At 41.3% G+C, this 53,243-nt stretch overlaps 1 protein-coding gene across 1 annotated transcript; it reads right to left on the reverse strand.

Annotated features, from left to right (window-relative positions):
• Window positions 1-14,859: 14,859 nt before the first annotated feature.
• ATP6V1H (ATPase H+ transporting V1 subunit H) lies at window positions 14,860-45,701 on the reverse strand. Its single transcript, XM_033155203.1, has 14 exons — window positions 45,568-45,701; window positions 41,995-42,118; window positions 39,081-39,183; window positions 36,718-36,807; window positions 33,718-33,831; window positions 32,225-32,329; window positions 31,298-31,339; window positions 26,087-26,184; window positions 24,282-24,474; window positions 23,486-23,664; window positions 22,362-22,487; window positions 20,646-20,747; window positions 19,302-19,415; window positions 14,860-15,078 (listed from the first exon to the last, which is right to left on the reverse strand). Exons 2-14 carry the CDS (start codon window positions 42,096-42,098, stop codon window positions 15,018-15,020), a joined length of 1,431 nt encoding a protein of 476 aa, XP_033011094.1. The 5' UTR covers window positions 42,099-42,118; window positions 45,568-45,701; the 3' UTR covers window positions 14,860-15,017.
• Window positions 45,702-53,243: the final 7,542 nt, after the last annotated feature.

Below are 53,243 nucleotides of genomic sequence, written 5' to 3' on the forward strand. Positions count from 1 at the left end.
TCATAAGGTCACAGGCAGGGGTGGCATGTCCTGTTTTGCCACTTGAGGTGTAACAGGAAGTGCTGGCCTATACTGCTGCTGCTGCTGCCACCAACCTGCACCTGCTGTGTCCTCCTGAGAGAGCTATTCAGTTGCAAATTGCCATCTTGAGGAGCTGGTCTTTTCTCTACCCTGGAGAGAAAAGGAGCTCTGGGGCCAGGGGTCAGCAACCTTTTTCAGCCGTGGGCCGGTCCACCGTGCCTCAGACCATGTGGTGGGCTGCACTATATTGGGGGGGGGGGTGAATGAATTCCTATGCCCCACAAATAACCCAGAGATGCATTTTAAATAAAAGCACACATTCTACTCAAGTAAAAACACGCTGATTCCCGGACCGTCCGCAGGCTGGATAGAGAAGGTGATTGGGCCGCATCCGGCCCACGGGCCATAGGTTGCCTACCCCTGCTCCAGGCTAAAGGAGTCTGTGTGGAGAGAGACAGACTTCTGATTTTAGGTCTGTTTGGAGTAATTTCCTTTTTATAAGAAGTTGAATCTTTGCTGGACATGCACATGATATTATACAACCATTTGGTTGTATCATTATTTGTTTTTTTGTAACTGTTTTTGGAACAAGTTTTGTTAGGAAAGCTTTGAAACCATATTTTGGGTCTGGACAATTTTTATTCCAAGAGGAGTCAGTTTTTATTCATCCTATTACTTCAAGCTGTGCAATATTAATATCTGCAATAAAGGTCTCATGAACCATGAAATCTTAGTACCATCCCCAAAGCAGGAAAACAGAAATACAGTTTGAGGACAGTAAACACAAATCCACAAATTTCACTCATTTGCATTAACTAAAGCATGAAAGCTTCCCTTTCTCCTCAGCTGACATGTTACTGGATCATCAGAATGACTTATTGACTATAGATATATTGCTTTTACATATTACCTTAGCTAAATATACTACACTATTTTTATTCTCTGAAAGTCTAATGATATCGGAATAAAGGACTTATTCACCTATTTATCTGATCTCCCAATGCTTTAAATGGTGGAAATGCTTCTACAGCCAGAGCACATTGTTCTTGCTGCCCTGATAACAAGAGAAATGCAACTTAATTTTATTGTTGGAATCTGCCAGAGCTCAACAGTTCTTCTGCATTGCATTTTGGTTTCAATATAAAGGCTGCAACACACACATATTTTTAAATGTCACATATGCATTTCATTATCTAACCTAATAAAGCCAGTTTTAGAAGAATATCATTTTAGGATTTGGCAACTGCTTTCAACAAATGAACGGATCTTCTTAAACAAAGCAAAAGTGGTGATAAATGAGCCACTTCATCATTATTGAAAGAAGTAAGAAGTGCCCTGTTATTATTAGTTATTTGAATGATTGAGTCATTCTGCATGCACAGATGAAGGTAATGTTATTTTCACAGAATGAATGCATCACAGAAATTTTAATTAGACTGTTAGACACATCCTAGGTGATAGCAATTTGCCACACTAATGATGTTTAACACAATTATTCCTGGAGCCACAATGGCCCATTTGATCTCTGTATTTTTATTATTTTTAAAGGGGATAATCAAGTTTGCATTTTATAATATTTGGATTAATCGTTTCTTTTCTGAAACAACTAAAAGTAATGTTACTCTTCAAATCAGTTTTGTAATGATAGAAACTAAGGGGAGGAATGAATGTGGCACATGAGTAGTTGTAGGTAGGGGAAACAGCTCCGCAGAATGAATAAGGATAACAGCCATGCAGAGCAGCAGACATCTTCATAGCCATTTTAAGAACAGACTGCACAATTCTAGCCAAGTTCCTTTGATGCCCACTCCAATCTCTTGTTGGTATTGTTTCTTAAGTTTGCAGCAATGAACACTGCAGTTTCAATTGAATACATGCTTAAGATTAACCCTGCACAAATGACTTATCTGTGGATAACGCAATGCATGAAGGAAGTAACAAGATTGCACTTCCTGGTCCCACCTCCCCTCCAAAAATAATGTGAATTTATGCACAAAGACTATGCATGTTAAAGGCTCCTTCCACATAAGGTTCCTTCCACATGAAAAATGCAAAAATGTTTTTCACCAAGTTTGTGAGTTCAGGGTGCTGGTCTCGTATGCAAAGAGCATCCTAGAGAGACAGCACTGCTCACATGGGCATAGCCATGATTTATGTTGGGGGGCATGCTTTATGTTGGGGGGGGGGCATAACTGAGTTAACTAATTGACCAATCACATTGCAGTTAAGTATTTGTATTTATTTATTTGCTTGATTTAGGGGGGGAGCTGCATCCCCCTGGCTACACTCATGACTACCCAACTGCCGTATGTGTGCACTGAAAATGTCATTAGACTGTTTGAAAGCACATATGAGGTAAGCAAAATCTACTAAGTACCTTTGAATTCCACTGTAAGTCAAGCCTCTGTATGGAACCACATGAGAAACAATTTTATTTAAGCTGTACCTCTGCTTCACCTCTATGTGCTTTATACAGTCTGTCTCTGTATTATAATTGTTTTAAGGTGTTTTTATTGTTTATCATTTCTTGTTTGCCACCCTAGGCCCTAGAAAGATAATAAATAAGTAAATAAATAAATATATTGGCTAATGTCGCCATAAGGAGACAGAGTGGGGGAAAGGCAGGAGAAAATCAAAGTCATATAATGGTGCACAGGATAGATGATGCTGGTCTTATAATTAATGAGACAAAAAGCAATCAGTAACTGTTAGAACAAATGAATGTTTCCTTGTGTGGCAATGAATTAGAGGTTTAAGGATAATTGAAATCATTGTTACTACATTATGGCAGATTCCCAGAGTCTGTTCTAAATAAATAATCTTTGTTCCTGGTTACAAGACATCTCCTTGTCGTGCATGCAAAAGGTGGCTTCAAAACTCTCTAACTGCCCTTTTGGTTTCTTTGTTTTGGCATCTAGTACAGCACAGCAGTGATTTCAGGATTACATTCACATGACATTTCCTTTTGGAGGCCTGGTATATATGCTGTGTGGGATAAGGGTAAAATCTTACCCTGTTTAACTGGTTTAATCACAGCCCATCATGTTGACATGCCTTTACTGTGTATATTTGCCCTTCTGTGTGTTGCAATAACATGTCAGCGACCAGCAGACAGGGAGATGTCAAGTTAGCAGGCAAGCAGTGGTCATGTTTCTACTACATTTCTCATGGACTGGCTGGATGCAGAGACAGGCGGCTCAGAGCCAGGGAATTGGTGGTGGGACAACGATAAGTGGTCAGAGTTAGAAGAGGGAGCAGACTGGGAAGAGGAGGGGTCAGAAACTGAAGACTGAGCAGGAAGAGACTGTAGCAGAGAGCAGTCTAGAATCAGAGGCAGAAGTGGTGGTCTTCCTCTCCTGCTGCGAGCAGCTCCCCTCTCCCTGGGTGTCCCAGAATATGAAGAGGAATGCTTCAAAGAGCTAGCATGTTACCTGTGATCGCATCATATATAAATTGGGCCTGAACTCTGCTCTAAAACATGCCTTGCAAGCAAAAGATGCCAAGCTCAGTCTCCAGCATCTCCAGATAGTGAAAGCCCCAAATGAAACCAGCAAGCTATAACCAGTGTAAGGCACCACAGAGTTTAAAGGGGTGGGTTGTTGTTGTTGGTTTCGGTTTGTTTCCTAAATCCCCAAATGACTGGCATTTCTGGTTCTGTGTTTTCCACGCTGACTGGCAGCAGCAGTAGTCTAGTCTTTCAGAAAGGCGTCCTGATGTCAGAGAGTGAACCCTGAACCCAGAACCTTTGGTGGGGTGGTTGCTCTACTGCTGGGTTACAGGAGCCCTTGCCTAATTTCCAGAAACAGGCTGCTCCTTTCCAGTATGGCATAGTACCCAGCATCCTGCCAATCAAAATCTACACTGTGTTTTATTCCAGGGCTATGACCTTTCGAAAGCTTTAGGCCAGTTTCCAGTTTAATAACACAGTAACAGCAAACAGATATTTAATACCCACAGGACCACTCTCAAAGTTCACACTGGCATGTGATTGTACAGGGGAAAGGGCAGGGTAACTTTACATACCTAATTTCAAAAGCTGCCTTCATCCATATTACATTTGAAATGTTGGCTCAGTCTCTCCTCAGAGCTCATTTCCCCTAGCTGGCATCTTTAGTTCCAACTGGTGCAACATTTCTAGCTTTTTCTCCTTGAAAGATGGTAGCCTGAGTTTTGTTGGCATTCATCTGTCTTGAGAGACAATGGAGTGCACCAATGGGGATGAAGTCAAACCAGTGGAGAATCACAGTGCCTGCTGCTGCTGCAGAGACTGGTAACTCGTAACTGCTGTCTCCCATGTTGCTTTTTCTGTGTTAACACCACCCAAGAGACCTCTCTGGGGTGCATGCCTGCCCAGTGTGTATGGGGGTCCTGGGCTGCCCAGACAAGACTGCCCCCCTTCTTCATGTGGTCCAAAGGAAAGCAGAGCAATACATTTGGCACCAGCTTGGCTTCAGGAGTTGCCACAAGGAAAGGTACCACCCAATTGTCTTATGGACTCTACTCTGGGTTAAAGGCAAATCTTGGGTCTGAAATACTACTGTCATGGTCTGGTTGGACACAGAGGAATGGTGGGAGGAATCAGCTGGGAAACCACTAAAGTAAGAAGGTTCAGAGCCCAGGGATTGGTGATGGGACAATGATGAGTGGTCAGAGGGAAAAGAGGGAGAAGCTGGGGAGGAGGAAGTGTCAGAAGCTGAAGACAGTTTAGTGGGCAGGGAGAGTCTGTGACGGAGAAAAGTCTAGAATCAGAAGCTGAAGCTGGCAAGTGGGAGGAGGGAGATCAAGAAGCAGAGATGAGTTAGGCTGGTGAAAAAGCCCAAGTGTCACCCCCTCTTGCTGTGGCAAGCTGCCCTCTCCTCTGGTCTCCCAGGACCAGGAGAGGCATGAAAAGGGCAGAGGAGAGATTAGCTGCATCCAAATGCAGCCTCCAATTGCTTGGGGGAAAGCCCTGGAGAGAAGGAGACCTAGACAGCTGTGGAGAGGTGAGGACCTTCAGCCTCAGCAACTGATTTCTTGGAGGAAGATTCACCAGGAAGGAGATGTTGTGCTCATTAGGCCTGATACTCAGACAAGTCTGTGGAGATCATGCATTTGCTAATAAAGAGTTAACTCCAACTTTGGACTGACCGGCACATTCTGTGACAACTACTGACTTAGCTCATAAGCTAGAAAAATGTTAGTGATAGGGAAATAATTGAGACCCGAGCCCTTACGTTTTCTGAATGCAGAAAACCTGGCTTCCTTCTCACAGTCCTGGATGAATTTGCATTAAAAACAACAACTAAAAATGCTCTGTTGATGCCAGCACTGACTTAATAGCTTTCCTAGGGGTCTCTTCTATTGCTTTTCCCCACCAAAACACAGCAGTCCTCTTTTATCAGCCGTACAGCTGTGATTTCCCTTCTAGTACCCTGAAATCAAATTAAGCTGGTTTGCCTTTGGAAACCTTGGCTCATAGAACCCAAACAAGGTTAATGCAGGGGTCTGGGACAAGCTGTTAAAACAAGAGTAAGTGTGTTTTAGGTCTGGAGGCTAACCTGTCACTTGCAATAGAATTCAGAGCTATAATCCTTGAATCAACTCTTCTGTCTGTGAGCAAAGTAAAACCAGATTGACTTAACAGACTGTATAATTAATGACAAGAGAGAGAGATCACATGGCACAGCGGTAACATCTGTCAGCATCTTTTGACAAAACCATGGGAACAATCAGGCTTTGATTTCTGCATTGATTTTCCAAAAAAAACAACCACCCTTCAGCTCTGATTTCTAACAAAGGAAAATAGATTACAACAAAAGAGGGTGGGTAGCTGTAACTCTGAAAACTACTCAGTTTTATGCAGCTGCAAACCACAACTATTATATGGATATTAAGGAAATGGGAAAGCATGCAGAGGACTAAACCTTGTTTCTAATAATAATAATAATAATAATAATAATAATAATAATAATAATAATAATAAATAATTAATAATAATAATCTTACATTTACAACCTAGAACTTTTTAAGATCAAGGAAAGCACAAGGAACTGATTTGCTTTAATTGTTGATTTCAGTGGAGTTTCAGCAGCCTACAATTAGTGTGCCACTGTGGTGCCTTAACACACCATGCCAGCTGAAGGGCAAATATTGGACACAAGCTAGTAAACAAACCATGAAATGGTTCTCATTGCGTATCTGTCCCCTTTTCTCCATGTGGGACTGAGAGGCTAGTGGAATGACAAGTAGTCTCTAAGAGTTAACGCAAGCTGTCAGAGATAGCTCTTTTTTCCATGAAAAAGCATAGCATCATAGCAAGTCACCCTGATCATTCTGGAATGCTACCAGTTTCTGTTGTCTTGCCAACTTTTTTGCTGGGCTTTGCTGCAGGTTAAAGAGAACTCCACAAAAAGCAAGCATCATGCATTAATACATGGCAGAATATGCTGTTTGCACACTTTATATTAAACATTAGCTGCAACGGACATTTAATGGTGAATGAAACACAGTGAAGCTGTTACCAAGCTGTTAAAAACAACATATTCATATTTCCACAAGGTTTTAATATTAATACAGTGGTGCCCCGCTAGACGAATGCCTCGCTAGACGAAAAACTCGCTAGACGAAAGGCATTCGCTAGCGGAAGGCTGCCCCACAAGACGAAAAAGTCAATGGGGTTGCCTCGCAAGATGAGGGGGAAAAAAATTTCCGCGAAAACCGCTATTTTACATTGGTGCTTCGCAAGACGAAAAAATCACTATACGAAGACACTCGCAGAACGAATTATTTTCGTCTTGCAAGGCACCACTGTAATTTCCTCACTTCCTTCATATTCGGCATTATCTTCTGGCATTTAACGCTAAACCATAGAAATACACTAACTGCTAGTTCAGAAGGTTTGTCAGGTTTTCTGGGCATCTTAGAGTTAATGATGCAAGAGGCGTTCTGATCCTGGGAGCCTTGCCCACAGTAATATGGGCACTTTTCCTTTGTCTAGAAAAGGGGAGGTTTGGTTTCACTTTCTCCTTACTGTTCTGCTTACTGTTACTGTTGTACTTTCTGATGTCCGAGTGAGAACGCTGCATACATGCAGCTTGAGTCTGTAGGACATTTGTGTGTGTGCTACTAAATAAAGCTACGTTACTTTAGTAGCACTGGTGTCCGTTGAGTTATTTCAAGACACCACGAAGAAGCAGACCTCAACAAGCTATCCTACCCTGCGTTTAACTCTGCTACTGAAGAAGGCTAAGAGCACAGCGAGAAGTGTGACTGGGCGGCCATTTGATTTCGGAGAAGATCGTAAAGGTGACTGATTACAGTGCCGGGCAGCAGCACTACTTGGGTCAAAGGTTTTATGACCCAATACCACAATAAGGTTCATTAACTGTTAAAGACAACAGTGCATGAGTTCAGCCATGCTTTTCTTTTGAGAACAATTGCCTTGTGCATACTATGGTTGTGCCATGTTGCAATTCTAGCTTCATGTTGATCCCAGCTGCATCAATGCTGAAAATAACTACATTTACAGAGGAATTATACCAGAAAGATATGGAGGTCTCATACACCCCAGGAAATGTGGTTGCTGACCTTGAGCCAGACATCCTGGAGAGTGAAGTCAAATGGGCCTTAGAAAGCCTTGCTAACAACAAGGCCAGTGGAAGTGATGATATTCCAGCTGAACTATTTAAAATTTTAAAAGAGGATGCTGTTAAGGTGCTGCACTCAATATGCCAGCAAGTTTGGAAAACTCAGCAGTGGCCAGAGGATTGGAGAAGATCAGTCTACATCCCAATCCCAAAGAAGGGCAGTGCCAAAGAATGCTCCAACTACCGCACAATTGCACTCATTTCACACGCTAGCAAGGTTATGCTTAAAATTCTACAAGGCAGGCTTAAGCAGTATGTGGACCGAGAACTCCCAGAAGTGCAAGCTGGATTTCGAAGGGGCAGAGGAACCAGAGACCAAATTGCAAACATGCGCTGGATTATGGAGAAAGCCAGAGAGTTCCAGAAAAACATCTACTTCTGCTTCATTGATTATGCAAAAGCATTTGACTGTGTCGACCACAGCAAACTATGGCAAGCTCTTAAAGAAATGGGAGTGCCGGATCACCTCATTTGCCTCCTGAGAAATCTCTATGTGGGACAAGAAGCTACAGTTAGAACTGGATATGGAACAACTGATTGGTTCAAAATTGGGAAAGGAGTACGACAAGGCTGTATATTGTCTCCCTGCTTATTTAACTTATATGCAGAATACATCATGCGAAAGGCTGGACTGGATGAATCCCCAACCGGAATTAAGATTGCCGGAAAAAATATCAACAACCTCAGATATGCTGATGATACTACCTTGATGGCAGAAAGTGAGGAAGAATTGAAGAACCTTTTAATGAGGGTGAAAGAAGAGAGCGCAAAATATGGTCTGAAGCTCAACATCAAAAAAACTAAGATCATGGCCACTGGTCCCATCACCTCCTGGCAAATAGAAGGGGAAGAAATGGAGGCAGTGAGAGATTTCACTTTCTTGGGTTCCATGATCACTGCAGATTGTGACAGCAGTCACGAAATCAGAAGACGCCTGCTTCTTGGAAGAAAAGCAATGACAAACCTAGACAGCATCTTAAAAAGCAAAGACATCACCTTGCCGACAAAGGTCCGTATAGTTAAAGCTATGGTTTTCCCAGTAGTAATGTACGGAAGTGAGAGCTGGACCATAAAGAAGGCTGATCGCCGTAGAATTGATGCTTTTGAATTATGGTGCTGGAGGAGACTCTTGAGAGTCCCGTGGACTGCAAGAAGATCAAACCTATCCATTCTCAAAGAAATCAGCCCTGAGTACTCACTAGAAGGACAGATCCTGAAGTTGAGGCTCCAGTACTTTGGCCACCTCATGAGAAGAGAAGAATCCCTAGAAAAGACCCTGATGTTGGGAAAGATGGAGGGCACAAGGAGAAGGGGACGACAGAGGATGAGATGGTTGGACAGTGTTCTTGAAGCTACTAACATGAGTTTGGCCAAACTGCGAGAGGCAGTGAAGGATAGGCGTGCCTGGCGTGCTCTGGTCCATGGGGTCACGAAGAGTCGGACACGACTGAACGACTGAACAACAACAACAACAAATAGGGTAGCTTATAAGAGTTCTGTAGCATAAGTGGACCATCAATATAGAACAGATGAGAATCTAAAGTTATTTGCATTTTAGTTTTTTTTAGCCAATATATTCCCCGTAAATTTGAATAAACCAGATTATTAATTCATATTGAAAAGAATCATTACTCTTCCCCCTGCCCCAGATCTCTAGGTGTCTCTTCTGTTTTTGTTTTTTTGTTTTTTTCTAGGTTCAAAGCAGCTGATGGGAAAAAACTGGATAAGGTAAGTGATGCTGGAGATTTCCAAACAATCACCCACACCACCTTTGACTTCTACGTTCCTTCCCCTTCCCAAAGCGACAATGTGCATTACAGGGAAATATGTGGCTACCTGTATGATGTCTATATGGTTTTCTGCCATGTGTTAAATAGCTTCAGGGGAGACATTTAGACCAGGAAAACATCACTGAAGGGGAGGTTAAACACCCTTCAGCGCCATTCCATTGATTTAATTGAAGAGGCCCACTTTAACATACAAAAACACAAACTCAATCAGAAATTTCCCAATGTATGATCTAGCTTTTCCTATACACTTTAAACAGATGCCATGTTGATTTCAGGGTGATGTTAAGTACCTCCTATGGGAACAGAGCTTTACAGGGTCCTGCGAAAGGAATGAGAGAACTAAAATGTGGTTCAAATCCTGGAGGGAAGTAACTGAAGCATCTGTTCATAGTATTTCAATTGCCGCATTTACTGTATCAAGTAGACATATTGATTTCAGATACAGTGGAACCCCGGGTTACGCACGCAATCCATTCTGGGTCGCCGTGCATAATGCGGGCATGCATATCCCAAATGCATGGGGGGGAACCCCGAAAAACCAGAAGTAGCGCGATTTGAGTGCTTCTGCACATGCGCGAAGTGCGCAAAAGCGTTCTGCGCATCCAGGGGTCGTGCGCGCTCCGGAAACGTTTCCAGGTTGCGGCCGTTCTTAACTCAAACGTGCGTAACCCGGGGTTCCACTGTAATGCAATATGGAACTGGAGGATGGCACCAAAACACAGCATTACCATACCAAATACCAGGCATCTGTTCTTAGCAGGAGTCAATTTATAAATATAAGCACCCAGTGGAGAATGTTTAAGGTTAGCTCTTTCTGACATCTGTTTCACCAATATTGTTCAAAATCATCATTCCCATCTATGGAGGATGGAACACAGCAGTAGATGAGATTTCATTGTTCTTCTTCATCATGTCTTGGTTTCAAACTATGAGCAGATGGAAAAAAGTTATTACCAGGGCTCCGTGGACTTTTGTGCAAGTGTTACCAGAAGAATTCTCACAGTGAAGTGCCACAATATAATCTGGGGTTGCGCTATATCACAGCATGAGAAACACACTGGATAAGGAAGATCTAGGATATAGCACAGAAGTTGCAGTAGGTAATAAAATGGTTTCGAGAGAGATTGAAAAAAATATTTCAGAAGAGCTTGCAGAAACAGAAGAACTCTGGATTTGGGGTCACTTTTCACCAGAGCACTGTTCCACTAAGCTCAGAAACTGCCTTTCCGTGAGAGGAAGAGGGACACTTTGGGATACAACCCAATGCATTCCCATCAAGGCCTATTCCAGTCTTGAAATGGAAATTGTTAATAAATTTACCAAACCTACATGCAAAAACAATACATAAATAAATGTACTGATATATAAGCTCAGCTCATGGATATTGTGTCTGCTTTAACAATAGAAAGGCGTCGTTTGCTTGCAACTAACTAATCTTTGCCAAAAGGAAACCACGTAGATCCTTTAATACATATTTCTTTGGCCTGGTTCACAAGCAATGGCTGGTTACTCTGATAGAGAAATGGACTAGTTTTCCACACAGGCAGGGAGGTCATGTCACGGGAGAGCATTTACCAGGAAAAACACACAAAAGGAATATGAACTTAATACAAATCGGTGTAATCTCAACATCCTCAGAGTTAAAGCAATGCAGTAGAGTGAACTACAAAGTATTTAATTGCTTCAGTAATATGTCCGTAACTATGACTATAGCACCATACAAACTCAGTTGTCCCAAACAAATATTTTGAGCTACATGCAAGCATTTAATATATGACCTCATAGCTGCATTCAGAAGAGGTATAATATGAGAGTTGTGCCACATGTATACCACTAGGCAAAGTACAATACATAGTAGACCTTCAGTGATTTTCAAACCAACTTCTAGGATGGATTACAAAGAATTATAGAAGTATTTTAAGTACCCCAAGGCTATTGGGAAATGAAAAGGCAAAGGGCCTGTTTGAAAAGGGGGTTGAAATTCATTTTAAATAGTGAATGTTCTGCCACCCTTGTGGCTACTCTGGTCTCTTATTTATAACTGCCAAGGTGGACAAGTGCAATACATCTGCTTGACATGGGCTCTGGCAACCCCAGAAGCTCTTTACAGCAGCATAAAATTCCGAGATTGTACACCAGCCACTGCAATAGCTATCCAAAAGTAAAGTCTCAAAGTTCTAGGTCGTTTTTCATTTCTTCTGCTGCATAACCTGTTTTTCAAGATCTATTTAGTAGTAGTATTTATCTCGTTTATGAATCATTCGCCATGAGGCAACCCAAAGTGATTTACAATATAATAGAAAAGATATAAAATACATAAAAAGTTGACACAATTGCACATGGAAGCAATTTAAAAACAATAACAGCACATGCATAAAATCAATTCAAATACGCTACTGATGTCAACTGGAATAAAGGTATACCGCTTCAAACTTCTCATGGACACTAACTTAGGTATATTTAAATCTTAATACGTGTACTTAATCTTGTTGTTGTTGTTTAGCCGTTTAGTCGTGTCCGACTCTTTGTGACCCCATGGACCAGAGCACGCCAGGCACTCCTGTCTTCCACTGCCTCCCGCAGTTTGGTCACTCATGTTGGTAGCTTCGAGAACACTGTCCAACCATCTCGTCCTCTGTTGTCCCCTTCTCCTTGTATCTTCGAGTTTGGTCAAACTCATGTTGGTACTTAATCTTAACAAATCTTAAATGTACTTAATACAAAGCACAATGATTAACATCCCCTAACACCAGCCAGCTACAAACGCCAAAATAAATTATAAAGGTCTGTATCAATTCATTAATTCACTAAGCAACCAACAAGCTATACAATTAGATAGCAATTTATTGATTGTTCACTTTTGCTCCTGAAAATTTTGTCAGTTTGACTTCAGCTATGCCTATGCAGTGGTGCTCTCTTGAACAATGGGTAGCTCAGATCTGGGGTGTGTGTGTGTGTGTGTGTGTGTGGTGCATGTCCACTTTGCTTTCCTGATCCCAAAACAATGTCTTCTGCCTACACCAGTGTTCCTTTATTCCAAAGCAGGTGGTCCTTGATAGGATGGTATCTGCATGGTGTGTGCATGTTCTCTCCCCTCTGTTATTACATATTCACCCTCCGTTACTGGTTTTTTTCTTCAAACTGGACATGCACACCGATATTTGTTTACCAATGTGCACACTTTTCATATATCCATATATCCCCAGGAAGTATACAAGAGCAACCGTTATGAACATAATGCAAAATGAGAAGAAGTAGAAGAAGAAGAAGAGGAGGAGTTTGGATTTGATATCCCACTTTTCACTACCCGAAGGAGTCTCAAAGCGGCTAACATTCTTCTTTCCCTTCCTCTCCCACAACAAACACTCTGTGAGGTGAGTGGGGCTGAGAGACTTCAAAGAAGTGTGACTAGCTCAAGGTCACCGAGCAGCTGCATGTGGAGGAGCAGGGACGCGAACCCAGTTCCCCAGATTACCAGTATACCACTCTTAACCACTACACTACACTGGCTACACCACACATTAATTTGGGAGGGGTGAGAGATACACGATAAATAAATTTATAGTACGTCTCTTTTTGTGAAGATGACAATTCTTGGATCTAATAATAATATTATTTCACAATTCTAAATATATTCTACCACCCGGTGTTACCAGTTCAGCTAGTCACATGCACCCGTACACTCATTCAGATGAGCTCTTAATACTTGCATTCACTAAAATGCTGATTTTGGGAAATAAGCAATACTACTCTTGGGATCTTTACTAAAGACAGTTGAACTCACACATATGGCATTGCTCTTGCTTTGATTATCTTGTTTATTTGGGTAAAATTAGCACTGGTCTATATTAACGAGCTTGATCCAGAGAGCCAGCAATGACCACACCATTGTTGCAATTATAGCAATTTATTTATAACTCAGTAAGGTACTATGTCAATATACAATGATGCAGAGGCAACAACAATGGCTTTGTGACTTGGAATGCCACTATAGAAACACAGAAGAGAAAATTCATTACACAGGCTAATTCAGCCATGCATTGCCTAGAGACCATACACTTAGTTACCATTACAGTGATAGAGGGAGGAGACTAGAGGTGGAAAGTCACCTAATGCAGAACTATGAGGCAACGTCTTAAACACCCAGTTTTGCTATGGGGGAAATGAAATAATCCATCAAGTGGGAAATGTTAACATGAAAAATAGAGGCTTTCCCATCCCACTGGAGTAAGAGAAAACATAGAAGTTGCAGAAAAGTAAGGAAAGTGTGATGCAATAGCTGCATGTCCTCGTGAGGAAGGTGAGTGGCATTGCCAAGACCCAAAGCTCTGAATTTCTGACAAGCACAGATACATGATCATAGCTGTGATTACATGCTTTGGCAAAGGAGAAGTAATTCATTAAAACAATCCTTATGCCTATCAGAAAGGTGGTATTAAGTAGGGTGGGCTGATAGTTTAACCTCATTGTAAATCCCTTTCCACAACCATCTATCTCCAGGTTCCTGGTGAGCTCACCCAAATTTGGTTGAAAAATAGAAAAGTTCTCCTCTCACAGAAGACTCTACTGGGTGTCTTTCCAGTTCTGAAACAAATAACAAGCAGAGGCAATAAAGAAGTAATATCCCATGGTCTATCACAGGAGTACAGCATCTGAAAAGAAGTGGTGTGGAAGCATTCCAAAAAGGAGAATGAATGGAAGATAGGCAAAACTTAAAAGGCCTCCCCCTGAATTCGAACCCCCCGCCCCCCAAGGCTTGGACCTGAGCGTCCAAGGTACAAAAGAGATTCCAGGGACATCCTAGATCAAGTTAATGAGAAAGTCCTCAGTTTATTGTTATCTTTAGCATGGTGCTCTTTGCCGTCATTGAAACGGGGTAAGTTTGGGAGTTCTCTGAAAATGCAATAGGATAATGCAGGATATGCTTATCAGGTGGAAGCTATTTACTCACAAAAGGAGACTAATGACCAAATTAAGGGTGTTTGTTGCACCTGAATTCTGGAGTTAATTGGGTGACTGGCAAGTGCCTACAGCTCACATGTGTGCTGGTTCACATTGGTGGCCACGACAATGTTTTCATTGCTCAGAATATGTACGTACAGAGTTCCAGATGAACTGAGCTTCTTGGTAACACCAGTGGTGATGAAGAATTGGTCTTTTACTGTTTTCATATGTAGCTTAACAATCATTCTGTCAACTGAATTAAATGAAATGTTGCTTTCCGAACAATACTATTCATAGCCAAGTGAAGAACAGGCAACACAGAGACAATTAATGATATGGAATGATTATTCTTTAATGTTTTGTGTTCTTTTTTTCTTATTTGGAGACAATAAATACATAAAATAAAGGCAACATATATATATTTCTTGTATATTTTTGCAATATTGAAGGGCTTCAGCTAGCAAACTGCCAGAAACTAGATTAGTTTTTACCCCTGGCAACAATACTGGAAGAATAACAGGGAAGAAATCTACACAATAGCAGGGTAGGCAGTGAAGAAACTGCAATCACATCATTTTCTTACTTGCACTTCAAGATAGCAATTGTTACTCCAGTTATTTCCCGCCAAAGGACAGACTCAGCTTCGTGCTGTGGCAGTTTGAGGCTGCTCTGACTGTAGCTGCTTTCCAAGATACTCCCTGAAAGAAAACAAGGGGTGGGTGAGACATTTTTAAAGGACCAATGATGAATACTTAATGAGAGTCTTCTGAAGGAAATAAGTAGCGGTTACTCTTTTCAAAAGGCAATGCCCAAGAAGTAGGCAATTTCTTGCCTCAACTAGCCCACAGCAGTTCCACTGAGATGCAAACTTTGCTAAATGCCTCAGGTCTGAAGTGTACATTAAAAAACAACAACAAATATATACTCAAATTTCTGAACATTAGCCACGCTAGTTTATACCAGCAAAGTGTTTCACTGTGATAGTTTCAGATTTTACTGCTTATGTTAAATCTCAGAACATGCGCAACCATTTCCCTGAATTAGAAAAACCAATCAGCTTAGGCTGGAGAATTCAGGCATACTGTACAATTTCTTCTAGCAAAATGGCAACAATACAGCCTGCCTCAAACTGACGAGATAGTACTGTTCTGCTTGTGGTGCTCATGTAATTTGCCTACTCAGAGCTAGCTTTTTATTTGAGCTTTTTATTCCAGCTGCTACCTTTCAAAAGATGTTGAAACACACCGTTCTGCTGCTCATCACTTAGTAGCTTTCCTTCCATCCAGTTTATGTAAAAGCATGGGGAAATCAGAAGATTCCTTCTACAGAGTTTAAAACCTTCACATACGATCCTGAGATAGATGGACTGGGAACATCTCTCCAGATTATCAAAAATATGTCTTTCCCAGTCCTTCCTGGATATGCCAGTGATTGAACCTAGGACCTTCTGCATGCTAAGCAGATGCTGTACTACTGGGATGCAGCCCAGTGACCTTGGGAGAATTAAATATGCACACTGAAATTTCAGTTGCTCACATCTCTCTGTACCAAGATTCTTCTACAACTAATTTGATACTCAAGTTTTCGGTTTTTGAAAGCATATCGGTACACATTTGCCCAGTCCAATAAAGAGAAGGGCAATACTTTCAAAGGTATAAATGGGGGAGAAAGTTAGGAATGTCCCATTGATTTAAAGTGTAAAAACACATTCCTAACACTCTCCTCCATTTATATCAACATACAGGGTACAACAAAGTTTGGCTGGTGTTGGACTTTGGCTCAATCATGTCTAGGTTTTTATTTGTAAAGTGCTGTTAAGGTCTTCACTTATATTGCAATGCTAGATTAAAGATGTCTTCTAAATTAAACCTATCTCCTCACTAATTTAAATTTGACTTGATGCATTATTTGCTTCAGTAATCCAATATGAATCTACATGAATCAAGAAACATTTACCAAGCTGAACAGAAAAAAATTGTGCATTTTTATACATAGCAACATAATTTTAAGAACCTGAAATAAATTGTGACTGACTGAACCTTAATTAAACTTTGCTTGAGACACAGTCTAAAGAACCATTTCCTTCAATATAGAAATCAGAAAATAAATTACTGTCATTGGCAAACAAATGCCGTTTCGGTTCCCCTGTTTGAAATTCTGGGATACTGAGATTGAAAAACGAACATTAATTAAACAAGAGGTGTAGAGCAGTATCCCAAAATGAAACCCCAGAAACAGTGAAGTACAAGATGTATTTTTCAGCAGGGGAAATACAGGGATGTATTGAGAAACTCACAGGGGAAGATATAGAATATTAATTTCAAACATAAAAATATTTTATGTGGCTTCACATGGCTGCAGAGCTAATTATGAGCCGCATAGCAGACATTCACATGCTTGTTAATTTAGAAACAGCTTCATCATCAATGTCATATTGCTTCAGAATCCTATTTAAAAGCAATAGTACCTAAATTACTTGACTTTTCAAAACCAGTTAAATATATAGTCAATTGTGCATTTTATCGGTTCAGTTATTAAGAGCTTCACAGATAAATTACATAACTGTGCCAGGTTCGGATGTATTTGCTGTACTTTCCTCACTCTGAGGGTTGTGTTTCTCATAGAATCATCAATTGCTACAAAAATAAATTATTAACAGTGCAGACCTATACATGTCTACTCAGATGTAAATCCTGTTGAACCTCATAGGGCCTTAAAAGGTAAGTAGAGTGTAGAATTCAAACCTAAGTGAAACACAGCTTGATGATCCAGCTGACCACAACCAAACAGATGCAACTCTTGGTGGGACATATATTGGCAAAGAGCTAATCACAACGTTCACCTCATTTTATGTTCCAATTTTCCATGATAGAATGGATTGAATTACGTAGCCATCCCCCATGTGGATGAGAGATTCGAGACAAAAAATGTGACACAGTAATAGGCCTTCTTAGTAACAGCCCACAAAGTTATATTTCCAAACAGTAGGTATTTTCATTTTAAAAACTGGAGTGGATGGAAAGGAATAGGGGGCCACAAGAGAAACAACTAATATGGGAGAAATGCTGGGTACTGAAGTTGGGGGGGGGGGGACTATTACCTGGAAGGGAAATATCCGAGGCCACAGACAGTGATTTTTTTTTCTATATTTAGCATTGTTCTTTGCCTGTGGTCTAAAAAGTCCATCCTCAAAATGGGACTGGGCCATAAATTTTATCATAGTACGAATGTGGGGTGCTGATCAATGAATTTTCTGTTTTTACGTGATGCTAAGGATAAAAACCAGTCTTCACCCAAATCATCTCAATCGACTCATTGTAATGGTTAAGAGAATGTGGGCTCTGCTCTTTGTCATAACAGTGGCACCTCCTGTTGCGGATGGGATCTGTTCCGGAGGTTTGGTCGGATCCCAGGGTTTCCGCAACCTGAGGACTGCTTCTACGTATGCGCACAGGGCAAAACCCGGTAAAATACTTCCTGGTTTGCCGCACGTGCATCCTGAAGTTTACGTAACCAAAGGGTCACGTAAACGGAGGTACGACTGTATTCCTTGCCCTTTCAACTGCACAGAAAGAGTACAGAGGTAAAAGCCTTGCAGGCCTTCTGAAAGGCCCTGGCAGGTAATGGAAACTAAGGAAAAGGAGGGATGCAACACTGCAAAGTTACATTTACCATGCTAAGCTTCTCTTCTGTATAAGTTTCTAGAGCATACACAGGCCAGAAGTAGTTGATTATAGCGGTTAGGTAACAGGAGTAGTGGATTACACATCTTGAAGAATGACATTAGGAAATTTCCTTATTCCATTCCCAAGGAATAGGATGATGGTAATAGCCTGTAATGATCTGATACATACTATGCAGGCAGGCTGTATGCCTTTTCTCTAGTATATAAATAATTTTACAAAGTATAATGGGGTAGTTCATGGAGGGGGTGTGCTACTGATGTGTCTGTATTACTTACAAAAAGTTTCAACTAAGTTGCTACAGCTGAAAAAGTCCCCCCCCCCCCAGCCATTAAGAAACAAGGCTAAAGAATCTGTTTCCTAATACCCTGCATCTGTGCACAAAAGTTTATAAAACTATCCTAAGAAATAAATTGTTTCATTTAACAGCACCTAGAACTCTTTGCCTTTTGATGTCAGGCAGACTATACTCTCTTTGGGACATGCTTAAAACATTTTTGCTCAGGTAACCCTATCCAGACATTTAGAAGGTACATGTAGTTTATCTCTTTTTAGCTACTGTTCATTTCAATAACCTTCAAATGCTTACCAATACCTGTATCTAACCATTTTTATCAATATATTTCATGTTTTATAAACCATTTAAAAAGTTTTGTATTTTTAACAAGCAAGTTATACTTACATTTTGTTAAACAAAACAAATCAGTTCAGAAACTTTTTAACAACTTTTAAACAAGAATCTATTTCTTTCAGTTCAGCTATTTAAAAAATACAAATGCATCTTGCATTTCTGTTTACCAAAGATCTGCTGTACATATAAATGGATCCTGCTGCAATAAATTCTAATGGAAACAAAATTGAAGGCTGAAAAAAATCAGGTATTCTAAATGTCAGGAAACAAAAAGGAATCATAATATATTCTGTTTTACACTGTCTGCTTCAATTTTCATTATATAACAAAATGGGGGGGCTAATAGTGAAAAAATTCAGCAGAAGAGCCGCTAAATTTAACTTAACAATGACACTACTGTCAGTTGCTGAGTTAATTCTGAAGTTATCATTTCAGTGGTAGAGGGTACCAAAGTTTTATTGTAACCCCCAAGAGGCATGCCATAATTTAGGTTTCACACATTCCCAAAAAGAACTCCTGCCCTGAGATCTTATGATGAAGGGTGATATATAAATCTAATAAATAAAATAAAATAAAAACCCCAAAGTGAAAGGGAGTTGTCACATACCAGTTGTGGACCATCAACTTCTGCACAGCAAGCAAGGCATTATAGCGAACCTGTTGATCTTCGTGGTGCATGTGGTTCATGACAAGCTGTTTTCCACCAAGTTGCTCAATCACACTAAAAGAAGAGAAAAGAACATGGGTAAAAGAGACGTAGTGGTCAGGTGTGTGGGTGGGTGTTGAGTGTTTCCAGGTTTCCTTCCGCTTCTGATTACTAGCAGCCGCCAACTTCACACCATTTTAAGTTACTTTACAGTACCAACACCACAAATTTCCAGCGGACCCATGTGAGAGGTGGAGGAGGTTAGGGTCCTGCCAGTCTGTCAGTAAAGATTCCCCACCGCTGTCTACTACTTCAACTGGATTCCCCTCAACTAGCTTCAATATGCTGTCTTAAAACTTCCTATTCGAAAGCTTAATAAGGCACATGGATTAGTTTGGAAAAACAAAACATCAAGTCAGCTGTAAATAAAATTCGCTCCCCCAAGTTCTACATGGCTTAAATACAACAGGTAACAGGGTCACTTATATCTCAAAATAAATAATTCCAGCCCAACGCAGGGCCTTTATTGAATGCTTTTCCCTCAGCTTTTGTCAAGGGCAGATATTTAAACATCCCCAAAAATGATAGACATTGCAGATGTTATTTGAATGTGCCGGACACTGTAGAACATATCCTTTTCTACTGTCCATTGCACAACCAGCAAAGCAAACGCTTTTTATTCCCATTTTGGGGCAATCTAACACAATGAAAATATCAGATTCTATCTGTCTGATATTAACCTGGAAGTAACTGCAAAGGTGGCTGAGTTTTTAGCAATAGTTTCTCTTCGAGTGGTGAATGGCACTATATAGTGGGAAGAAATCCCAATGAAAATCCTTGTCATTATATATTGTACATGGCTGTTTATTTGTATATTTTTTAAAAAAATTATCTAGATGTTTTATGATGGCCTATACTTGTAATGCCTAATAAAGGTTTGGTGCAGCAAGATTAGTTTGGAAAGCAAATGTGGGTGCTTCTTCAGCACAAACATCTCAGTCCATTTTAGCTCAACTGATTCGCAAGCCACTTTTCCATTGTGAACTATGATCAAAGCAGCTCATATCAAAAAGTTTACATGAGATCATTCACTAAAAATTACAATACTTAATAAAATTCAAATAGTCATATAAAAATGTTACTGAAAGCATCTCACATGCATAAATATAAAATCAAATTAAACCACCCACTGATACTTTATAGTAAGGTCTAACAAAAGGTTACACTAACTGTTCCTTGTGTCATAAGCAACGGCCCTTGTATTAACTCAGGTGCTAAGCAAAGGTAAGAAAAAGCCTTCCACACCGTTTTCCTCGAGGATAGTGCCGGACATATTCTCCCACATCATGAGCAGCTACAGCCAAGACCTGAGGATCATCTGATACCTCCAGAAGCTTTGTCAAAATTCTACAATAGGATTGCAAATATACAAGATCCTTATTCACTAAGGAGGGTACAAAATATAGCATACAAAAATTTGTAAAAACTCAATAAACCCCTGCCATGTTAGCTCAGTACTGCACAGCTTTTCTAGATTCACACAGTATCACACAAATATTTTGAGAGATATTTCAAATTCACACTCGGGGTAGACCTAGGACTCGGCAAATAAAATGTTTTGAATGTGTTGTAAAGTGCAATATACAATTGTGACACTAGATGGTGACTGTTACAGGTAGGTAGCCGTGTTGGTTTGCCATGCACACGAAAGCTCATACCAAGAACAAACTTAGTTGGTCTCTAAGGTGCTACTGGAAGGAATTTTATTTATTTTTTATTTTGTTTTAGATGGTGACTGTAAGCTATAGCAAATTATTGCATTTTTCAAAAAGATTTTTTAAAAAGCATTTTCACAACGTTTTTAACATGTGTGTAGATTCCACTCCAGTGAAATCAATGGACTTGGTCACGACTAACTTAACATCACTGATTTCATTCAGTCGGTTCCAAGTATGCCTTAGTTAAATGCTATCCCAAATCATCTAGGTAATGTGCAACACATATTTAGCAAATGTGTTCAGCTGTAAATTCTTAATACATTCTCTGGTAAATTCTAATCTTATTAATCTGCCATGCAAAAATTCAAATAAACCTTTGTGGGGAGAGGGAACTGTACTCATTTCACAGATATCTCTTCAGGATTTGTACACTGAACGATTAACTAAAGAACCAATAATATACTTAATTAACTTTCAATGAAGACAAAACCACTTTGCTTCATGCTCAGCGAAACCCTTTGATCTGCAAGGCATATCTATGGACAGCTGAAGCATCCAAGCCAAGACATCACAGCACAGACACTTGACTGATGATCTCATTTGGGATGAATAATGCATATTGCTGAATAGGCAAGTATGACACTACAATGAACGGATATTTATGCTACATCTGGATGTTACAGCAGTGATAAGGTTACCAATGGGGCGGGGGGAAACTTTGGGGGGGAGGGGTATCATATCACAGCCATAAGTCACAAACCCAATCTTTTAATAGTTTCCAGCAATCTCAAGGAAGTGTCTAAATATATCTAAACCAGACATTTGCTGTTCTAGAATCAAGCCAAATTTCATTTAAGCAGCAAACCAATGCTTTTACAAATTCACCTGTGCTCCAAAAACAGTAGATTGTATCCTAAGAAATTGTGTCATTGGCACAAGGACTTCCACCTGTGCAACAGGATTTCCTTTACTTCTCTCCACAAAAGAAATCTGCTCCAGAGGGCTGACAGAACACCCAGAACAGATGGGGGGGGGGCCTGCAGGAAGAAGCAGTGGAAGTCCTGTTGTGCAGGCGTAAGTCCTTGCATTAATGGGACCTGGATACAGCCCTCTGAGTTAAGGCTTAGTTTCCATACCATACAAAGCAACAAAGTTTTTCTCTCACACACTGTGCTCACTTGGGACATTTATTGAAAATGGTATTATAGTCCCTCTACCGTATGCAGATACCCTAAATGAAACTTTGGTTACTCTGAGCAACACAACAATTCAATTGAAGCAGGAATATATCGGAAGAACTTACTTCAACAGTTCATAATTCTTTTCATTTAATCTTACAGCATTCTCTCGCCAAAATTTCTCAGATTTGTGAACAGGGCTCCACTCTAGTCTCCCTGACTTAAGCTCAGAACTATATTCATCAAACGAACTGCAAAATAAACCAAACATAAGAAAAAGAGAAATAAATCTGATGCCCAAGGACATGAAAGCAAACAGCACACCCAAACCTCCCACTGTACTTAGGATTCTTTGTAAAGCATTTTACAAAAATTGTAAGTGGCACTTACAATCTTAAGTATGAACACTTATAAATATAGAAGTGCAATTTACAAATAGCAGCATATCTTCATTGGGATGAACGTGGTCTATTTACCATGAATTCTAATTTGGCCAGATTGAAGCTAAAGGAGTCAGTTTTTCCAGATTTTTCTCTGTTGCTGACAGTTTTGCATTACAAGGATAGGATTGTAGCCTAACACATTCAGATCCAATTTGGAGTTTGCTTCCAGGAAGTTGCCATAATGGGGAAAAAAATCCTTACTCTGATTAACATGTGCTCCTCTTCCAGGCCACACAGCCAGCTTTGGAAAATGAGAATCTAGCCGTTAGAATTTTTTAACTATGTATGTGCATGCTCATTTTCTAATAACCTAGGACAACAACAGTTTGGTGCTTAGCTAAATTTAAAACCACAAAGACACATTCTTTTATTTTTGAAGGCATAGCAATTCTGATTTCCATTAATTATTATTAATTACATGCAGTGTCTGTTGATTTTTTTAAAAACACAACTCCTTCAGCACTTAAAGCACTCTGTTTTGGTACTTTATTTTGATATTATATAAGATGATGATGCACTCCCAAATGAAGTGTAAAATAAAGCCTACTTATGGTAATGACAAATGATAACTACTATTTTGTAGTTTTATGGTTACTTGAATCTGATACCATCCCAAGGTACAAATCATGTGAAGTTGGTGTTTGTTTTTTTGTTTTTTTAAAAAAGCCTGCTTAGTTTTACAATTATTTCTTTCATACGGTCTTTAGAATCTACAGCATTGCGGAAAACAATCACTAGACAAGCTATCATTCCAATAACTAGGCCTCTATTTGATCTTGACAGGTGCTTTGGTGGAAAGCCTATACCTGAGGTCCTGCACACTCTCCCCAAGTTTGTCCAACAGAAACTTTATATCCTCACTTATGTCTTCATCGTCATATTTCTGTTGTTCCAAGTTCTCCAGCTGCTTCAGAACTTTGCACTGGATCATGGCAAGAGCATACTCTTGGCGAGTTTCTCTTTCAGTAGACTTTTCTAGAAGATTCTGGAAAGAAAAACCAAGCAAAATGGTGTCAGACTCTGATAGCCATGAATTAAAAACAAAATCGAAAATTCTTTCTAGTAGCACCTTAGAGACCAACTGAGTTTGTTCCTGGTATGAGCTTTCGTGTGCATGCACACTTCTTCAGATACCTGAAGAAGTGCATGCACACTTCTTCAGATATCTGAAGAAGTGTGCATGCACACGAAAGCTCATACCAGGAACAAACTCAGTTGGTCTCTAAGGTGCTACTAGAAAGAATTTTCGATTTTGTTTTGACTATGGCAGACCAACACGGCTACCCACCTGTAACATGAATTAAAAAGGTACTGATGGGATTCTCTGTGTATTGGCACTCCCTCTATATTTTAACTCAACCTACTGTCATTTCCTGCCACATCCTGCTAGCATTCTTTACAGTTCTGTATCAAGAAGATGACATAGCATACTGAGGAGTGTTCAGACATCATCCTAGTTTCATGTAGGTGGACCACTGGAGTGTACATTTTTATCTTTGCACAATAGCTAGTTTCTGTATACACACCTCTTATATCTAGGAAACCAGAGGGCTGTATTTGGCCGCCAGACCTAAAGCCCCCCAGTCTATATACTTCACTCACCCGAAATGCTGCAAGAATGATCCGTGTGACTTTCTCTTTCACAGATTCCTGAAGGATGTCAGACAGGACTGGGACAATATTGTAACGCCGCAAATATTCACACATTTGAGGACTGAATGCCAGCAGCCAGATAGAGAAAATCATCTGATACTGAAGCTGGAAACCGCATTTGTTACTCAATACTCCCATGATACTAGAGAGTGGGGAAAAGCATAAAAAGCATACCATGAGGCAGCTGCTCACTATCCTAGAATTCAGAATGTAAAATCTTCACTTCCAGACACATTGAATTTGTAAAAGAAAAGCCTTTCACAAATATACTTCCATACAAATTAGAGAGACACTAAACAAATTAGCAAACACTAAACAGCCAAACAATAGAATGCAATTTAGTCTGCCAGGGGTAGGGTAGAGTAGAGGAGGGAGCAAGGGAGCAAAGCTCAGTGACTTTATTCCCAGCAGAGGTGAAATCATCTGCTGGAACAAAAGGGTATCTGATGGACCCTCCTTGCTCCAGCAAATGAATAAGACTGAGACTGCAGGGTTTCACTGTTGTTGTTTTTTTGTGACAAATCAGAATACAGAGGAAGTCTTGAAATGAGAGAAATAATCAAGCAGAGGCTGGTATTGTCTTCCTTTTCTTTGATGAGGTTCCTATTTCACAGTAGCAGTTCAAATGGTAACACTTCTTTGCAAGATGGTTTGCATTTCTAAGTGAAAGCTAAATGTTACATTTTAACTGGCTTAAGATCTTTTGTTAAAGCTGAATGTGTTTGAAATCTGAACCTTTATACACTGATGTATATAATGGTGCGAAACATTGAAATTATAGTCATGCTAGTCCTAATAAAACTACAAATTATGCTCCCAGCATTTTTGAACTTTCCTTTGGGCCTGTATATGGGCTGCCATAATAAAATTTCAAAATTTACCACTGCATCACTGAGCATAGTTAAGAGAACTTTTGGAACAGAGTTTGCTAACATTTGCCCTCCATATGGCAATCATCCCAAACCATTAGCCATGCTAGCTGAGGAACTGGAATTCAACAACATCCCAAGAGCCACAGGTTTTCCATGTCTCTCAGAATAGAATCAGTCTTTCTATTGCATGACTGCTAAGTTTACTCAGTAGCTATGGTTACGGACTGTGTCAAAGGCTTTTCAGAAGCCCAGCTATATTATCCACCACTCCTAAACATCTGTGTGTTCACCTACATGCATTCTTGAGCAAAGTTACAGAAGTCCATACTACATGCATGATTGCGGCAACTGAAGTTATATGTACTGTGCAAACAAACTGTTCTTTTAAAATATCATGGACTCTCATTAAGGGACTTATTTGGGAAGTAAACAGAATTTTCTTAAAGAATCCAGTCTGCTCACAGAACAATACCCAGAATTATCTAGGAGATAGGACTACAGTCATACCTTGGAAGCTGAACGGAATCTGTTCCGGAAGTCCATTCGACTTCCAAAACGTTCAGAAACCAGAACATGGCTTCCAATTGGCTGCAGGAGCGTCCTGCAGCCAATCATAAGCTGCGGAAGCCACACCAGATGTTCAGCTTCCAAAAATCATTCAAAAACTGGAACACTCACTTCTGGGTTTCGATAGTTTGGGAGCCGATTTGTTTGGGAGCCAAGGCATTCAGGATCCAAGGTACGACTGTACAACACTTTTAGATTTGCAAACTTATCCGAAGGATTCTTTTAACAGTGCAACAGAATACATAAGTCAGTAGGACAACACTTTCATCATGGATATACTAGAAGCTCATCTTTTTCTGTACAACAAATACTCACCAGCTAACTCCATCTGATTCGACCCATGCAAAACGGTATTCATTGACCCTGAGCATCAACTGCAAGCACCCAGCAACACACTGGACATATTGCGAACTCTACATGAAAGAAGAATACATCATTACAAAAAATACATATATCCTGTTGTTGCACTGAAAATAGGTAAGTGTGAGAACAACTGGGAAGTCTCTAATTATCACTGTCTCTTTTACTGCAACAAAAGCCAGCCCATTGCCATCAGTGCTTGATGTTATTCCAACACTGTGTTTGGTCACTAAGGCTAACAACATTCATGCCACAGTGCTAGTTAAGTGTCCTTAGACAGAATCAAATTCAAATTATCCAAGTTTTTGGTTGTGTGGCATTTCCGCACTCAGCTGTTTGAGAACAATTTGGTAGGTTTCTGTTGTGTTTGTGCATGCGTGTACTGTAGTACCTTGGTTCTCAAATGCCTTGGTACTCAAACAACTTGGAACTCAAACACTGCAACCCCGGAAGTAAGTGTCTGGTTTGCAAACTTATTCTTTAGAAGCCGAACGTGCTCCATTTTGAGTGCCACACTTCCGATTTGAGTGTTACACTGAGGGCTGTCTGTTTTTCCTATTTATTTTGCTTTTGTGGCTCTTTTGTTTTTGTTTTGGTGACTGTGTGGAACGCACTTCAGCTACTGATTGATTGATTGTGTGACTGCAGTACATTGATTATTACTTTCATTTTATGGATCAATGGTCTCATTAGATAGTAAAAATCATGTTAAACTGCTGTTTTAGGGGTTGTTTTTAAAAGTCTGGAATGGATTAATCCACTTTGCATTACTTTCTATGGAAAAGCGTGCCTTGGTTTTGGAACGTTTTGGTTTTGAAACCGACTTCCGGAATGGATTAAGTTTGAGAATCAAGGCACCACTGTATATAGCACTCACAACCTGGTGTCCTACAAATGTTGGTGGACTACAACTCCTATCACCCCTGACCATTGGCCACAGTGGCTGTGGCTGATGGGTGTTGTAGTCCAGCAGCATCTAGGGAGCACCACAGTGGCTACCCCTTCCCCTGAGTCCAAAAGAAAGTACCTTCACTTGCTTTCTAGAAACATAGCTCTATTGGTCTGTTATGCTAACGAAATCCCTTCTATATACTTAACTGAGAATAACTGCACCAACCCCAGTGGAGCTTACTTCTGAGTTTGCCTTCTTAGGATTGAGGATTCTAATCAGAGGCACCCACAGGGGAAACTGAAGCAGGGCAGCCTTCATTCCAGGTGAGTTAAATCCATCGCTTCACCCAACATCAGCTTTGGCCAACTGGCCTGGTATCCCTGACAGATTATCCACAGGGCAATGCAGCCCATCTCTGACACAGAGCAAAGTCAGGCTTTTCAGAACAATTACCGAGTAACAACATTTCAAAGCATATAAATGAAATGGAACAAAAACAAGCTACCACTGAATCCAGATCACTGTCAGGTTACTCCAACGACATTATATAAAACAACAACAACAACAGGAATCCAAGGACCTGTAATTCAATAGGTTATGTGTTCATTTGAAAGCATAGTCTATTCCAAAGTTGTATCCAACCAACTATGGAACCGAGGGCATATTTGTAAGGCTTCAACTGCATTTAAGGCTTCAACTGCATTGTCAAACTGCATGCCTCAAAGCAGTTCTCACAAACTCCTACTCTCTTTTCAAAGTCGTCCCTGAACTTGCAACGAGCAGCCATGACATTTTCAGAGAAAAAGGATACACACAATATACAGTAATTCATGCTTATTTTGCTATGAATACAGTAGCTGGGAAGCTGAAGAGCTGCTTCCTAACCTATGTACACATGACAGAAGATATGTTATCACTAATAATCTTATTACATTGTGAAAAACTTTAATAAAAAAATTAAAAAGAAGAAAATACATTATCTCAATGTAAAGGATACGTGCTTTTCTCTACACTTAGATTCAAAGTTTGAAAATGCACGTGAATAAGACCAACAGGGTTCAATTTTCTTTACACCTCAAAAAAATGCTCCTATTTAAAGCAAGGTCATAAAGGTAAAGGTAAAGGGCCCCTGACCATTAGGTCCAGTCACAGACGACTCTGGGGTTGCGGCGCTCATCTTGCTTTATTGGCCGAGGGAGCCGGCGTACAGCTTCCAGGTCATGTGGCCAGCATGACAAAGCCGCTTCTGGCAAACCAGAGCAGTGCACAGAAACGCCCTTTACCTTCCCACCGGAGGGGTACCTATTTATCTACTTGCACTTTGTGCTTTCTAACTGCTACGTTGGCAGGAGCAGGAACCGAGCAACGGGAGCTCACCCCATTGCGTGGATTCAAACCACCATCCTTCTGATAGGCAAGCCCTAGGCTCTGTGGTTTAGACCACAGTGAACCCCAAATCACTGAAACCACCATCCTTCCTGTATTGCATCAGCAAATAGCAGAAAACCAAAATCACTGGTAGTATTCTCACCATTCTTTAATATCCATACAAAACACATGTGAAAATAGGATCAAAAGCTCCAAGCAGATATAACCGCCTTACTTTTCCTCATAACTAGTAGACTGTCAACATTAAAAACTTCCCGATACAGGGCTGCCTTCAGGTAACACTTAAAACTCTTTGGTGGCACATCAGACTAGCATGAGGAGTCCAGCCTTCCATGCTTTTCCATTCATGATTCCCAAGCACACAAATCCTAAGAGACCTGGACCACTATAGAAGTAGTGGGAACTTCAAAGCATTCCCTTGGTCTTGGTCTTGCTCAACTGTTCTGGATAGAACTGTCTCAGGAAAATGCCTTGGCTTGGCAGCAAGCCTTGTGAACAGGATTTTTTAAAAAAACAAAAACAAAAAGCTGGAGCATCTAAGAAAGGTGTCATCAATAAAAAAAGAAAAAAGAAAAAAAGAAAAAAGTGAGTAACCTTTTCTGATTTTTTTGTCCTCCTTGCATTTGTTTTTATTTGTTTTCCTATAAACCAGCCCCTTGGGATCCTTACGGAAGGCAGAAAATAAATTTCAAACCTATAAATCAAGGATTTTCAAGCTAATCCATAACTGAGAGTTCACCAATCTTTTTTCCAAGCCAAGTATAGTATTTCCAAGTATAGTATTGCAGGAGCCACATTTACGAAAAAAAATAAATTATGTTTAATTACATCCAACCATATGCAAATTAAGTGCAGCCGAAATTGTTTTTAATACATCCCCAGAGCTTCCCATTTATCTCAGGTTAGTCTCCATAAACTGCTTCTATGAAATAAAACCTCAAGCTAAATTGAAGGATAGCAATGAGTTGCCTATTTATTGCATTTATATCCCAGCTTTTTCTCCAAGAAGCTCAAGGTGGCATACATGGTTCTCCCTCTCCTCATTTAATCACCACAACCTTATGAAGTAGACGAGGCTGAGAGGCAGTGACTAGCCCAAGGTCACCCAGTAAGTTTCGTAGAGTTGCCTGGTCATTTGATGTGCACATCAACTCCAAAGCCCCTCAGATTGTCAACTGTCAAAGAAAGACTTAAGTTGGCTCAGTATTCATTTAAATAAGCTGAACAGGAAATTGAGTTTAAAAAATCAGCTTCCTTTTACCCATTTTGGAAGCTGGGTACTGTTGTTTTAAACATTCAGTTATTCACTCCCATCAACCCTGTACCCCAGGATAACTGCACAGCTATTACATGAGTCCCTAATGATAATAAATATTACACCTGATTACATTTCTGATTCCAAGAACATTTGGTATAGCCTGAATTGTTGGGAATGTTTTTATTTCTTAGAGACATCAAGTGGCAATACTGAGCAGTACAGCTTTTGAGATAAATGACATTTTACAATTGCTTTCTGAAGCATCTGCAGCTTAATTGACTGCTAATCCATGAGCATTATAATACTAACGTACCTAACAAGTATTCACAGAAGAAAATGGAGAGAGTAATTTTTAGCACAACAATGTTCTTTGCAGAGCTCTATTTCCCCTCCAAATTTACTGTGCCAATGAATAAGAAACACTTGTTTCATTTTTATTTGTTAACTACAGAACTGTCTTCTCCAGATCAAATCTCACAAAAACTTCCTGCAATATCATCAACAACAGAATAGTAACCTGCGAAGGCTAAACAGGTTGGGCAGGGCTGGGGATCACAGGTTGTTTTACAGTACAGATACCCAGAGAGTGAGCCAAACCTATGCCTGGTTTCTTTACTTCAAAAACAACCACCCCACAACTGTGGGACTGCTCTCTTATCAAAATATAAGCTAAACAAATAAGATCTTCATAAAGGATAAAATATTATTGCATGCATAGTTTCACCCATTTCAATCCCATCATATCGTAGTGATTGTCCGAAGTGCAAAGATGGATCATATTCCTGTGGGATCTGACAGTGCCACATGCTTAGGATCACCCTGAAAACAATTGTGCCATAAATCCAAGACGGAGAACTGGTGGCCCTCCAGATGTTGCTGGATTATAAATCACATCTGACTGGAGCTGATGAAGTTGGAATCCAGCAACATCTCGGAGTACCACAAGCTCCTCATCCCAGCCGTAAATGATTGAAGAGCTAGCTGCAGAGATTTACAAGACAGAGATCTCCTGGGAAGAAACCTTAAACTCAGAAACTAGTTAGATTTGATCTATTATTCAAAGTCTCTATTGCTTTATTGGCCAGAAAGTCAAAGGACCTTGGGAAGCTGAACCCCATTGCCCAGCCTCCCAGGAAGAACATCATGGCATGGGGAAGACTAATCTATTGGTCAGAGATGGAACAGCTGCATGGATCTTTCCCTCCCAGAAAATATATTCTGCTCCAAGTGCAGGTTTCCTTGGACTGTAGAACCAAAGAGATGCATGCTCTGGCCCCATCCATCAGCCAAAAAACTAAGGGCTGTTGAATTGTGGGTCGATGTGCACGTCCCAGTGAACTCTGAGTTTATGGGTATCACCCATTGTTTGTAAACTGCCTTGAGAGTGTCCCACAAGAAACAATACTCTGGGCTGGATCCAGACAAACAGTGCAATCCTAACTATGTCTATGCAGAAGTAAGTCCTATGAAGACATATGGAGTTAAGACTGTAGTTTAAGTTAGTCATGCTTTAGTTCCTTGGAAATCAACAGAACACGGTAGTCGGGGCCAACATCTCCCACTGATTTGAGTGTAACTAGCCCATTTTATCAAGAGAAAGATTAACAAATTATGCAGAGATACTTACATCTGTTCCAGGATCATTAGCACTACCACTGCTGCGTAGTTTCTAGCATGGAAAGGAGAAAGTTACATTTTAAAGATTCGCAACAAGACAGACCTTACGTACAAATTTACACATATAGCCTAATGAGACAGATGTATACATATATTTTCCTACGCCTGACTGAATGGGAAAGAGATTTCCGACCATCCCCTAAATATTGCTCACAAGTGGGGCAGTTAGTCACACATCTGCTTCCAAATGGTTGGCCATGGCACATTTGCTCCCACTCTCCAAAAGGGGAAATACTTTATTCTCTTTCAGCACTTTCCACATTTGACTCAGAGCATAGCCACAAAGTACCAACATTTCAAGCCAAGTAATGAGGGTTTTCTGTACATTGCTACATTTAGATATTCTGCACATTTAAAATATTTAATCCTCTTACATTAATGAACTTGAAAAATGCTTAATTGGCCAAGTGTTTCAATAAAACATGTGTATTTTAAGTAATAGGGAATTTAACTCCGTCAATATATATCTGGTACCACACAAAGCAGCCAAAATATATCCTGCCCCAACAGCCTGGCCACTGTAATACACACTGTAGGGAAAAGTTCCAATAACTTAGTACGTACAATTCTCCACTGCAGCTACACACACTTCTACTCACAAAAATCAGGTAAGGACATTATTCAGATTTAAAAGCATTTACTGGTTTGAATTTAAGAGCTCATTGGGGCATGCACAGGAGAAGTTTGCGTGGAACATGAGTTTAAATCATGATTACATACAAGTAGTCAAATCTGTAGATCTGCCAAATATACCTGTTTATAAACACTGCAATATCAGCAGATCCCAACCTGGTGCCCTCCAAATGTTTTGCCGTACAACTATCATCATCCCCAGCTGTTGGCCAAGGGGAGCTGCACTCGATTATAATATAATTACCTGTGAACTAAGCTGGGTCTTAATCCAATTGAAATAATAATTTAAATCGCTGCCTTCCATCAGTTCTCTTCCCCAAGCTGCTAGCTTGGCAATAATTCTCGCTGCCTGAAAGAAAGTGCAGAAAACATAGATTTTGCAATAACATCATCAATGGATACAGCAGAGGAGACATTGTTCAGTGTTGAACTTCCTGCATCTGAAAGCAGAGATGGGAAAGACTCTTCTGAAATACTAGAGAACCACTGGCAGTCAGTATCAAGACAGTACTAAGCTAGGGATGCGGGTGGCACTGTGGTCTAAACCACTGAGCCTCTTGGGCTTGCCAATCAGAAGGTTGGAGGTTCAAATCCTCATGACGGGGTGAGCTCCCGTTGCTCTGTCCCAGCTCCTGACAACCCAGCAGTTCAAAAGCACGCCAGTGCAAGTAGATAAATAGGTACCGCTGCGGTGGGAAGGTAAACGATGTTTTCATGTGCTCTGGTTTCCGTCATGGTGTTCTGTTGTGCCAGAAGCAGTTTAGTCATGCTGGCCACATGACCCAGAAAGCTGTCTGCGGACAAATACTGGCTCCCTTGGCCTGAAAGTGAGATGAGCACCACAACTCCATAGTCGCCTTTGCCTGGACTTAACCATCCAGGGGTCCTTTACCTTTTACCTTTTTACTAAGCTGGATGGACTAGCAGTCTGACTCTGTATAAGGCAGTTTTCTATGTTCCTAAATATTAATACCCTTTAAACAGGAGCGTTACAATCTAAGAACCTTAGTTGCATCCAAGGAAGAGAGCTGCAGTTCACAAACACTCATGCCATAGTAAATTTGTTAGTCTTTAATAGCCACAAGACTCATGTGAGAAGACAATCAAATAGCACAACCCCTCTACCACATCATCTCTCTTACTAATCCAGCTGGTTCAATATCTTTACTGATAATAATATATGGCTGCCTTAAAATGTATTTTATCGCTGGCTTTTGATTAGCTAAACATTTGGAGCCTCCTGCCAACCTGAGGAGCAACAGCGTGAAAGAGAGGGGTGAAAAGGGCAATAAAAGAAAAGGCTAGCAGTTTAAAAAGAAAGAAAACCTAGTCATCAGTTTATATTTATGAATAGTCCCATTCTGAAGGTTTGGGGAAAGAGAGGCTGAGCATTACAGCTAAATCTAATAATGTAAAATGAAGCCCTTTCCCCTGGTCCTGTTTTAAATCAACACTTCAAACAAGGTGACACTGATGGGTCATACAGCACATCCATATTGGATTCTGGCTTGGTCTCTGAAAATTTTATAGTCAGATAATGCAGGAATATTGCTAAGAATGCCTTCCTTCCATGGAAAACTTAAATACCATATTTTAAATAATGCTGTTGTGTTGTTAATGGACAATTTATATAACCCTTAATTATAAAGTGCTGACAGGACATTGATATTGAAGGTCTAATAAATATGTCCTAATTTTTGCAACCAAAGGCTATATTTGACTGGTCTGAAAGCTTACCATGTGCACAGTGAAAAGATCTTGACGATTCAACATAGGAAGGAAATAAGACCATGCAGTGTTCTTGCCGCGTTTTGCATAGTCAAAGAAAATACTAACACGTTGGTGATTTTCCTGCAAGCAGCATAAATGGAAAGGAAACACAGTTAGAAAACAGATGGAGACAGTTTTATCCTTGAGGCACTTGGAGATCAGCTGAGGTTCTTGATGCTTAATTTTATAAACATAGTTGAAACATAGTTCTACATAAACATAGTCCTATTCTGTATGGATTGTTTTCACTTGTATATGTACATTGTATTTTTTAAATAATAATTTTTATTAAGTTTTCAATTTTACATTTCAAAATAAGCATTTTACAAACTTTTAAAAATTCATTGACTTCCCTTCTCCTTCCTTGGTTCATTTTATGTATTATACATTCCTCCATATTTTACTATAACCATTCAAATCAGTCTTCCAGTTTTAGATCCATCAAAAATTATTTACTCTGTTGAATTTATCTTAGTGCTGCCAGCGTTCTCAGCTGTATACAGTTATTTTCCATAAATTCAATAATGTTTTCCACTCTTTTTTAAATATATGTTCTTCTTGCTTTCTTATTCTATGTGTTACATCTGCAAGTTCTGCATATTCTGTCAACTTAAGTTGCCAGTGCTCTTTAGTTGGGACCTTGCTCACTTTCCATTTTGGGGCTAACAAAACACAGGCCGCATTTGTTGCATACATAAATAACCTTTTCTGACACCTAGGAATTTATGTCTGGGTTATTCCCAACAAACAGGACTAGGCGTTTTTTTTGGGGGGGGGAAGTAGTTTTAAACATTTTTTTCAATTCATTATAAATCATTTCCCAATATACTTTTACCTTTTTACATGTCCATCACATGTGAAAAAGGCTGCCTCCATTCTTTACACTTCCAATACATATCTGATTCTGTTTTATAAATCTTAGACAACCTACTCAGAGTTAAATACCACCTATGAAACATTTTCAAATAATTCTCTTTCAATGAATAACATGCAGTAAATTTCAGGTCGCTTTCCCAAAGTTTCTTCCAGAGATTAAGATCTATATTGTGTCCTATATCTACTGCCCAGTTGCCACTGAATCTTTAACAAGCTCGTCTTTTGTTTCCCATTCCAATAAAAAACTATACATTTTAGACAGAAGTTTATTCTTATTTTGTAAGAGTTCTTTTTCAAATTGTGAGCTTTGGTCCAGAAATCCATTCTTTCTATCTAATTAAAACATGTTGTATATCTGGTGATATTGCAAGCAATCCATAAGTTGCCTCCTTAAGTTTTCCACTGATTTCATTTTGGGGTTTCCCCCGCCCTGTAAAATCCAGCAGTTCCCTGTAAGTCACCCATTGTCTGCTCATACATATGTACACTGTTGTGAAGCTGCTTCACGAACAGACTTCTGTTGAAAAGTGGTCTTTAAATGTTGTAAGCAAACAAAACTAGATGCTGGACTAGATGGATCACTGTTTAGATTTTGTTACAGGTGGGTAGCCGTGCTGGTCTGCCATAGTCGAAACAAAATAGAAAATTCTTTCCAGTATCACCTTAGAGACCAGCTGAGTTTGTTCTTGGTATGAGCTTTCGTGTGCATGCACACTTCTTCAGTTTAGATTTTGCAAGCCAGTTCTCTCTCTCCCCGCCCCCACCCTTTTGCTTTGGAGAGGATTCATGCTTCTGGCAGGAGATTTGAGGCCCCTACCTGTTCTGACTCATTATGATTCTTTCACTCTCAACTTAAACTTTTCAGCTGGTATGCTTGCCCAGAATATCAGCACAATGTGTTAATTTAAAAGTAATTTGGTACAGCAGCCCAAGATCTGCCCGTAAGTGCACTTAAGAGATGCTGTCTGAGCTTGTATAATCACCATGATTCGTGCTAAGCAGGTCTTATTTTAAAAATGTAATTGCTACAAATCTAAAATATTAGAACACATTAAGGTAATTTTGCACTATTCAGAACAAAATGTATTGTTAAAAAAAAAAATCAAGGAGGTCATCCCGCCGATAAAAGATTTGTTGCCAAGCAGACAGAACTGGCTTGCGCATGTACATGGAAATCAAAGAATTTATGCATATGTCCAGTGAGAAATGCTTTGCATATTTCATGCAAAATGTATTTTTCTCACTTCCTTTGAAGGGGAGAAACACATTAGCAAACTTACAGCATACCTGTGACAATAGTGTCACCAGCAACCACAGCTTCCCTGAGCACATGTACCACAATGTTATATTTTTATTTGTATTTAAATAATTATCTTGCTACTCCCCTCCTTACAGAGGCAATCAAAGCAACTAACAGAGTTCAAGAAACAGACAGAATTAAAATATTAATCTACATCATGAATATCATAAACAAATAACTACGGACAGCCTAAGAAAAGGCTTAGAGTGTCAACAAACTTAAAACAGCAATAAAATGAGGAGTTACTCCCCTAATATTTGAATGTTCAAGATAAAATGGATAAGTGGGCCCATTATTTATATTTGATTCACAATGGTCTTATACAATGTACGCTATATGCAATGGATAAAGTTCTGCTCTGTAGGATGTAGTCGGGAATGTTAATAAAAATAAATGCATATCTCTGGTGAAGGTTTTTTTTATTTCTGAAAAAGGTTAACTGATTCATCTGTTAATGGTTTCAGTCACACTTGTTCCAAGCTGCAAATGCAATCTTACTAAACTGTATCAAAGGTACTTTCCACAAAGTACGGAGTATAGGTAGAACCTAGCAGATGTTGATCACGGAAAGCTTATTCCACAAGGCATTGCTGCTCGGCCATCGCTGATCATTTCAGCAGATAAAGCACACAAGTTCCACTAAAATCACTAAAGGCCACTTGGTGCATAAGCTCTAGCCTTGCAAACCAATTTAAAGTGGGCAGCAAGCAGAAAGCTGCCTACACTGAAATAAGATACCCACATACCAACAAGCACTGGAAATGGGGGGGGGAGGGAGGGAATTAACTTACCTGCAGCATATCATCCACCATTGTTAAGATGTACTGAACCGTTTGTTCCTTGGAGATGTGAGTCATCAGGTTTATGAACGTTTTAGCGCACTAGGGAGAAAAGAAGTAATCCAAAGACAGTTAGAATTATTCGCAAGTGTTTTCATTCTTATTTTCATTTGGTAATTTGGCAAGTACAGCCTGAGTGAAGAACACTGAAACAATCCGAAGTTGTTTCATTGGAATAAACCCAAGTATTGGGAAACTCCTCCCCAGCCTACTACTACTGCACCAGCTGCATTCATTTAATCAGCAGTCCAAGCAGAATTTGGCAATGGTTTCTTGACTGTTTTCTCTAGAATGTAATGGTATGGTGCATGCCCTGAGGACACAAGGCCACAGATTAAGAGAACAAGACACAATCCCATAAAGTAAAGCAGGTGGTAATAACCTTTGTCCTTCCAGCTGTTGCTAAATGGTATCTCCCATAATCCCTGTCCATTGGCCATGCTTGCTGGGGCTGATGTGAGTTTTAGTTCAGTAGCATCAGGAGGGCAAAAAGCTCCCCACATCTGAAGTTAAGGTCTACTATGTTTTATAACAGGCACAAATGGGAGGCAATGATGAAGACATTTATGTATGCTGAGCCTCACTAACTTCAACTAAAATGTGCAAAACTGCCCATTATATTTTCCGAAATTAACTAATATGGGAGTGGGGGAGATTGATTTTGTTCCTAGACTGAACAGAAGACATATTCATAGGGCAAGTGCTCCAACATAGGGTTTCCCTATGTCTGGAATTTCCCAGACATGTCCTGTTTTGGGGGGCCAGTATGCCCCTCCAGGCAGAATTTGGCACTGTACTTGAAATGTCCAGGTTTTGGGGGGAGGGATATTAATTGGGGGAGGGGTTGCAGGCTCACATGCATGCCACCAAAGCATGGAAGAGGGCAGGCACTGTCCGGAAAGGCCATTTTCAAAATATGGCAACCCTATCTAACAACAATTACTGCATTAAGAGGAGTACTTACACAAAGTGTGCCTATACTTAACAAGCAACTTTTAAATAATATTTACAATGGCTCTAGCCAGAGATGTACAAGTGTCAGTATACTCGTGCAAGAAGGTTTTGGAGTTGTTTCCTTCTCACTGCGGCCCCAACTTCCCCCAAAGCTGCTCTGCAAAGTCGAGGCACCCTCTGGAACAGTATGGGGTGGGGCAGAGAAAGAAGAGAGTTGCAAGGAAGGAGGCGGCAAATTGCCCGGCAAGGCTGGGAAACTCTGCCTGAAACCCTGCAGAGCTGTTGCCAGTCAGTGTAGACAACAGTGATCCAGATGGACCAATGTTGCAGCTCAGTATAAGGCAGCCTCCTGTTGTTCTATGTAATTACACTCCTTCTCCAGCTACAACCCAGTGCTCTGTGGCACCCTAAGCCACATTCCCTAAGCACCAAGTGTGATCCACAATAGTATGAAAATGGCAAGCAGTTAAACTACACTTTTGGATTAGTTGCACACAAAAATCTGACTGCAATAGCAGAACCCATAAAATGCTCAAAAGGAGGACTGCATATTCAAACAGTGGTCTAAAGTATTCTAACATGACCTATGGACTCTGGTGAAACTTCCATGATTTATTCTGCCTTGGGCAGACCACACCTGGAATACTGTGTCCAATTCTGGGCATAACAATTTAAGAAGGATGTTGACAAGCTGGAACGTGTGCAGAGGATGGCAACCAAGATGATCAAGGGTCTGGAAACCAAGGTTTATGTGGAACAGTTGAGGGAGTTGGGTATGTTTAGTCTGGAAAAGAGGAGACTGAGAGGAGATATGATAGCCATCTTCATGTATCTCAAGGGCTTTCACATGGGAGAGGGAATAAGCTTGATTTCTCCTGCTCTGGAGGGTAGGACTCAAACCAATGCCTTCAAGTTACAAGACAGGAGATTCCAACTAAACATCGGGAAAACTTTCCAACAGTATTAGCTAATTGACCATGGAACGGTCTCCCTCAGGAAGTTGTGGACTCTCCTTCTTTGGAGGTTTTTCAGCAGAGGTTGGGTGGCCATCTGCCATGGATGCTTTAGTTGAGATTCCTGCATTGCAGGGGGTTGGACTAGGTGACCCTTGGGGTCCCTTTCAACTCTACAATTCTGGCTTGCATTATTTATGCTTCTCGTCACCATACTCAATGGTAGAAAGTGTGGAAGGCATCCGGTTAATTCACCAGGACATTTTCACAAACGATCTATGAAAAAATCTGGCACAGAAGCAGAAATATAGATGCCAAACTTTTAAAGCCAGAATGCCAAAGACAAAACAACCCCACACGTTGGCTGTTCCTAGAACAGGAGATTGCCCCCAAGAAATGCTGGGTTACCTGGTTGCCTTCATTTTTAATCAATTCTTGTTTCTCTTCTGGGCTCCTTTTCTGCTCAAATCTTAGAATAAATTCACAGTCTTCTGCTGAAATCATCTGCCCTCTAGCAAGGAAAACAAAGCTTTAAGAACTTCCTGTGCTATCATTGTTTTACTGCTTGCAGATTTAACAGAATATATCCTGCTGTTCAAAAAAAAATTCCCCGAGGTGCTAATGTAATAATTTCCTACAGTGACTGTTTAGTGAGCACACTTCCCTTTCCAAACATATTAAATAAATTTGGAGCATATACTGTGTTTAGCCCAAGAGCATGGATGCTGTCCAAAGACATTATCTTACAAAGAAAAGGGCAGTGAAGACCCCAGTGTATCTTTGATGATTCAAAAGCTTCTATGGAGCCAAGGCTAATGGTATTTTTGACTTTTTTTTCTTGAAGCAGTAAATCGCAACTCCATGCCTAATCATAAACTGCTTTTGAAAGGTCCACTTAGTTTCATAAGAATTTAAAAACAGGCCTGCCGGATCAGGTCAAATACTCTTGTACTGTCTACAAGAACAGCATAAGGCTGACCATGTTTTGCGTAAACTGTTTTCAAGTTTTTATACCCTTGGGTCTGATTGGGAAGCTCCAGCTACTGTAGACTGCAGCATCCAGATTGTTTTTTTTACCTTTTCTGGTTAAGAACACATGACACCATTGTCAAAACAGCTGCAATGGCTGCCCATCTGCTACTGAGCCTGGTTCAAGGTTCACGTTTTGATTTACAACTTGGATCCAGGATACCTCAGGGATCTCCTGAAATGTTATATCCCAGCTCGAGCACCAAGATCAGGGGTCAGCAAACTTTTTCAGCGGGGCTGGGGGGCGGTCCACTGTCCCTCAGAACTTGGGGGGGCAGACTATATTTTGGGTGGGGTGTGAACAAATTCCTATGCCCCACAAAGAACCCAGAGATGCATTTTAAATAAAAGGACACATTCTACTCATGTAAAAACATGCTGATTCCCAGACCGTCCGCAGGCCGGATTTAGAAGGCGACTGGGGTAAAATCCTTAAAAAAAACTCAGCAACTTCAACCCTAAAAAAGCTCAAGAACTTCAATCCTAAAAAAAGATCAACAACATTGGCTGGGCCTTTGGTGGTCGGCCCCCACGGCCCTTCACTTCCTCAAATGTGGCCCTCTTTGAAAAATGTTTGTACACCACTGTTATTGTCATTCCACCAGTCCTGTGGGAAATCCTGCCAAATAGTTCAGTGAGCACCTTCTGTGCCAACTTTTAAACGCCTGCTGAAAACCTTTCGGTTCCAGCAGGCCTATGCAGGCAGTTAAGAGTACATCCTCTACAATGGTCTAATCATTGTGTGTTTTTAATTTCTCTTTTGCTCTTAACTTGTTCTTAAATGTTATTGTTTCATTTTATGTTTATACATTGTTGTAAACCACTGCGACATATTTTTATGACACAGTGGTATATAATTTTTTTTATAAATAAATAAATGATTCAGTGTATTTTTATGTAACACTAACACGTATTGGGTAAACCACAGGAAATCATCTATTGATTGTGAATTTCAATATTTTACCTTCCCTTAGAGTTAATTAGGAAAGATCACCAAGCCCCCCAAAAAGCCTTATTAAAAATATATGTTTTTAAATTCCAAGATAATATTCATTCCTACCATTTCAAAATAGTAACTAATCCTGGGCACTGGTGCCAATAAATAAAGATTCTTAGACAGCAGTGCTACATCTTTAGGTTCCCCAACACCCTGACAACTTTCCAATGACAGACCGACATAATTCCAAGGCCACGAGGAAAAACAGCTGCTGATTAGGGATAAAGAACATGTCCTAAGTCAAGGGTAGGCAACCTAAGGCCCATGGGCCACAAGCAGCGCACGGGGGTCATTTAAGCAGCCTATGAGCTGCCCCTGAACCGAGCTGCCCGCTTAGTGACTCCCTGCACACTGCTCTAAACTGGCGCAGCGCAGCATGGGGACTCGCTTCCGCGGCGCCAAAAATCGTGTCTGCGCATGCACTGACGCCAAAGATCCCATCTGCGCAGGCGCAGACACCGGAAATCGTGCATGCAATCCAGCCCACAGAGGGATCTCCGCTGGAGTGAACCGGCCCAGGCGAGGTAAACCTTGCCGATCCCTGTCCTAAGTGATGTTATTCATTTTTTAAAAAAGCCCTCTTGCAGTCAGTCAATGACACAGTAGCTTGTGATTAAGTTTTCCTTTTAATTATAGATTTTCCTTGCAAGAAGTGTAGTTCTTCTGTTCACATGAAGTAGTAACAGTCTTTTTTATTTCTTTGCAATACTGCATTTGATCAGGCTGTAATCTCATTACTATTATTGTACAATATAATATTGTTCCTATTCTGTAATTATTTCATCAGGCAGTGCCTGGCGAATATTAGGCGTTTGCTTTCCTGTGAATTTTACTGGTATTGTTTGTGAATTAATGAATCAAATGGGGGGGGGGTGTTCTTTTGTGCTGGTTAAATTCTTCTTTGTGATCTCTATTGATCTCTTCTAGAAACCAACATGCACTTATGAGCAATGGAGCTCTGGGAAGCTTTTTTGTGTGTAGTTAATTATGTAGTTAAACGGCAGAAGGCAATCTTAATTGGCATTTTATAACCTGGATTTTGCCAGACTTCTGAAAAAGTTTACAAAAACTGTTAGGAAAATATGTTTCTATCAATCATATCCATCCATGCAACCCTACCCTTATTTATTTTAACGAAATCTCATTTCTGGTAATAAATTAATTTTCACTAACTCAATATTTTTCCAATTTTGCTAACAGCATGCAAGGCCTTCCATGAGCATAAAAATTGTAACTAGTCTAGAAGTCTAGAGATATATGCTCCTTCTGGGAATCTGTGCCCAGATATTAACTTACTGGAGATATGACTGCCAATTCACTTTGTTGGCCCGAACCTCAGCAGCTTTGGCAGCAATGATATTGGTGGGGACAGCAGCATCTACAGCACCCCGGATATCCATTTTTATCTCAATGTCAAAACCTGTTAAGAAAATAAAGGCTGTTATCAGTTTTCATTTAACAATGTGATTTCAAGAGTTCTAAACTGTATTTATAAATCTGCTAACCCTACGAGAAGTGACTATAGTTCTTCCAAAAGTTTAAACCCCACTGACTTAAAAAAAGAATTAAGCATGTACTTAACTTTTTAACATTGAAATTAATGAGGCTTGCAAGTCTGTATGTTCCACGGGATTGTTCCAGTTGCAGGCATTTGCATACCTTATTATTTGCTTATTTTCTACAGTTGCTCACTGAAGCCTATTCTGCATACACCTCAATTTTCCAGGAATTGTGTCTTATGCTATCCTGACTGTACACTGATTTGGAATCACACATCCTCTAACAATTATTATTTTTAAGTCCAAGACCCACATAGTTGCAGAAGTATTACAGTAATATATACAACATGATTAGCTCTGAAAAGATTTCCATGCAATACATAAAGCAGTTTTGAATAAAACAGAACTATAATCCAAACTTAGGCTGTTTTTTTGGCAATCCACATAACGTCCCTTACCTGTATGATATAGCAGGGAGTAGGCAAGGACCACCCCTTCCCAGAACAAGGTATTACTCCGCTCTCTGGCCCAGCCAGCTGTCCCCTCTCTGCTAGTTTTTTATCAGCTGGGATGGGGAGAGGCAGGGGTCCAGAGTACAAGCAGGTGTTCTGATCAATCCAAGCACCTTGTCAGTGTCCTCAAGCCTTACCCACTGAAAGCCATCCAAAACAACAGGACTAGACATTGCTCTGGACACCCCTTGAGGGTTATCTGCTGTAATAGTGGAGTCAAGATCTCAGTGGATGCAAGCGATGTTTCACAAAGAAGTCACAGCAAGCTACCATCAGTTCTATCACCTCCTTTGGGCCAGACTGTAAAAGGCCCTGCACTACCAGGAAAAGCTCTGTTGGACAGCACAATGAGGATGCAATGGAAAGCCTAAATCTCAACAGGAAGTGATCTGACCTGACAAGGAAGTCATGTCAATATCCCTCACTTTCAGATCACCTTCTTCCTGCTCAGCCAAAAAAAAAAAAAAACAGGGACCAAAGTGTGACCCGCCACAAGCGTTGGGACAGCACCATGGTCGTCATGGCAGCCATGAACTCCTGATCCACCCCAGAGCTGACAGCTTCAACATGGATGTTGAAGTCCCCCAACACCAGCAATCTGGGAGTCCTCAGCACCACCTCCAAGATCAGCTCTATCAGTTCAGACAGGGACACAGCGAGACAGACAGTATACCAGCAGAATTCCTAATCCCAATGTCAGGAACACACATACTCTAGATTCTCTCTCTCTCTCTCTCTCTCTCTCTCACACACACACACACACACACACACACCTCGACAGAGAGCCTGGAGAGAAAGAGTGTTCTCACTTCTCACATTCTATCAGCTCTGGCTCAGGGCAATTTTTTCCCCCAGAGGTAGCAGCTACTTTGTGGAACACTGTACTTAGAAAAGTTTGTTCACCTCCTTATCTCTTTAACAATTATTCCAACAAAGCTAAAACAATTAATTCAAAAAATCCTTCCCAGTGGGATATAGCTCCTGTGATGCTGGGTATTTTTTTATTATTGTATTAGGATGGTGTGGGGCTTATCACACTTTTATATTTACTATGATAGTTGGGCGAAGTGCTAATTCATTTTAGAAAAGTAGTAAGTAAATAAATCAACAACACCACAAGAAAAAAATTGCAGAATGCCCTTTCATTTATCATAAACTATTCAGTTATGTGACATGGGCATTGTTCCAAACAGGATCTGCACATCTGAGATTGTAGATTTGTTGCCAAATAAGGTTCAGGCTGCCAACAAAACTCAGTCTCATTTTTGAGACAAACAGTTTCTGGTTCAGGCAGCAAGTAATTTTGCCCAGCAGCTAAGGATTAACTCGAGTTCTACTTCCTGTGACCTATAGCCAATGTCACTTCCCCTTTCAAGCTAAAGGGGAACTTTTCAATTTTTCAACCCTATACACACTTTTTAGCTGTAAGCACATGTTCAAGCATGAACTTGTAATCTGGTGAACCAGGTTCGCGTCTCCGCTCCCCCACATGCAGCTGCTGGGTGACCTTGGGCTAGTCACACTTCTCTGAAGTCTCTCAGCCCCACTCACCTCACAGAATGTTTGTTGTGGGGGAGGAAGGGAAAGGAGAATGTTAGCTGCTTTGAGACTCCTTTGGGTAGTGATAAAGCGGGATATCAAATCCAAACTCTTCTTCTCTTCTTCTTCCTAAAGTGACACTTTTTTCTTTTCTTTTTTACAGAATGGAAGTATAGTTTGAATACCAGAATGAATGACCTTCACCACTTCTGCTTTCTACTTTCTTAGGGGGTGTCTGGCCTAGTCCAACTCTGATGCCAAAACAAGCTGCCTGAGTTTTTAAAGCATTAAATCATTGTTAGGGCAGAACTCTCCATAAACATCAGATAACTCAGCCTGACTGAACCTGTTCAAACTTCACCAGGACCATTTGCCTACACACAAAAACCATATAAACTGTTTCTTCCCTTCCACTGGAAACATGCAATGACTGTTATTGGGTGAAACATCTCCTTCTGCCCTCTGTGTTAGTGTCAACAAGTCTTACCTCGGATGAAGGCAGTTGAACCACCATTTATCATTCTAGCATATAACCCAAGTTCACCTATATGTACTCCAAAAGTCATTAGCAGTACCAAGATACTGGTTTGATTACAAGGAGAACAAACATTTTAAAAAGTGGTGAGAGAAAACGTAATGGTTCAGTAAGCTCAAGGACAGCAAGATTCAGAAAACCAAAGCTCTTATAGAAAGACTGAAATAACTAGACAATTCCCATCCCGAGAACAGAGTTGGCCCTGTGCTGTTTTGCTTTTTTAAAACATGCACAGCACCATCTCCATCTTGGCACTTCTTTTAGTCACCTAGGCCTATCTGCACCACTTATAGAACATCTAGCCCAATAGCTGAAAATGAAGTAGGCAGGGCAATCAAATTCATGGATGCCAAGACTAGCAACGGCTGGGATTAGCCACAACAGCAAGAGGGCTAAAAAGCCAGAACCTCAGAAATGCCTCCCAAGTACCAGAGCCTGGAGTTAATAGAGAACCACCCTGCTCTGCTTGTGACCTTCCCTGCGGCATCGAGATAATCACTCGCCGCTTAAACAGATGCCCGACTACGTGAGAATCTGCAAGCGCTTTCCTAGCTGAGAGTATTTTTGGGGCAGTGGGTACGTGGCTAGCCCGGGAGGCGAGAACGGGGCGGCCTTCCGTGAATTCCAGCTGAGTCTCCGGGGCAGCGCGCAGCCTCCTTGCCAGCTATGCTCGCCAGAAGGCAAGCGGGCGCAGCGCCTGTCCCTTCCCGGTGCCCACCAGCCCCACCCCAAGGCCTTCCGCTCCAGCCCCAGCCCCGCTCCCGGGGCTGCAGGCCTCACTTACCTCCTTCGCTTCGTAGGCCGGCAATGAAGTCCCCGGAATCCGCAGCGGCAACGGGTGACCCAGACTCAGCAGCTAAGCAGAAGAGGGACAGCCGAGGCTCACGGTCATGTGACTGCGCTCAGCTGACAACAACAGCGGCGGAGATAGGACGACGTTACGGATCCCCGGAAGGCTCCGTTCGCGAAGCGGGAAATGTTGGCCAAAAAAGGAGGCGGGGTACGCAGCGAGGGCGAGACGAACGCTGTAGACGAAGCTTTTATTTTCAGCGTCACAGAACGCTTTGCTTTTTATTTTCTAACGTTATTGGAGGGTCAATAGGAGAGCTTTAAGTGAGCATTTGCAACCAGCTGTAATAAAACAATCATATAGCCTGGCAAATTTAGTAACATAGTGACCTCCAATGCACTCGCCCTCCCCGCAGCGCGCGCACGTACACAAACATAGAACTTTGATCCATAGCTGTCAAGTTTCGGATTTGAAAATAAGGGATCACATGGAGTAACACATGGCTGGAAAGGTTTGCAGTTCCACAAACATAGGTGTGCACTGCCTCGAAATAAAAAGAAGTGAACAAAAGAAGGCTCACTAGGGGGGCATTGCTAAAAAAAAAAGTCAACTTTGTAACCAGAGGTTCAACTGAATAGAATCTGAATCACATGCACCACAGCCTCCACTTAAGGTGGCTCCCGGCCTGGCTTTTTACAGGCCCCAGCAGACTGCACAACCTGGCCTTTGGAAAGGCCATATAGACAGATACATTTAGCTTCTGCACCCCTCCTTTGCACACCTGTCAACACAACCACATAGGCATTTTCCACAACACCTCGGCAGCACAAATCCCTTCTGCAGGCAGGCACCCGTGCGCAAGAAATGCACTCCGCTCCCCACAGCGGACCCATGCTCCCTCGCCCTCTCGAATTTCCCCTCTGCAAACTGCATCCATGGATAGAACATTGCACCTAAATATTTCCATTCTGCACAACGTGCAGCATTTGCACGACCCCCTCCTGACAGCACCACACACGGAGGGATAATTCCCACACACAGCTTGATAGGCACATGTGCAACCCCCACCCCCAATATATATCTGCATCAGATCTGCATCAGAGGGAATGGCACATTCTCTCTCTCTCTCTCTCTATACATATATAACAACCTTCATGTGCCATTCCCTCTGATGCAGATCTGATATCGCCCCCCCAACCCCACCAAACGCCTACCTTGCGCCCAGCTACATAGGCGGACCCAATCCCAGCCTGATCGTTCCCCACCAGCAGCATCCTTTATTTAGAGACCCTTCTTCTAAGACATCTCTGCTGTTCTCGACTTGGCTGCAACTATATGTGTTTCCGTTTCAATGGAGAAATGGCGACCGTATACATAGTCATGGAACTTTTTGATTCCTGCCACAATTGCCAGTGCCTCTTTGTCAATTTGAGCATAGTTGTGCTTCGTGGGCGACAACATACAGGAATAGAAAGAGATGGGCTTGGCCTGGGCAGACCGGGTTGTCCTCTTATATACCTGCTGGGATTGACAAGTCATCTGACCCTCACCTGAATCTCATAGCTCTCCAGTAGCTGCCTCTGATCAACTATAATTTAACTCTTGGGGGAAATAATTAGCATCACACATCATGTGCCTGGAAGTTGCCAAACCAATTAACCAACCAGAAGGATTACTGTTAATAGAACCAGTTTTCCTATAACTTGATATTGCTGGATAGTTTTGATCAACTGCAAAAGCATTTTTAGTTTGCTTTCTGTTGCCACACTGGAACGTTTCTTTATTAGTGCCATTTTGTTTTGTATGATTCCTTGCAAATGAAGGAAAACAACTTTTCTGCTTGTATGCGTTGATAATATAATTTTGGTTACTGAGGACAAACAAGATTGTACAAAAACAAGATTGGGTGCAGGCCATGCTGTAGTGTAGTGCTTATGCGACTGTGAATAAAAGGTGGCTGGGCACATTGTCTCAGGGTTTGGGGGGAAGAGGTGACAAAACTGATTTCCAATAAGTGCCCCCCTTTATTTCCATAACAAGTCCTTGAGTCTGTACTCTGAATGGTGACATCAGGGGTCTAGAAGGTGCAGGGCTTATCAGTCCAACCCCTACACAGTCTCATCAGGGCTGACCTTAAGGCAATTGGAGCAATTGGGACAACTTGGGCCCCATGGGCAGCTCCTAAGGGGGCCCCTGCACCAAGGCAATCTAGATGGATTTTATATCTATAAGATTTTGCAGACTTTGGGTGTGAACTGGGGCCCTACCAAAAAAAAAAATCAAGTTGTGCCCCACTGCTTCAAATTGGGCCCCATTGGGTAGCCCTGAGTCTAATAGTTGCTGGGCCTGAGTTGCCCTGCCCTTGCATGAAGTCTTGGGTTTACAATTTTGGGAGAGGGGATACTGCGGCACTGGAGAGCGGGCAGGCTGGCGAGGCCCCCTAGATTTAGAGGCCCGAGTTGTCCTGCCCTCACATGAAGTCTTGGGGAGTGGGAGGGCTGGCGAGGCCCCCTAGATTTAGAGGCCCTAGGCTTCAGCCTACTTACCCTATACATAAATCTGACACTGATTAAATCCCAGCCTGTAGTTTCAAGGAATGGCCAGCAGATGGCAATACAATAAAAAGGAAAGCAAATATTAATTCTTGATCTGCTATTTTTGGACAAATGGATGGATGGATTTCGCTCCTCTCTTTCTGCATGTGCCATTCCCAAAAGGTTCTCTCTTACGGGATAAGGGACCTCTACACCTATAAAGCAGGATGGGGGGGGCCATAATTTTCAACCGGCTTCTCACCTCTCTCCTCTTGTCAGAACCATCCCAATCCCTCCGGCCCTGACTGGCTTGGCAACACACACACTGTTCCCCCTTTTAGGCTTATTCTCAGATTGGGAAAACCTGATTTACAAGTGAGAATGTGTGAGATAGGGGCTGAGTGGGGAAGGGCATCATGAGGGCATTGCTAAAAAACAGAGACATAAGCAACCTTAAATTCCCATTAAACTCCAGTGTGGACAACCCCTCAGAGAAGAACATTGAGTTGCAACCACTCTGGGACAACAAAGTCCCTTACCACTCCTTTTAAGGCAGGCCTCTGGTCTTCTGCCTACTACGTAGACCAAACAATATGATGTGTAATGTCCTCCCAGTGCTATTTTTCTAGAGAAAGAGCTGCCAGAACTCACCAGGAACAAATCTAGGGGTGGGGGTGGGGATTAGAGACCCACCGGAGGAAGGAGAGAAAGCTCTCTACCTCACCCCCATAAAAAAAGCCTCCCTCACTGTCTCCTCCTGTCTCTGCCTGCTTTGCTCCCCCTCTCTCCTTCCCTGGACGAGCCACGCGGCTCTTGCTGTCCCTGCGAAGATGATGGGGGGCGATGGAGAGAGAAAGAGGTGCGTGCGGGTGGGGTGGGGTGGGAGTTAAAGGTCCAGGCAGGTTCATGGGCAACCCACGGAGCCCACCTCTCTGTGTTTTTCTCCTGCCCTGCATGATAGCTCGCTTTCAGATCCAGGAGAACTTTTAAGGGTCTCTGACTCTTAAAGGGTCTCTGACTCTCCTCACACTTGGCACGCGCTTGGCAGCTGGATGTTGAGGAACATGGGGCAGGAAGTTTGAGAAGCGTGGCCTCTTTCCCTAGCATGGTCCTCCAGCTGCGCTGGCAGGGAGGTGGGTGGGTGGTGGACTCTCCTCCTCCTCCGGCTCCTCCTCCCTGGACTCCAACTCTCCTTCCCGGACACTCAGCTTGCCGCCTGGCCCTGGTTCCCTGTGCCACTGGTGCCACAGGGTAGAGACGTGCCTGGGGAGAGGAATATTCCCTTTGAAATAAGGGAAATTTAAGGGATATAAAAAATCAGGGATAGCAGCGGGAAACAGCTTGGAATAAGGGAGTTTCCCACAAAAAAGGGAGATTTGACAGCTATGCTTTGATCATCTGCACAAGTTCCAGCTTGTCCATATCTTTCTTAAATTGTGGTCCCCAGAACTGGACACAGCATTCCAGGTGTGGTATGACCAAGGCAGAAGAGTTGGTACTGTTACTTCCCTTGATCTGAACACTATACTTCTGTTGATGCAGCCTAGAAGAACATTAGCTTATTTTGCTGTTGCTGCATCACTGTTGACTCATGTTCATCTAGTCCCCTATCCTTTTCACGTGTACTACTGACAAGCCAGGGATCCCCCATCTTATATTTGTGCAGCTGCTTAAAACCTGACATTTTTCCCTAGTGAAATTCATTTTGTTAGTTTGGGTCCCAGAGCTGTCAACCTTGCTTTTTTTTTTGCATTGGGAAACGGCCATAGCTGTCAACTTTCCCTTTTTTTGCAATGGGAAACGGCGCTGGAATAAGGGAATTTCCTGCAAAAAAAGGAAAAGTTGACAGCTATGTTGGGTCCAGTTCTCCAATCTGTTAAAATCATCCTGAATCCCAATTCAGTATTCTGCGGCATTAGCTAATCCTCCCATTTTGCAAATTTGATGGGCATCCTCTCAGTTCATTCTTCCAAGTCATTTATAAAGACCTTGAACAATAGCAGGCATCTCACTTGGCATCTCACTTGTCACTTTTTCCAGAATGACAAGAAACCATCAGTGAGTGGGTTTTGGTCAGTCAACCAGCTAAAAATCCACCTAACAGTTACATTGTTCAGACCACATTTTACCAGCTTCTCTGCAAGAAGATCACAGGGGACTTTGTCAAAAAGCCTTACTGAAATCAAGATACACTACATCCCCAGCATTCCCCTGATTCACCAAGCTTGTAATTTTATCAAAAAAGAAATGAGATTTGTCTGGCATGACTTGTTTTTGAGAAACCCATGCTGGGTTGTAGTAATCACAGCATCCTTTTCTGAGTGCTCATATACAGATCTGTTCTAGGACCTTTCCTGGTATTGACATCAAGCTAACTGGTTGGTAGTTACTTGGATCTTCTCCCCCCCCCCCCCTTTTGAAGATGGGGACAACATTTACCTTCCTCCAATCTGCAGGGACCTTACCTGTTCTCAAATAATTCTCAAAGGTTATAGAGACGGTGGCTCTGTGATTACATCCGCACACTCCTTTGGTCAGTGCTTTTTTTCTGGGGGAACACAAGGGTACGCATACCCCTAAACATTTTGTGAATCTAAGTTTGGCCTCATTGAGGGGCAGTATTTAAATGAGTAGAAAAAAAGCACTGCCTTTCGTACGTTTGGATACAGCTCATCAGGTCTTGGAGATTTTAAATCTTTTAAAGTATCTAGATGATCCCTTACCAACTCTTTTCATAACTTGGAAAATATTTCCTAATATTTGATATCCTGTATTACGAATTCAAATTCATCTTGCTTGTTTCTCATACTCTCTGCAAAGTGGTTGCAAGAAAGGAGGAAGTAGGACACACAGAATGCGGAATGAAAGCAGGGACGTGAAAGGGTCTGCAGAATAGGAGGGAAAGGTGGTTTCATAATTGGACAGAAGTTGAAAAGGGGGCTTAGAAAAGAGGAGGAAGATGCAGAAGGTTGCCATGGCTTGTGTGCAAGGGGGAGGGGAGAAGGCATGGACATGGATGTAAAGGTGAAAACAGAGGCGCAATGCAGGGCTGCAGAACAGAAGAGAGAATTGGCATCAGAAATGGGGTTGGAAAGACGAAAAGTGAGTGTAGCGGTTGCATAGAGTAGGAAGGAGAAGTTCTAGAGGGTTGATGTGGGGGGATGGTAAGGGTGGTGGTGAGATCACAACCCAGCCACATGAGTGGGGAATAAATAATAAAATTGTTATTACTGAGGAACCTTGGTTCTCGAACGGCTTAGTTGACAAATTGACTCCCGAACGCTGAAAACCTGGAAGTAAGTGTTCTGGTTTTCGAACGTTTTTCAGAAGCCAAACGTCTGATGCGGTTGTCGGCTATTGTTTCTGGGGCACCTGCACCAATCGGAAACCGTGTGTTGGTTTTTGAATGTTTTGAAAGTCAAACGGACTTCTGGAACGGATTAAGTTCTATAACCAAGGTACCACTGCATTATTATTATAGCTGTGCATCCCATTATTTCAAGTAATAATAATAATCCTTCTTGTGTATTTTGGAAAGTAAATGTTCAGAAATGGAAATAAAAGGCCCACAATACACAAAGAGCTCTCTCTCTGTTTCTCTGGATTGCACCTAATTGCCAGGTACAGGGTTGCGATCAGACAGAGTATGAGTCTTCGGATGACATATTTCAGTTATATGTAACGTAAACCAATGGCACACCTTCTGGTGGGAACTGTTAACATATGGAACAAAACTCCATAATATGATAATTTTTTATTACTACTACTACAGCAAAAGCAAAAATTCAATTACTTTCACCAAACACAAATTGTAATTTAATGAGATGAAACAATATTCCCTATTTCCTGATGTATGCCTTCATATGTTTTCATTTGATTACAGTATATGACAAAACATCAACAGTTCTCAAGCTTTGTTTTGCTGCTGTAGCTGCAGGTCTTTTACTTCCTGGAAAGACATTCACTTGGGTTGTCTGGCTTGCTAAACCTACTGCCACGAAATTCCAATTGCACACATGGCTCTTTCCTGCGTGCACATGTTCTTCCACATCACTTCTTTCCATGTGTGTTATTAGGGGATAGACAGGGCCTTGAGGGTAATCCCCACTTGTGCAACTGATGTGCTTGTGCAAACAAGACTTCCCCTTCATCTCCACTCTTGCAGCCTGCTGTTCAGCCTCCGAATCTGCTCCAGGGAGTTGGCAGCCCTCTAGAGCAAAGTATGGGGAGAAGGCTGAAAAGGAGAGGAAGGGCAAGACTGATCACTTTTGCTGGCGTGATCTTGGATCTCATGCAGAATGTATAAAATAACATGGGGTCAGCCCTTCTAACTGTTAGTCCCCACCCTTCATGGTGTGGGGACTAACAGACTTGCGGAACTTGCGGCTCTCCAGGAGTCACTAGACTACAGCTCCCACCATCCTGGACCCAATGGCATGCTGGCTTGGAGCCCAACAATATTTGGTAGGCCACAGGGTAGCCTGTCTGTCTCTCTTTGGTCTAAGTCCAACACAACCCACACACTACCATGCAGCCTCCTGTACAATATAATACATAAAAATGCACCAAATATATAAATCACTCTCAAAAGCTGAGCTAACGGGTATTTTGTTCTGCAAAACATAATGTCTGCGAAACACTGTGCTGCTGTAATTAGATTATAGCAAGCACAGAACAGAGCAAAACCAGAGGGCACCAGTTTGTCACAAATATAATTATGAAAGTATTGCTGACAGACTAAAGTGGCCATATCGTTAACGGGATCTAATGAATGAATCCGTTATGACAATTTAACCTGGTTTTCATTCTGTAGTCTTCTGCTCCCACCTTTAGGCAGAATGGATGATGGATACATATAATTTAAATGGTGTGGTTTAATGCAACCGGTTAATCAGGTCTTATTTGTAGAGAGAGAGAGAAATGATTTCTGTGCTATTTAAGCTAGGATCAAAGACCTATTAATAAGCTACCTGAAATTTCTCAGTGTTCACTTATATCGCTAAAGTCACATTTTCATTTAGACTGGAAGGATTAGTTAAATCAGTTGGCTACTCTGTGATTGACAAATACCACTGGTCTAAGTTGGACTCAGCAGTTCAGTGTCACGTTCCAATCCCTGTGGAACTGTGTCATCCT

Source organism: Lacerta agilis, chromosome 7 (genome assembly GCF_009819535.1).
Source record: "Lacerta agilis isolate rLacAgi1 chromosome 7, rLacAgi1.pri, whole genome shotgun sequence".
NCBI lineage: Eukaryota > Metazoa > Chordata > Lepidosauria > Squamata > Lacertidae > Lacerta > Lacerta agilis.

Coding starts and splice junctions, on each gene's coding strand:
- ATP6V1H (XM_033155203.1), bottom strand. CDS start 42,098: ATGGATATCCGGGGTGCTGTAGATGCTGCTGTCCCCACCAATATCATT. Junction 31,340..32,224: donor AGACCCAGCTTAGTTCACAG/GTAATTATATTA, acceptor TTTCCATGCTAG/AAACTACGCAGCAGTGGTAG. Junction 24,475..26,086: donor GAATCAGATGGAGTTAGCTG/GTGAGTATTTGT, acceptor CCCACTCTCTAG/TATCATGGGAGTATTGAGTA.